Source organism: Helianthus annuus, chromosome 12 (genome assembly GCF_002127325.2).
Source record: "Helianthus annuus cultivar XRQ/B chromosome 12, HanXRQr2.0-SUNRISE, whole genome shotgun sequence".
NCBI classification, from domain to species: Eukaryota; Viridiplantae; Streptophyta; class Magnoliopsida; order Asterales; family Asteraceae; genus Helianthus; species Helianthus annuus.
This window is the reverse complement of record NC_035444.2, coordinates 20174862-20246699: the sequence shown is the minus strand read 5'-3', so window position 1 is coordinate 20246699 and position 71838 is coordinate 20174862. Positions and strand designations below refer to the sequence as shown.

Genomic DNA, 71838 nt, shown 5'->3' with positions numbered 1-71838 from the left:
TTATGTTCGTTTATTTAATAAACGAACGAACACGAACAAAAAAATATGTTCGTTTAATTAAAGGAACGAACATGAACACACCTTGTGTTCGTTCATTTATGTTCGTGAACATTCTTTTATGTTCGTTCATTTATGTTCGTGGACGTTCATTTATTTACGTTCGTTTAAATTTTAATAAATACATAAATAGTTATATTTATATAACTATTACGTTTTCTAACCAGTTAAATAAATATAACTAATTAGTATATCTACGAACCCTTATTTAGATGTGTTTTCGGATAAAATGTAATATATTAGACTTGTTTCTTCAACCATGTTAATTTATGTTTATTCAAATATGTTTAGTTAATTTTTTTTTGTGTTCGTTTATGTTCATGAACTGTTCGTTTAGACTTTAGACGAACGAACATAAACGAACACGAACATGCCCGATTTCTTAATGAACGAACACGAACAAAAAAATGTGTTTGATTATATGTTCGTGTTCGTTCGGTTTATTTACAGGCCTAACTAAAATACATATGTACATGTTATTAATTTAAGAAATATTCGGTTTAGCGTCCCGCAACGTGACCTGCATCCAACTAGTTGCTATACAAAATCAGAATCATAGCAACGCCGATTTCTCACAAAATGGCGGCAAAATCAGACTGATTTCGAAACTAGGGTTTTTCAAATCACCAAATTCCATTCATTCACTACTCCAAATCAAGCTTCTTCCAACTCCAATCTTCACCCCAATCTATAATCGCCTGCTAATTTTCAACCTAGGGTTCTAATTTCATCAAAACTGCCACAAATGACGGTAGACTCGATATCATCTGTGTGCAATTTGGGGGCTTTAGATTCTCTCTCGGAAGCTTCGATCAATGAGATACTAGAAAGCTGGAACAGCTTCTGTTTGATTACAGAAACGATTGTCAAAGGTGATGATGCTAAGTTGAAAACTTCTTATTTGAAGTTTCAAGATGATGTTTGTAGTCTTTGCAAGTATGGTCTTCGATCTTTAGTTGAAGAACACTTTCTTCTGTCTCTACAGGTATAATTTGTTATAAAGTTTGTTTTTTATTAGATTTGAAGTTACTGCACCTGTAAAGTACTAGCAATTTGAATAGATTTTTAGGGAGCATGGTGGCTGCATTTGACCATATGTTTGATGGTCAAACATTTATCGGATCAGTTTATAGCATAGTTGTCGAAGACGTAAAGGCGGTCGAAAAACGAGGGCTTTTATAAGCTAGACGCATAGTATAAATATATACAATTTTAGGGGTTTTTTTAGACATGTTTTAGGCTTGATTAGGGCTAGTTTTGGCTATTTTAGGTTCTCATGTTTGTTTAGGGCTGGTGCTATTGTTTTAGACCTGTTCAAACCTGTTTAGACGGTTTTTGGCCGGAACTTGGTCTGAAAGTGGGCTTTTGAAGCGAAGGGAGAAAGCTGCGCTGGGCCTGAAAAGTATGCTTAGGCGCACGCTCGGGTGAGCTTTGACGATAGAGATTTATACATCCATACATTAGAAAGTTGGCTTTTTATCATCATTTCTAAGAGCATAGACTAGGCAGTTATGCTATACTACGTTATGTTATCCTATACTTTACTGTGTTATGAAACTAGTTCAATGTCACGTATTGCTGGTAAGATTTTGTTAAGAGAAACTTGGAGGGCTACATGGGTATATAACTGGAAACCGTCAAACTAACAAGCATTAACTAAGTCCTTCTAGGGAAAGACATTGGAAGAATTATGGAAAATGCATAGTTTTCTTTAAGGTGAAAATTATATTGTATAGAAGTGGACCTCACAGCACACCTTAAACTTGGTTTTACAAAGCGCGTATGAGGCTTTAGGCAACGTTTTTTAGGGCTTTGAGGCGGCGTCTCATGCACATCTGGATCAAAATTCGTTAAGCCTGGCAAAACGTGCGAGGCGAGTGGGGTTGGGTAACGGGTCAGACTGAGTTAGGGTCAAATCTGGTTCTAAGAAAAAAAAATTAGGGTCAAAACGGGCCGTTTTTTAGAAAGTATCAGTTCGGGTTGAAGTTAGTAGTTCTAGAAAAAGAAATCAAAATCGGTTCACCCCCTATATTTATTTTTTACGTTAGTTAATGACAACGACAACGACGACGATAGTGGTGTTGCGACGGCGGCAGTGCTGATTGTGGCGGCAGCGCTGATTGTGACGGCGGAAACGAGGTGGTGCCGGCGGTGGAGGCGGTCGATGAGGAAGCAGTCCGAGCAGCTGGGTGTCTTGGCTGCTGAACTTTTTTTGTTATTTTTTCATATGCTGCTGGACTTTTTTTCACCTGCCGCTGCATACATAAGTCCCACAAATATTTATAAATGACTTCTAGTATTGTACAGAGAATTGTATCTAATTAATATTTAAATAATAATTTTTTCCATAAATATTTATAAAGGACTTCTACTGTTGTATAGAGATTTGTATTTAATTAATATTTAAATAACAATTTTTTTAATTGTATCTATATGTAATTTAATTTAGATGATTTCTATGTACCTGGTAGTCCAAGTAAGTTATAAATTGTATAATATTAAGTGTTTTTCTAATATTAAGCAAATATGTGTTCACGTATGATCTATCGCTGAGGTTTTCATTGTCGCTGCTGTTTCTTTAATATGTTTAAGCATGTGTTTGTCGGTTATATTGATGAGACGTGTATTGGATGTTAAACTTCTTCTGAATCATTAACGTTGTTTGATGTAATCATGTAAGCAGGACATGTTAGAGAAACACGGTGCACCAAAGTTTTGGAAGAATTTCGATGCGTATAACAATGTCCCAGACCCTGAAGTTGACGACAAAAATGTATGTACAGTTGCTATTGTTTAAAAACTTTACAAAGTAGTTATATTTACACATAACTTAAAAATTATCTATCCGGTGGACATTCAAACAGATGCAAGAGGATGAGGTCGAGTTACTACTGTGTAAAGCATTGGAAGAAATATCATCGGAAAAACAATATCAAGAGAAGTGTTTATTGACGTTAGTTAACGCTTTACAGCTATGCGAAGCGAGTGACACATCAACTGAAGGGCATGCGGTAGACACGGAAAAAATCTTCGTTTCTAAATATCGGCTAATTGTCTCTTCCGTTCTCATGACCACCATGCCACGACATTTTACCGGTACGCGTTTACGGAGATTTCGTTACGCACTCTCTTGCTCTCTTTAACATAACTTACAGAGAGAATTACATACATACCCCTACAAACTTGAGAAATATCATCTATGCCTAGTCCAAACTTAATATATCTTATAAATTGGGCATATATGATATTTAAGTTTAGATTGGATATGTACGATACTAGGTTACTATCCGTGTATTACACAGGTTGATAAATGTAATGTTATATAATTAGTATTAGTAATAAAAAGTTGCACCTCTCTGAGAACATGGTCCATGATAGGAGCTCGTGGAGACGTAGGATTAAGGTTAAAGATTTCTAGGAGAGGGTTCAATTGTGTTTTTAGGGGTAACGTATAGTCGTAGATATGTATCTATTTGTATAGGCTGTTTGTGTTGTTATATTTGTCTTGTTTACCATGCACTCTTTCACCACTCATGTTATATTGGTAGCTTCATACACACACACACATACACCTCATGTTCTATTTTTTTTTCTTTCTTTCCTTGGTGTTTTGGAGCCGAGGGTCTCACTGGAAGCAGCCTCTCTATCCCTAGAGATAGGGGTAAGGTGTGCCTACATCCCACCCTCCCCAAACCCTACCAATAGCTCTGCTATTTGTGGGATTTTACTGGGTATGATTGATTGATTGAGTAATAAAAAGTTATGTTTTAAAAAAAACATATGCATTGCACGGTTGAATAAACCCATGTATTATACTAATAGAATAAAATATAGTGTTATTTTTTAACATATACAGTCCTTAAGATATGTATTTAAAAAAATAAACATTGACGTGACAGTTATAAATTTTGTTAACTTAATTATTAAAACATTATTTCTTTCAACTGGGTATTAACTTTGATATTTTAATACCACCTATTTATTGTTATTGTTATTGTTATTGTTATTGTTATTGTTATTTAGCATATTGTATTTTTACCATCCAACCACATTAAATATTTGAAATTTTGTTAAATCACTCATAAAAACAACTATCATCAATATTCTTCTTCGTTTTTTAATATTTTAACGAACATAATTTTGAATTCTGAATATTTGGCATGTCTATAGAGATACTCCACTGGTACTTCAAAGGAAGATTAGAGGAGTTGAGTACAATCATGGCAGGAGATTACGAAGACGATAATGAATCACAAGACGATAATCATCCGAGAAACATGGATATTGACGGAACCTATGATCAGAAGAAAATTATGGAGAACAAGTTAGTGAGGAACATAGGAATGGTTGTTCATAATCTCCGAAATCTTGGATTTACATCTATGACCGAAGATGCATATGCGTCCGCAATATTCTTGCTTTTAAAGGTGCACATTATGTATTAAACTTTTAAATAATGTATCTTCCATTCTTAACTTTTTGAGTAAAGTACACATATGGTCCCTGTAGTTTACCAAAATTTTGGATTTGGCCCCTAGCTTTCTAATAGTACACAGATGGTCCCTGTGGTCTGCACTTTGTAATGCATTTAGTCCCCAACTTTTTTTCCAAAAGTACATGGATGGTTCTTGTGGTTTGCACTTTGTAACGCATTTAGTCCCTAACTTGGACATGCTAAAACCTTTAGATTTGTTGGCCGGGGACTAAATGCGCAACAAAGTGCAAACCACATGGACCATCTGTGTACTTTTGGAAACCTAGGGACCAAATCCAAAATTTTGGTAAACCACAAGGACTATCCATGAACCTTACTCTTAACGTTTTTTTGTTGCAAGTTTTATCTTACATCACGTTTTTCTGAATCATGGCAGGCTAAAGTTTTTGATCTAGCTGGTGATGATTACAGGACGTCTGTTTTGGAGTCTATCAAGGAATGGATACAGGTTGATTCTTGTGAATTATAAATAATTAAATGAGTAAATTACAAAAATCGTCCTTTATGTATGTCACTTATTGCAAACTGTGTCCTTTGTCTTCAATAATTACAGAAAACGTACTCGATGTTTGCAAACCCATGCAAGTTATGTCCTTTAGTCCTAACTCAGTTAATTTTTTGTAGTTAAATCTGACCAAATGAACCCCACATGAGGGTATTTTGGTCATTTTACTCTCATGTGGGGTCCATTTGGTCAGATTTAACCACAAAAATACCCTTATGTGGGGTGAATTTGGTCAGATTTAACCACAAAAATTAACTGAGTTAGGGATAAAGGACATAACTTGCAAAGGTTTGCAGACATCGAGTACGTTTTCTGTAATTATTGAAGACAAAGGACACAGTTTGCAATAATTGACATGCATAAAGGACGATTTTTGTAATTTACTCTAATTAAATTTATCATTTTTAATATAACACCGAAGTTGCTTTCTGCAGGCTGTACCTCTACAGTTTTTACGAGCACTTCTTGATTATCTCGGTGATTCAATGAGCTATCTTAGCCCTAAAAGTACTAAATCACCATTAGCATCAACCCCGTCATCATGCTATCAAAAATCTGGTAAACCCTCTGAAGGAATTGTTAGATGGCAGTTACGATTGGAGTATTTTGCTTACGAAACTTTACAAGACTTGAGAATCGCTAAACTTTTTGAGATCATTGTGGATTATCCCGACAGGTTTGTTTTCCAAATATTGTTATGAGTAAAGTACGCGGATGGTCCCTGTGGTTTACGAAAATTTTGGATTTGGTCCCTGGCTTTCCAAAAGTACACGGATGGTCCCAGTGGTTTGCACTTTGTAACACATTTAGTCCCCAGCCAACAAATCTAAAGGTTTTAGCATGTCCAAGTTAAGGACTAAATGCGTTACAAAGTGCAAACCACAGGGACCATCCGTGTACGTTTGGAAAAAGCTTGGGACTAAACGCGTTACAAAGTGCAACTCACAGGGACCATCTATGTACTTTTGGAAAGCCAGGGACCAAATCCAAAATTTTGGTAAACCACTGGGACCATCCGTGTACTTTACTCTATTGTTATTAAAAATATAGTGAATTTAACATTATATAACAACTGTTTATATTATCATTTGCAGTGCTCCCGCGATCGAAGATTTGAAACAATGTCTTGAATACACCGGACAACACACAAAGCTAGTCGATTCATTCATCTCGGCTCTGAGATACAGATTACTGACAGCTGGCGCGTCAACAAATGATATCTTGCATCAATATGTTTCAACTATAAAAGCACTTAGAACAATTGACCCCGCAGGAGTGTTTCTAGAAGCTGTAGGTGAACCGATTAGGGAGTATTTAAGAGGACGGAAAGATACCATTAAATGTATCGTGACTATGCTTACTGACGGTACTGGCGGAAATAATAGCGGCCCGGGAAACGGAGACAGTCTCCTTGAAGAATTAAATAGAGATGAAGAAAATCAAGAAAGCAACAGTCTTGATGATGATATTAATACTGATGACAAGCAAACATGGATAGATATCCAACGGTATGTTTGATATCTTTGCATGACTACTAAAATGCCGTTTTCGTCCCTGAGGTTTGGCCAGTTTTGTGACTTTTGTCTAAAGGTTTGTTTTTTCCGGATATGGATCCAAAAGGTTTGAAATATTGCCATTTTCATCTGGCTTGTTAACCCCATCCATTTTCTCCGTTAACTCAGAGGTATTACCGTATTTTTTGTTAACTTAAAGGCAATTCGGTGAAAAAGACCAAATTGCCCTTTAAGTTAACAAAAAAGACGGAAATACCCCCGACTTAACGAAGAAAAATAGATGGGGTTAACGAGCCGGATAAAAATGACAATATTTCAAACCTTTCGGATTCAGATGCGGAAAAACAAACTTTTGGACGAAAGTTGCAAAACTAACCAAACCTCAGGGACGAACATGGCATTTTACTCTTCTCTCATTATATAATTATCGGATGATAATCTTTTCCCGACTAGTAAATATTTAATTTAAATTTACAAACACTTTTTCAGGTGGGAACCGGACCCTGTTGAGGCCGATCCATTAAAGGGGAGTCGCTACAAAAGGAAAGTAGATGTACTCGGGATGATTGTCGGTATAATTGGTTCAAAAGATCAATTAATTAACGAATATCGTGTTATGTTAGCTGAAAAGCTTCTTAACAAAACTGATTACGACATTGACACTGAAATACGGACATTAGAGCTTCTCAAGGTAGGCAATTTGCAAATAAATATTTTGACTTTCGGTTATTGGTGGCGTCTAATTGTTATAACCTGTATCATTATACGCAGATACATTTTGGTGAAAGCAGCATGCAGAAATGCGAGATCATGCTCAATGATCTGATTGATTCGAAAAGAACAAACACAAATGTAAAAGCCACCATAAATCAATTATCTCAAACAGGTAGATAATACAATATTACAAACTGTAACAAACACCGTCTTTAATTATTAATACGTTTCTTTTGCTTTTTTTAATCATTGTTTTCGATTTATTCATAGGTGGCGACTCGCGGGAGCATGAGGCTTCGTTTGATATACTTAATGCTTCGGTTATATCTTCAAATTTCTGGCCACCTATCCAGGTATAACTTTTAAATAATGATATTTACTTTTTGAGTTATTTCAAAAATTTTAATTACGAGATGGAATTACAGGATGAGGATGTGAAATTACCGGAGGCGGTTGACCGGCTTTTAAGTGACTATGCTAAGAGGTTTCATGAAATTAAAACTCCCCGCAAGCTTCTATGGAAGAAAAACCTTGGTACAGTGAAGGTTAGTCACATATAGGGCTGCAAACGAATTGAACGTTCAGTGAACAGTTCGTGAATCGTTCGGCGGGAAGTTCGTTTGTTTAATAAATGAACAAACATGACTTTTAGTTAAATGAACGAACATGAACAGAGGCCACGTTCGTTCATTTATGTTCGTGAACGTTCGGTGCCATGTTCGTTTATGTTTGTTTGTGTTCGATAGTTTGTTAGTGCTTTTAATTTTATATAAATACTTCAAAATTCTGACAAATAAAATATTTAATAAGTATCAGTGTATTATATATTATGTTCATGAACGCTTGTTTGTGCTCATGAACGTTCGTTACCTAAAATTAACAAACAAACCCTAACAAACATGAGCACTTTCATTTCCTTAACAAACGAACACGGACAAAAAATCATGTTCGGTAAGTGTTCATGAACACATATTTCCTTAACAAACAAACACAAACAAGGCTCTGTTCGTGTTCGTTCGGTTCGTTTGCGGCCCCCGTCACTCACATATATAAAAAAAATTCTTTTCCCCTTGTTTATCTATAGTTATCACTTATTAAACCGAAAGTTTAACGCACATCTTTCAGTTGGAGTTGGAATTTGAAGATAAAACTTTGCAGTTCACAGTTACTCCTGTACATGCTTCAATCATTATGCAATTTCAGGATCAAAAAAGGTAAAAAAAATCCTGAACTTTAGCCTCCGTTTAACATAAACAGTTAAGTACTACTTTCATGTTTTTTTTCAGTTGGACCTCGAAGAATCTTGCAGCTGCTATTGGGGTCCCTGTAGACACACTTCAAAAGAGGATAAACTTTTGGATAAACAAGGGGATTGTTGTTGAGTCATCAGGTGCTGACTCAAACGACCACTTGTATACGCTGGTGGATGACATGGCTGATGGTGGCAAATCCGTAACTAATAATGAGGCGTTGGGGGCAGACGATGAAGCCGAAACATCAGTGGCTTCAGTTGAAGATCAGTTAAGAAAAGAAATGACCGTGTATGAGGTATATTTCAATGATATCAATTATTAAAGGGTATTAAAGACTTTTGACTAATAGTCGCATTTTGCAAGTAGGGCTGTTATAGAGCCGAGTCGAGTCAAGCCAGATTGAGCTCGGGCTCGAACTTAAACGAGCCAACTCGGTTCGGCTCGTTTATTTTATCGAGCTGAAAAGTTGAGCTCGAGCTTAAATGAGACAACTCGGTTCGGCTCGTTTATTTTATCGAGCTGAAAAGTCGAGCTCGAGATTAAACGAGACAACTCGGTTCGGCTCGTTTATTTTATTGAGCTGAAAAGTCAAGCTCGAGCTTAAGCGAGACAACTCGGTTCGGCTCGTTTATTTTATTGAGCTGAAAAGTCGAGCTCGAGCTCGGGTCGTAAAATGTCTGAGCCAGCTCGAGCCAAATCGAGTCCGCTCGTTAAATTTTTTTAACTTTTTTTAGTTTTTATTGATAACATAAAAAAAATTACACATATATCTACATGTATTATTTTTCATTTTCCAATATTTTAAAGACCGAAAGGCATATTAAAAGTGTTATGTGTAATTTTTGTTTATTTTCCCATATTTTTGTATGTTTTGATTAATTACACTTAAAATGTTAACACTTCATCCCTCTCCGACATATTTTTATTCTAATACATTTACAATTAAAATTAATATATATAAAATAAAATAATTTGAGCCAGCTCGCGAGCTCACGAGCGGAGCCAGCTCGTTTACAACCGAGCTTTTTTTTGGTCTTTTTCCGCGTGAGCTGCGAGCCTGCAAGTTTTGTGTATGCCCCTGTTTGCCAGTTATATTATTGGTAACAAGACTTTGTAACTTCTGGTGCAGAAATTTATCATTGGAATGCTTAGAAATGTCGGTAACATGGGATTGGAACGGATTCATAACAGTCTCAAGGTGACAGACAGTCTTTGTTATGATTAATTAAACAAATATTATGCAACTAAGATGATATACGAGCGAAATAACAAGAACCATGTTATGTTATTGCTGCAGATATTTTGTGCAACTCCTCCTATTTATGACAAATCAATTCAACAACTGCAAAGCTTCTTGTCAGGTCTGGTTGCAGAAGAGAAGTTAGAACTTAGAGACGGTACGTATCATATAAAGAAGTAAATAACAAACTTTAGGAAATGCTTTGCCATAGAAAATGAAAGATACAGTATCGACTTACTTACGGCAGCTATTTTAGTCAATATTTGTAACTTTATGTTGTTAAAAAATTAGAAACATGCAATCTTTCATGCTTTTCAGATGACTTTGGTTTATAAAACTTGGGTTGTGGCTCAAGTGAGTAAATGTTTAGATTCTTTTAGTATATTATGTGGTGATTTCTGTTTGTATTTTCTGTCATTTTTTTGTTTGATTTTTTTTTTTTTTTTTTGGTGTAACTTTACCTATTATAAGTCATATTTATAATTTAATCAATCATTTACTACTATTTATTATTTATATATACACACACACATAGAGGGGTGTTCATATGAGAACCAATCATTTTGCCTATTATAAGTCCCCCGACCCGACCCAAAGCTTCAAAAGCCTCTCTATGTAGCCTTCGCTAACCGAGCCAAAGCAAGATTGAAAACCTGTGATTTCGATGTAGCGCTGAAAGATTGTGAAGCATTCAGAACACCCATTTTAAAACCATAATGTGTAAAGGTAAACAAAAACACGAAGATCTAACACCAAGTGACTTACATGACATAAAAAGTAAACAAAGTCGATTTATATTGACATGATTAGAAAGTCGAGGGGGTCAAACTGATATTGTATATAGTTTTTAGAAAGGTTGCGTCGCGACACAAATTCAGTTTGTACTGGTTCTTGACATAATTGGTCCTGTTTTCTTTGACATATTAGGCTTATTTGAACAATTTCTTTGTGTTTAATTTTGATCATGGCGCTCACTTGTCTTTCTTGTTTGGAGCATGAAAACGTCATATATTTTCAGCCGAAAACATCATATATTTGCAGCCCGTTCAAACGACGACAAATAGATTCTAGATTCTGATTGCCAACATGTTTTTATGTGATTGAATGGATGTAAAAGGAGAATAATACTATACGAAAATGATGTGAAAAGAGAGAATACAGTTGAGTCACTAATTTTGTTCAAAAATGTACAAATTTGCTTTTCTTACAAAATATCTAGCTATCCAACGAGTGACATCCAAACAACATATTTTTTGGTGTTGTACACAAAAAGTGAAGTCACTATTTCAAGAGTGACATCCACTTTTCGCATTTTCAAACTTTGAAGTCACTATCAAATTCATAGAGAAAATCGTACGGTTTTAAGACAGCCCATTAAAAAAAAGAAATCGATAACCATTTGTGTGGTGATTCTCCATAGAGATAGACTAAGCTAACAAAGCTCACATACATGTATAGTATTTCTAGGACATACAGTGATTATTAAATACTAAATATTTCTAGGAAGTTCAAGAATGTTGAAATATCAAGATTTATTCCTTTTGGAAGACGTATAAGTAAAATACACGAGTTATAATTTATAAAAACAGAAACTCGTACTACAATCAAGTAGAGGGATGTGTGCTATAAAACCATATATTCGAATTTGTAAAATGCTCTAACGTCCTCTTTGTTGACTGTGACAACCTGGTAAGTTCATTCGAGACTAGCGTTGTGCATTGTATCGTCTTTGGCCCCTCTTCATTCTCTACAGGGTTCCAAACCTTTCCTCAACATAGGTGCGAGGCCGCGATGGAAAAGATCAAACACAAAACGTGTTTTTCGGATCTTCAAGTTGTTTGGAGAATAACTCATTTAGATTGTTGAAGGATTACTATAAGACTAGATTTCAATAAATACACCAATGATATAAAAGATCATTGGTACATGGTACAAAATTTCTTAATAGTTTTAGTGGTGTTTCAATAGAATGTTTAAAGCATATACTTGTTTAAGCAGGACATGAAACTATATGAGAAATAACTCGTAAAAGCTGAAGTCAATAAAGTCGTTGTAGTATAGTGGTAAGTATTCCCGCCTGTCACGCGGGTGACCCGGGTTCGATCCCCGGCAACGGCGATTTGTTTAAACAACACTTTTTTATTTCGCACCATAATATCTATCATATGTTTAGAATGTAAAAGTACTTAGGGGCTGTTTGGTAGCCTCTTATTAAGAATTTTACCAATGAGAAGTTACCAAACAGCCCCTTAGAATGTGATTTGTAAAAAAATGGGCACCTCATATATTCCCGAAAAGGTCCTTTATTAAGCACCTTTCAAAAGCTTTCTAGTTAGCCCCACAACCCAGATTTTGGTCTAGTCCATTATCTAGATTATATGTGAAACAGATGAAACCCAAATACCCAAGTGCTTGTTCAATTTCCTCTTCGTAATTTGAACGTTTTCAAAAGATAAAATCACATAGAGAATAATTGAATATGTATTGAACTTTGTTTACATATATTTTTTTATTGCATCCCCTAAGTAATAATCATGGAACCGCCACTGAATCCACATATACATCATTGTGACATCGAGGACCAAAAAATCCACCACGTCAGATTTCAAACTTATTAGTTGGAGACAACGATGAAGCCATGAGCATCATGGAGGTGGTTGGTGGTGATGATCGGGCGGGTTTCTAGTTACCGCGAAATGGTGGTGGGAGATAAAGGCAATGAAGTTAGGGAGGGGTAATGTGTAGGTAATGAAGAAGCATACAATTAGAAGCACACTTTGTTGATTATATTGGGGATAATGTAATGGGCATTTGTTCATCTCTAGGGATGCTTTTAGAGTAAGTCCTCTATATCTTAGGCTTTTAATTTGGTCACTTTTGATTCTCTTGATATTCAGTATGTTTTTCATGTTTTTTTTCCAAATTAAATTGGAATGGAAGAAAATTATTATACCTCGCGTGAAAAAACTCTTAAATGAAACTTCAAAGGTGGCGTAGTGGTAATCGTTAATTCATTCTAGTAAGATCTTACGCTTGAATAAAGCTATGGTTTTTATCTTAACGCCTTAGAAAGTCGCTTAGTGAGGTTAACGGTTAACCCACTTGGTAGAATTTTGATGTAAAATAGAGGAGTTATATTTGCGGTTAAAAAAAAAAGAAAAAAGAAAGTAGCCTAGTGTAAGGTGTGGACTTGTGGCTGTATTAGTGGAGCATGAGAGTTTTTGGTTCTTGTAATAAAAAAAATTGCTAATTGCAAATTTATTGGCTATGTGGGAGTTAAGTTATCGTTAGTTTTACTTTTAAAGTTTACATATATTTAAACTTCAAGTCTATTTCTCTCATCTTTATTGGAATGAGTTGTAAGGAAATAATTTGTTTCTTATGTTATTATTAACCTATAAAGAAGCAACTTGTATATGCATATATGTGTTGTAATCTATGTTTAGAGAGTTTTTCAAAAAAAAAAATAGAATTTTTCTTTTTAACCCTCAAGTTTTAATATTTAACAATTTAAGTTTATAGTTTTAATATTTGTTTCCTTTTTAACCCTCAAGTTTTAATCTTTGATAATTTAAGTTTAAAGTTTTAATCTTTGGTAATTTAACCCATTTGATTAATTTGATTTTTTCACTTCTAATTCAAAAGTTTCCATCTTATACAATTTAACCCTTTGATTAATTTAATTTTTCACTTCTAATTCAAAAGTTTCCATTTTTTACGATTTAACCACTTTAATTTTTTTTTACTTATGTGTGGTAATCTTGGCTTTGGGGTTTTTTCAAACGTAAATGGTTATGCATATGACTGTTGTAACCTTGGCTTTAGGGGTTTTTCAAAAAAATTGATTCTTTTACTTTTCACGCAAAAGTATTTCATAAATTACTTTTAACCCAAAACTAATGTTTTTTTTTTACTTTTAACACAAAACTTTTTATCTTTTACAATCTAACCTCACAACTTTTTTTACTTTCAACTTTGGTCCTTTATAGTTTTCGTTTTCCTCAAATTTTTTCGCTTTATGCTTCGTTCTAAATTTTGTGACTTAACACATCGCAACGTGCGTATTTGGTTTAACGTTTTTACGTTTCGTTCTAAATTTTACGAGTTAACACGACGCAACGTGCGTGTGTGGGTGAACGTTTTTACATCGTCTATTTTTTTCCCCATTTGACAGGTTCAACATAACGTGCGCGTCTTAAATCGACTTAGTTATAACGAAAGAATCCCCGCCGTATTGCGGCAGATCGTAATTCTAGTTAGTAATTAAGAAAGAAATAATATCTTATGCTAAATCAGCAGATAATAATCATGATTTAGTGTAGATATAAGAAAAGGTACATGACTTGTATATATCATGATTTTTAAAGTAGATTCAAGTAAAGGATATTTTCTTTCTCTTGATGTATACGTAAAAGAGGTTAATGCATTTATCCTCCCCCAAACCTCTATTATTTCTATTCAATCATTTATATGTATGCTCATTTATAGACCCAGGGTATTATTTCTATTCAATCATTTATATGTATGTTCACTAGTAGATGCCTCGCCCGTGTTGCGGGACGATAGCCGAATAATTCTCGACCAACTAAAAAAGGACTACTATAATTTTACTAGGGAAAAAAACAAAGACGATGGTAAGACAGTAATTTTGGGCTCAGGGCAAAACTGTAATTTTTCAGGACTAATGAGCTAGTGTTAGGCAACTCTTTGACACGGGAAAAAAAAGTAAATCGAGTAAACCAATTAAAACAAAAAACCTTTATAGTTTTGGTAAAAAAAAAAACTAAAACGATGGGAAAACGTAATTTTTAACTGAGGGGCAAATCATAATTTTAATTCGGAGATAAATTGTAAACTAAATGGACCAACAGGGGACTGCCAGGAAGTTGCCGGCACGACTGTAATTTTACACTGAGGGTAAACTTGTAATGTCACCAGGAAAGCAAACAAAAACGATGGGGAAAATGTAAATTTAAGTTGAGGGTAAAATCGTAATTTGGCTGTGAGAAAAAAACTAATGGTAAAACTATACATTTATACGGGGCAAAAGCGTAATTTTAAACCGAGGGCAAAATTGGAATTTTTAGCTGGGAGAAAAAGCGTAAATTTATTTTTAAGTAGGGGTAAAAACATAATTTTGAATTGATGGGAAAATCGTATTTTTAAGGAAAAAAACTAATGGCAAAACTGTAAATTGAAACGGGGCAAAATCGTATTTTTTAACCGGGGGCAAAATTGAAATATTTAACTGAGAGCATAAGCATAAATTTATTTTTAAGTGAGGGCAAAAACATAATTTTTAACTTATGGCAAAATCGTAATTTTAAAGGGGATAAAATCGTAAATTTGTTGGGCCAATAGGGGAGTGCCAGGCATCTGCCTGGCACTATTCCCCTTGCCGCCCATTTTGCCCAATAGAAAGCAAGAGCTATTGGCTTGTCGGCGGCCGACTCTTGTATTTGTAGTAGTTGAGAATTTATATACTCAGGGTGTACAGGGTGGGTGCAGTAAAGGCAGCGGTGAACCCCCTTTACCGTGCGGGGAACACCGTCGTCAGTCACCTTTTTTCTCATGTGTTTGTACCAATTCGGTATATAGTAACTGTGTTAAGGGAGTGAATTTTTTAAATGTTGGCTGCACATGAAACCAATCACAATTTTTTTTTTGTTTTTTATATTTAGAAAAGGGGAATTGGTCTGTAATAATCTCAACTAGAGGTCATTGGCAATTGACAGTCCCACCTTTGAATATTCTCCCCACCAGTCCCACCTTTGAATATTCTCCCCACCAGTCCCACCTTTCACCTATTTTTCCTACACCGGTCCCCCGTTAAAACATAACTGCGTTAAGTTATTTTAACGGGGGACCGGTATAGGAAAAATATGTGAAAGGTGGGACTGATGGGAGGAATATTTAAAGGTGGTACTGTCAATAGCCAATGACCTCAAGTTGGGATTATTACAGGCTAATTCCCCTTTAAAAAAAAATAATTTACCTCTCCCCAAGAGAGGTGACCACCCCTTATGTTTTAGTGCAAGAAGGGACTTAGAGAGGGGAATTGACATGGCAAGATGTGATTAGGTGGGTGGAGAGTTACCTTTTTTTGAACGACAAGAAACGAAGCGCTAATCACTGTGACACCGGGCACTGTGGCCAAGGTCGACTACTCGACCGCCGCCAGCCCTTTGGCTCTCCCAGATGCGCGGAAACTCGACCTCCACCCGCTCGAAGGCACGGTAGTGGAATAATCGGTTAAACCTCGCCTCCAATCCAAGACGAACCGGCGCCACCCGTATTCGCCCTTCACTTGGATGCAACAGAAAATAATAGGGAGAGGTGGAGTCGAACATGGGTTAAAAGGAACACTAAATTTTTCTCCAACCATTCCATCACTACCTCATTGACGGGTAAAGAGTTTACCTCTCCTTAAGAGGTGACCACCCCTCTCACCTTCAAGCACTCATGCCAATTTATTGCAAACAATTCCACTTTTCTATTTTGGTATTTTTTTTCTAAAAATTAATTATTATACAAACATTTACGTATTTGGTTCATTTATACACCATAAATAGCTTATGTTTCAAATACGAAAAAAGTGCTTGGATAGTCTCTGTGGTTTGCTCAATTTTCATCTTTAGTCCCTTACTTTCTAAAATTATAGCTATAGTCCTCAACTTTTGCCATTTCGTTTCCAGATAGTCTCTGAAGCGGGTGAGGGTTAGTTTTTGGTAGTAAGTGGGTGTGAAATGACCAAATATCCTTTATATTAAGATTAAGAAAATAATAAATAAAACACAAGGACTATTCAAGCATTTAAACAAATCTCTTTGTACTCTCACCCTGCTCTCTCTCTCTCTCCCTATTTCTCTGTAAATAAACCTCCACTATCTCCATCCAAACAACATCACACCATCACCTCCATCAACACCATCAAACCACTGCCTACACCACTTCTTCATATTGCTCACTCACACACACTTGCAAAATAGAGAAACAGAGATAAGCGAGAGAAATAGGAAGGTGGATATGGAGGGTGGCCGGCCAGTAGACCACGACGGCGGTACGACGGATCTCCATCGCCAGTGTTGATAAATCGACGTTGCATAGTTGCAGGCTGTAATGGTGGTTCAACGAAGAGTGGTACCAGGTCTCTGGTGTGTGAACATTGAGAGTATGAGTATGGTATTTGTGGAAAAAGGTCAAGGGAGGGATAAAGGTTTGGTTAAATACAGAACTTCAATGTTAAAGGTTTATTTGTTAACTGACCAGAATTTCGGGTGCAATTGCTATTAATGGGTCGAGGTCGGTGTGATTTAGAAAAAGTTTGTAAACCACCTCCATCGTAAGAGGTTTGTGATTCCGGCGGCAATGGTGAAGGGTGATGGTGGCAGTGGTGGATGATGTTGAAGATGATGGTATGAGGGTGAGGTGGTGGCATTTTTCCGACGGGGTGAGGTGGTGGTGGTGGAAGGTGGAGGAGGTAAAGATTGAGGAAGATGAAGAGGGTAGGGTGGGTGGTGGGTCCCACATAATTTTTAAGTATTAATTATATTTCATTTTAATTATTAATTTAACAAGTAAGGGTATTTAAGTCATTTCATACTCACTTAACACCAAAAGCTAACCTCTATCCGCTACAGGGACTATCCGAGAACGAATTTGCAAAACTTGAGGACTATAGCTGTAATTTTAGAAAGTTAGGGACTAAAGGTGAAAATGGAGCAAACCATAGGGACTATCCGGACACTTTTCTCTTCAAATACATAATCTCGTGTCCAATGTTAGAATCGGATCATATCCATCAGTGCAACCACATACATATTTGGTTCGTTGAGTGTTCTTAAACCGTTTTCATTTTGGATGGTTGGTTATGAGTTATGACACTAACCAGTTACTATACGACGTGCATCATTTGTTGGACTGGATTTCCAAACTTTTTTTTTCCGTTCTATAATTTTATGCAATGGGTTTTTTTTTACTACAGACTTTATCTTTTGTTTTAATTTTAAACATTATACATTGTAAATCATACCTAGAGATAAAATAGTACCATATTTTGTTTTAATTTAACTAGGTTAATTATCCCTAGTCATTACGTTTCAATACACACACACATACACACACACACACATATATATATATATATATATATATATATAATTTGATATTTTTAAGGTGTTACATTGCACCTATTTGTGAACATGACCGGTGATAAAAATTCTTAGAGACGTACAATAATGGTCAGATTTTTTAGGAAGTTATATAGATTTGCTTTAGTGTCTTCGCTTGTTCTAGAGTAAACTGTAATTTTACCCCCTGAGGTTAGGGGTCATTGGCACTCTTACCCCCCTAAGGAAATAATTGCAATTTTACCCCCCACTGTTCACTGTTATGTCGCAATCTTACCCTCTAACCTCAATTTTGTTGACTGATCTGTTGACTTGGTGGTGAAATGACTATTTTGCCCTTTTATTTTACCCCTCGTGTTTTGTTTACTCTGTAATATTACCCCCTGCCACCATTGCCACCGTCATTCACCACCACAACCACCACTGCCACCTCCAACCACCACCCTCAACCACCACTGCCACCGCCATTCACCACCACAACCACCACTGCCATCTTCTTCCTCCCCCTCTCTCTCTCTCTAAAAAACCCACCACCCGCCTTCATCTTCAACAATCACCACCGTCATCTCCACCACAGCCACCTCCCTCAACCACCTCCAGCCACCACCCTTTCGGTAGAATCAAAATCGATAACGGTAATCAAAGTATCAGCCCTTAATATCAGTAAATTAAATTACAAAACACAAAGTTCCCTTTTGGCTAAAAACGAAATCAATGAAAGTAATCACAGTATCAGCACTTAAGATTAGTAAATCAAATTAAAAATTACAATAGCTTCAAACAGATTAAACCTAACACTAACAGCAATTACAAACAACAATGCTTCAAATGGATTAACCTATATAATATCTTCAATAGACAAAATTAGCCTCTGGTATTCTACTAACTAACAAACTGTCTTCTACTAAATATATAATATCCACAAAATAAGAAGAAGAAATCAACAGTGATTTACCCATAATAAACAGAGGGTTTGAACTGAATAATCGATCAAATTGTTTGAACTGATAAACAGAGGGTTCTTGCTTGTTGTGGTGGTGGTTGGATCTTCATGATTGGAGCAATTCTTTGGTACTGGAGCGCCACAGAGATCTCTGTTACCAACATATATTGATGGATCAGTAAGGGTTTGCAATTGATTTCCCGTTGGAATTTTTCCGAACAAGTTGTTATGTGACAGATTCAAATGGAAACCCAAATCTTAACTGATCAATCAAGATCCACCGGTGACGATGCGGTTATCAAAGAATCTCTGAAACATCATCTTCACGGCAAACATCATCATCAAATCTCTGGTCATCACCTCCGTTCACCGTCACCGTTCCATCACCACCACCGAACAACCACATCGATCTCCGGTCATCTTCACCGTTCTCCGATCTCTTGTCTTCATCGTCATCGTTCTTAAGATTGTGGTGGCGGCTGTATTTTTAAAATTAGGGTTTTGGACTTATCAATAACGAAGAAGACAAGAGTGGTTGTGGCGGGGGCGGTGATGATGGCGACGGTGATGGTTGTGGCGGCAGTGGTGGTTGTGGCGGTTCAGATGGCGACGGTGATGGTTGAAGATGATGATGATGATGATGATGGAGGTTTGTGGCGGGGGTGGTGATGATGGTGACGGTGATGGTTGTGGCGGCAGTGGTGGTTGTGGCGGTTCAGATGGCGACGGTGATGGTTGAAGACGATGATGATGGAGGTTCAGATAATGGTTGAAGATGATGATGATAATTGCAGTTTACTCTATATATAATAAAAATAATAATGAAAATAATAACAAAAATAAATATAGGGTAAGATTACCAAAATACCCTTACATATAAAGGTCAAACTACCATTGACTGTGGTTAGGGGGTAAGGTTGCGACATAACAGTGAACAGTGGAGGGTAAAATTGCAATTATTTCCTTAGGGGGGGTAAGAGTGTCAATGACCCCTAACCTCAGGGGGTAAAATTGCAGTTTACTCCTTGTTCTATCATTTTGTTCACTTTTTTCCTGTGCCAGGTAATTTTTAGTTGCTTCGTGACCCTTTTCCATGTCCTCTTTCTTATCTCTTCTACTACTAATGTACACTTTATGTTTTTTTGTATTTTTGATACTGTATAAAAAAGTTTGTTGAGCCAGGGTGTCGGAAGAAATATCTTTATCTTTTGGGTAGAGGTAAACTTTGTCTTATCTTACCCTCACATGTCCTACTTTACAAGTGAGATATTACTGGATATGTACGATTGTTTTATATATACACGCGTTTAGTTAGGTGACACGGGGTGGGAACGTTATGATCCGTGATACATTTCTATCACTCGTGGAACACCGCCGCCGGCACTTCCATAACGAGTGATAGAGTATCACTTGTTATATATATAACGCGTTGAAAAACTTTGGTGATGAATGTGTATCTTGTACATTGTGCATTAATACTTGTACATTGGAATCCCATCACTAGTAATACCACCCCACCTACATTTCTATCACTAGTGATAGAATATTGGGTGCCATAGCATGATTTGATTGGATAGTGGAAGTGATAGAGTATCACCCCTCCTCCCCTTATTTACACGGTCTATTTTTAAAACAGTCCAACTAATAGACCAATAATACGGTCGGTTTGACAACCGATACAATTAAAAACATTGATGATGTCTATTCATAAATGGTGGGCAATTAGTTTGATATATATGTTTTTCAAGGGTATTCATAGAAGAAGAAAAAAAGATAAAAAACAAAAATATCACTTTTAAAAACTTTTATAATTTGTCATCTTTGAATATTATAGATAAAATGATCACTCAATAGTTGAGAGCATTTGCATTGATCACATACGATAAAAGTGATACTAGTTCATTGAATATGGCTTCACATCTCTTTTTCTCATGTTATCTAATCTTTTTTAGATTATGACCCGAAAAATACCTCTCGCGTCAATCATAAAATACTATGGTATATATTATACGATTTAAAAAAAAAAAACTTTTAAATTTGATAACGTTACTTTAAACAAATCATATCACGCATAATTAAAGGATATACATATATGGATGTTATAGAGTATTGTTTTAAAGGTCGTGTGACTTGAGGTACTACGGGTTTGAAAATCCTAGTTGTCAAAAATTTGAGTAAAACCATGACCCTATGTAGAATGTAACAGAGGACTCTTTTTTTTTTTTCCTACTGGCATAAAAATGAAAATTAAATAAATTAGTGAGATATTGGATTTAAATAACCCCAACTTTCATCAATTGGTCGATAACAGTCTCAACTTTCGATATATACCACAACACTCCCAACTTTCAAAATGTCACATCAGCTGCCATGTCATCAAAAATGTCACATTAGCTGTCATGTCATATGCCATATTAGCAAAAGAAAGGCCACATCAGCAACAACTAATTGGGCTAGAGTTCAGTTAGTTAGAGAGTGCTAGAGGAAAATAAGTTGAAAGTTGGGAGTGCTATGGTACAAATCGAAAGTTGGGAGTGTTATTGGTTAATTGGTGAAAATTTTGGTTATTTAAATCCAATATCCTAAATTAGTTTACCATTAAAGGCAAAGGTGAAGCCAACCTATAGAATATAGGCTCAACTCTCAAGTAATCGCATAGCTTTTATATGTAAGCTATATGTTCGTTTTTATAATTATCCCTGAGCTTTTAAACGACTAGCACTATACATTTGTTGCGTGATTCAAATTGAACAATGATAGATGGTTTTGAGGTTTTGAAGTGATTAACCCTATCTCATTTGAATCAATTTGTTAAGTTTCAAACATTCTTAAAAAACACTATGTGCTTACCGTTATCATCTCATTCTTTCACTTTATATCATTTAAAAAAATTGTCCTTTTTACCCTTTATCGATGAAGTTTTCTGGTTTTTTATGTCTTTTCTATAAAAATGGATATTATATGTGGTCCCACATGAAGAAGTTTTTTTTTTGAACGACCAACAGAATCAATCACGAACACTCTTGGGGCACCCACTGGACCAAACAGAGTACTCCGAGAGTAACCCGAGTCCACCACCAATTCCGGGGAAAACCCGGTAATCCACCCGCCTGTAGGCACGATGAAGAAGTTTTTTATTACCTTTAATTGTTTACTATATAAAGATAAGTTTCCATTTTTATATAAATACATTTTTTACTAAGATTACCCACATAACCGGAGACTATAAACTATTTATTTAGATCCTTCAACAAGATTGAATTCAAAGTAGAAACCATTTGTTTAATTAGTAAGCTAATCATGTGTTAACTAGTGGCTAAATTAAGGTTTTAGTGTCTTAATCAACTTGCCATGCAATATCCACGCCATTGTGGATAGTTACATCGATAATTATCTTTATTACTGTATATTCTAAGGGTGAACGAGTGGGGGCGGTAAACCCATTCGGTACCGACCCCCCTCCAATGCCAACCATTTTTACCGATCGGGGAAGCATGGAGATTACCGAAATGGGGGCGAAATCGGTGAAGGTTCACCGACTCGGTGAAGGGAGGGAAAGGGGGGAGAGAGAAGGTGTGTGGTGAGGTCTATTTCTTCTCAACCAATCACATTTTTTCTTTTTTTAAATAGTTTACCTAAACCCCATTAGGTAAACAACCGCCAACGTTTTTTTAACATTAGATAAACAATTAACATGACGCTATGTGATTTGGTGATTTGAGAGTTTACTTATTCCAAGTGGTTAACCACTCCCTTCACCCTAATGTCATTGATTCTTTATTTGATTCTACTTTGTCCCACAACACGCTGGTTTATAACGCTGAAACAAGTTCAGATCAAAATAAATAATTTTTCATAAGGATGAAGAAAAGTTTTGTTGATTTAAATTGAAATATATTAATTCACTTTTTATAAGTATTTTCAGTTGCCAACTATGATAAATAAATAGTTTGGACTCTTGTGTTAGAGTAAATTACGATTTTGGTCCTGTGGTTATATCACTTTTACCTTATTAGCCCAAAATAGATTTTTTTTAACATCTGTGCCCCCATAATTTCTATAACTAACTATTTTGGCACCTGAGTCTAACTCAACCCATTACCCTATTTAATTAATTGTCACATGCAACTCACATGATGAGTATATTAGTAAATTCACCTCCCACTTTACCAAATCAGTTAATCAAATGGTTAAAGATAATTCTAAGCATTAATCATCTGAGCAAATTCACTAACTTTTTAGCATAATTCATCAAGGGTTTGTGTAACTTATTTAAAATGATTGTTGTTGTAACTCATAATGTTGAAGAAAGAAGGGTGTTTGGAAACAAGCATGTCGCAGTTGGTGCTAACTACTACGAAGAACAACATCAGAAGCATCTGGTAAAAAAGAAAATATAACAGAAGAAACAGAGCAGTACAGTCAACAAACACAAGCAATCGGAAGATTAGATGATCCGAGTTCGATCCCAGATGTAAGGGTTGTTGAATATTGGGGAGAAATCGGAGATCATTGGTTGCCCCAAACCCTCATTTCTCTATTTGAGCTCTGCTTTTATTGTATAGATGAATGACTTGTGATTTCTAATCAAGCATCTTAGGCAACTAGACCAAATCAGTTGATTCACTCAGACGACAACTAGAAAGTCATCATCATTGCCTCTAAAATCATTGTTGTTTTTTTCTTCATAATTTAGCCTCTACAAGAAACAAGACTAAAAGAATACTGATATGTTTCATCGTATTTGGGGGAAATGATATTTGAAAGAGGAAACAAGCACATAGATGACATGATCGAAAATGTATGGTAGACAGAAGACATGAGTATTACATATGGTGTTGAATATTGGGGGGAAATCGAAGATCATGGGCTGCGAAGGGGGTAACACCCAACCCTTCCCAACTCTAGATTAGCTTGAGTATGGGAGGTTCGAATGACTGCTTCAAACCCACATCTGCAGATCACTATTGTGAAATTAGGGTTTGAGAGGGAATGGTGAAGAAGATGAAGTGATAAAAAAAAACTAGGGTTTTGTTTATAAGGTCAGTGGGAGGTGAATTTACTAATATACCCATCATATGAGTTACATGTGACAATTAATTAACCAGGGTAATGGGTTGAGTTAGACTCAGGGGCCAAAATAGTTAGTTATAGAGACTATGGGGACACAGATGTTAAAAGATTCTATTTTAGGTTAATAAGGTAAAAGTGATATAACCACGGGGGCCAAAATCGTAATTTACTCCTTGTATTATATAAAGTGACGTTTAATGGAGAACCAACTTTAACTATAGAACTATAATAATTACATAAACATATATATGTATATGTATATGGGCTAATTATAATGAGAAAACTCACTCCAGTTGAGAAAACCCAAGAAACCCACATATGTGGCTAGGATTCAGCCACGTCACATCTGCCACATTGATAAGTGAGGGGTATATACGTCATTTTGCATTATTGCAGAAAATGTAACAGTCATTTTCCCTCTCTACAATTAAAACTCACCATATCTTTTTAAAACTCACCAGATCTCATTTCCTCCTTCATCTCTCTTCTCTATCACACTTTTCCCTCTCCCTCTCACTTGTTCCAATATAGAGAAAACAACAACAAAAATGAAATTGGAGAAACTGATGAGCATTAGATCCATGTAGACTCCATCTAGATCTAGATCTGGACCGTCATCTAGATCTGGATCCATCATGTTTCTTTTAAACCCGTTAAGATCTAGATCTGGATCCATCATGTTTCTTTTCAAACCCCATGAAGACGGATTCTCTTTGGTTTATTTTAAAGAAAATCTTACACGAAGAAGATGATGAACCAGATATCGAAGAGAAGGCTGAAGTTTTTGTTCGAAACCAGGGAAAGATCAGGTGAAATTACACATTTTTTTTTACGTTTTTGAGGAGGCTGAAGGGGTTTGTTCGAAAATCTTGTTCAAGAAGGTGAATAAGTATGTTTTTTTTCAGCTTTGTTTGCAAATCTACACTTTTTTAGTCTGCATTTTTGTTGTGGGTTGTGGATCTGCTATTTTTTTTGTTCAAGAAGATGGAGGTTTTTAAGTTCTTGTTTTATGGGTTTGTTGTTTTTATTATTGATTGCATCAATTTTTTGTGTAAAATTTGTTTCAGATATTGTTCAAGAAGGTGAATAAGTATGTTTTTTTCAGCTTTGTTTGCAAATCTACACTTTTTTAGTCTGCATTTTTTGTTGTGTTTTGTGGATCTGCAATTTTTGATAATTAAAAAATGCATGTTACATTTTTTCGTGTTACATAAATAATGCACGAAACTGAAAATAAAGTGTGTTGTATTTCTTGGCATAAATTGACAATTAAAAAATGCATGTTACATTTTTTCATGTTACATAAATAATGCATGTTACTGAAAATAAAGTGTGTTGTTACACTTTTTTAGACTGTTGTTTTTATTATTGATTGCATCAATTTTTTTGTGTAAAATTGTTTCAGATCTTGTTCAAGAAGGTGAATAAGTATGTTTTTTTTTCTAGCTTTGTTTGCAAATCTACACTTTTTTAGTCTGCATTTTTGTTGTGTTTTGTAGATCTGCAATTTTTTTGTTCAAGAAGATGGAGGTTTTTAAGTTCTTGTTTTATGGGTTTGTTGTTTTTATTATTGATTGCATCAATTTTTTGTGTAAAATTTGTTTCAGATCTGTACCGACCAAAACAATTTGAAGTTGATGTTTCAGATGTTGAAGATGATTCAAAAGATGTTTGATGTTAAACATAGTTACGAAATGTAACAATCAAAGAAAAAATGCATGTTACATTTTTTCGTGTTACATGAATAATGCACGTTACTGAAAATAAAGTGGATTGTTACACTTTTTAGACTGTTGTAAAAATAAAGTGTGTTGTTATATTTTTACCAGATTATTGTAAAAACAAAGTGACTGTTACAGAAACAAAGTGTGTTGTTACATTTTTTTTTTGTGTTAGAAATGTAACAATCAATCAAAGCAAAAATGCATGTTACATTTTTTTGTGTTACAAAAATAATGTCCGTTACAGAAAATAAAGTGCATTTGATCATGTAAAAATTATATGTTACGTTTCTGTGTAATATTTTATGTTATAGAAATAAAGTGTGTTATTACAAATGTGGCATAAATAGATAATTAAAAAATGTATGTTACATTTTTATGTAATACAAATACCCATGTTATAAATCCTATATTCATATATGTTTTGCTAGTTACATATTTAACAATTCTAAAAAACAAATTATTTGATGTATGTAACATTTTATTTTGAACTTACAGATGAAATCATGTAAATTAAAGGTTGCATACATTTAATAACTAAAATTTATATATGTAACATATGTCTTACGTTTTGTAATATAAAATAAAATGTTTTTAAAGGTTAATCTGAGAATGAAAGATAGAGAAATAAAATGTGGATGTGAGAGGATTATGAGATAGACTTTTGTGTGTTTCAAGATATCACAAGAAGAGAGAGAAAGTTTGACATTCTCTTTTTAATATGGGGTGGCGACAACTGTTGTGGTGCAAGCATTTGGAGCTATGCAAACGGGGTATTGGCCTGCCGGAAGTGGCTTGTCCGATGTGTGGAGACGGGGAAGAGACGGCTTCTCATTTGTTCACGGCTTGTAGTTTTTCTACGGCTATTTGGTTAAAGATTAGCTCCTGGTGTAACGTTCCTTTCCCTGTGGCGTTTTCTTTTGTTGATGTCGTGAAAGTGTTTCGTTTCAGTGGGCTGTACGGGTCGAAGCTTCTGCGGTATCAAGGCATTGTGATTATTGCTTGCTGGTTGATTTGGAAAGCTAGGAATGATTTGGTGTTCAATGCTAAATCGCCGAAAGTGGAGGAGGTTTTTTGTTCGATTAGGTCTCTCGGGTTCTTGTGGTTTAATAGTAGATCTAAATGTATAGATTTGTCTTGGGAGGATTGGTGTAAATTTGTATAGCTGGTTGTTCGGTGTTGGTCGCCCGGGTTTTTTCGGGCTGGCCGGTTGCTAATGAAGTTTTCCTTTCAAAAAAAAAAAAATAAGTTGTTAAAAAGATAAAATTACCCTTAGTGTACCTTTACCTCATAATTTTCATTAAAAGAATATACAGTCACACTCACAACAAATCTCAGCCAACCATTCACAAGATCAATGGTAGATATTGAGTTTTCAAGGTTTTCTCAACTCACATGAGTTTTTGATTTATCATTGCCCCATGTATATGTAACGACTTACCTTAGTTAGCTTCTAATTAAAACCTATATAAATTAGCAAACTTTTTGTGCATAAGGACTTGTAAGTTGTGCTTTGGGTGTTTTCCAAAAAAAAAAAACTTGGTTTTTTAGTTTTAACCCAAAGGTTTGTACATTTTCCAATTTTAACCCTCATAATTTGTTTTTTTTAACTTTAACCCAAAACTTTTCATTATTTGCAATTTAACTTCACAACTTTTGTCACTTATGCTTTTCATCTTTCGCAAATTTTCGTTTTACGTATAGTTCTAAAATTTTCGAGTTAATACGACGCAACGTGCATGTGTGGTTCAACGTTTTTACCTCTATTTTTCCATGTTTGACAGGTTCGTCGCAATACGCATATTATAGGTCGAGTCAGTGTTGGTTGTCGATGACGGTTGTGTGACATTAGTACTATTTGACATCGTTTTACGCCCCGCCGCAACGCGGGGTGTGCTTTGGGGATTTTTCAAAGAAAAAATTGTTATGCATATGGTTGTCGTAACATTGGCTTTGGGGGTTTTCCAAAAAAAAAATTGATTTTTTTTACTTTTCACCCAAAAGTATTTCATAAATTACTTTTAACCCAAAACTATTTGTTTTTTACTTTTAACCCAAAATTTTTTATCTTTTACAATCTATCCTCATAACTTTTTTTACTTTCAACTTTGGTCCTTTATAGTTTTCATTTTCCACAAATTTTGCGCTCTATGCTTGGTTCTAAATTTTGTGACTTAACACATCACAGCGTGCGTTTTTGGCTTAACGTTTTTACGTTTCGTTCTAAATTTCGCAAGTTAACACGACGCAACGTGCGTGTGTGGGTGAACGTTTTTACATCGTCTATTTTTACCCCGTTTGACAGGTTTAACATAACGTGTGGGTCGTAGATCGACTTAGTTATAAATAAAGAATCCCCGCCGCATTGCGGCGGGTCGTAATCCTAGTTATCATTATATCATATTATATCATCTAGTACAAGTGCATTATATAATTCTTGAGTTTTTTACTTATTTCTTTTTTATGAATTAAATGCCCTTTGATATTGATATATTGTAAAGATAAAGAAAATGCAAACTATCATGTTGCATCTTCCTTTACCACATACTATAAAAGCATCATACTTTGTATATGCGAAAAGTACCAAAGTTAATATTTCGTAATCGAATGAAAGAATGAAATTGAGTTGGGTTTTGTTTTATCATCTTCCTTACTCTCTTGTTGATTTAGTTTGTAAATCAAATATAGTAAAATAAACAAGAAAAAAAAAGGATGAACAAGAAATATATAATTATTTACCGAAACCTGTCTGTGAGATTCAAATTTAATATATTCTTTTAACAGTAAATGTTAAAAGAGTAAGAGAAGCAGAAAAACATAGTTTAACAAAATTAAGGGTGTAAACGAGTTAAACCACTCGTAAGCTACTCAAGAACGAATTGATAAATTCTTGAATCAAACAAAGCATTTGTCCGACTTAAGTTAAACCTCATTTTAACAAACAATCTGACTCCTAGCTTCATATTTGGATCTTGACTACCCTCTAAAACTTACCTTAGCTATTTATATAAACATAATAAAAGATTTTAATAATAATAATAATAATAATAATAATAATAATAATAATAATAATAATAATAAACGAACAAAGCATGTGATCATGATGCGAAACTCAAACTCAAAGTATTTCTTTTTTGAACGGCCAACGAATCATCCAAATAGGCTACTATGAAATTCACCACACCGGAATACATTCGCCTTCGAACCGGGGAAAACACTCACCTAGGGCTGAAGCCTGTGAACACTCGCCCGAATGCACGACAGTGCGGTGAGGTAAAACTCGCTCAGTTCAAGGATCGAATTAGCGATCTCCACCTATTCACCTAATCTCCCATCATCACCATGTGCCACAGAAAATAATAGGGAGGGCAGGAATCGAACTTAGGTCCCTTAAAACACCAAGTTTCTCCCTTACCACTACACCACCACTTCATTGGTAAAATATTTCTTAAGAGCTAAACTCAAACCAGAAATATAAAAATTAAAATAAACTCGTATCGACCCACCTTTATCTTCACACAGAAAGAATCACATGACACATTCTTAACTATCTTTTATATATTTCCACCACCACCCTCTACTTTTACACTTTGCCTTTTCCGCCACCACCCCTCAACGCTTTTGCGCCACTACCCCTCTTCCTTTCTACTTTCCATTTTTACCCTTTGACTTTTATTTTCCCTCAAATTTTAGACTTTACGTTTTTATCTCTTCAATATTACTCCATTTTAACTCCTAGACTACTACTCTTACTTTGCAAATACCAATGAATTGTGTTTTACGAAATATCTTAGTCATTGTGTTTTACATTTCATGTCTACCTTTGTGTTTTACTCTTTTTTTTGTAATTCTGTTTTATGCATTATGTTTTACACTTTTTTTTAGTTATCTATTACACATTGAATTTTACGAATTGTATATTGCCTTAGTACATGTTTTTACCCGTCGCGTGCCGCCGCAACGCGCGGCACTAGTTTTTCTCTTAAATCTCAATAAATTCAACATTTACCAAATTATACTGTAACAATTAAAAAACACAAACTCACCCCAATTTTGAAAAAATCCTCCTATCTCATTGGTGGTAAAACTTAAACTTTTAAAAATATTATAATATAAACATCATTATTAAATTGTATTTTTTTATTTGGTTATTCTTTTATTCTCGGACCTTTACACCTAACTATCGGATATGGTCAATAATACCAAGCACACACAAAGCCACAAAGGTGAGCTGAAAATTTGGGCCATCCTAAACCAATGTTCTTCTTTATCTCATACAATCAGCAGAAAATTCAGGAGCGACATGTGGCACTGCATCATGTGATGATCTTCCAATAGAAACTCATAATTATGATGTGGCAGGATAACAGCTACAAACATATTATATGAACTCTTTACCACAATGTTTATCCACTTGAGTAAACAAAATATGGCACATATGCCATCAAACATGTTTCGTAATTCGTAGAAAATCTTTTTTTTTCTCACCTTATTTTTCTATTTATTTCTTACTAGATCTAAAATCCGTATGCAAACACAGTAGAAAACCATGCATACCACATTTTATTAAATGACGAATGACTATACATTATTTAAGGTTTAACTAAAAATAGATTATAACAAAACATAACATCTTTTAAATAACAAATAGAGTAAACTGCAATTTTACCCCCTAGGATTAGATGCGATTGGCATTTGGCACCCTTACCCCCTACCACGAATTTTTTGCTATCATATCTAACCCCCCAACGAATGTGAAATGCTGCAATATTACCCTCCAGTGTTAAAATAACAAATAATAACAATCGATCACACATTGTTCTATATTCCATTGTCGAAAATCTTGAAACATCTCCTGATGCAAGATCCTTCATTGTTGGGGTCTTGCGTTCCATAAATCTTTCATCTTCATTTCTTAAAATACATCCTTCATCACATGATCTTACACAAACAATAAGATGAACCTTATATACGTTAAAACAACATTTAAGGTATATATAGCGTTCCATAAATCTTTCAAATTAGTTACCAACTATTAGACTTTAATGATGTTATGAAGGTTAACTAAAGTAGGTAACTTTAATTATCCATAGTTAGATTATTCAAATGAGTCACAAAATAAATTTAAAAAAATATCATTGTCGTTGTATTACTTGTAAGGATTACCAAACATGTTTACTTTTGTGTTAAAACATTAATTTTCAATTTTTTGCATTATTCTTTATATAAGTTTTACATCTTTTGACTACAATAACATACATACATAAGATAAGAGTAAACTGTAATTTTACCCCTGGGGTTTAAGTCAATTGGCACTCTGACCCCCTCCCTGGAAATAATTGCAATCCTCCCCCCAACCCCCCAACGTTGATGTTATGTCGCAATATTACCCGCTGTCGTCAGTCAACGGTTGTTTGACTGTTAAATGGTATGTAAAATGACTATATTACCCTTTCATATCACCCCCTATGATTTGTTCTACTCTACAATATTACCCCGAAGTAAAATGATTATATTACCCTTTCTTGTTACCTCCTATGGTTTTTTGTACTCTGCAATATTAAGCCCCAGTGTTATATTTTCTTGCAAACATTACCCCCTGCAACTAAAATCAGGCAAAAGATTAGAGAATGAAACTGGAAAGAAGTATCTCATAATAACATAAAGATGATTATTCATAGTTAAACAAACATAATGGAGTACACACCTTGAACTATGTCCTAACTTCATGTCCTTTTAATGATTGTTAGTGGTCAAAGTTTGATTGCCTTTCATTCCACTTTTCATCCAAATATATACAGATTACATGCATGATCACCTCCACTAAATTTGCTAGTCTAATAATAGCACAACAATAATTTTGCCAAGCAAATAATAATACAATACATGCTATAAATACTAATACTCCCCCGCAGTCGAAACGGGAGGTTCGCGGATGTTGAGACTGGACCGGAAATCATCGAAAAGAACTTTCGGCAATCCTTTAGTGAAGATGTCGGCTATTTGATACTTGGATGGAACATGTAAAACCCGCACTTCTCCTTTGGCTACCTTCTCGCGAACAAAATGAATGTCCATTTCGATATGTTTCGTACGTTGGTGTTGAACAGGATTACCGGCTAGATAAATTGCACTTACGTTATCACAAAACACCAATGTTGCGTGTTTGGGTGGGTGTCGAAGCTCAAGGAGCAAATTTCGTAGCCAACATGCCTCCGAAACAGCATTCGCTACACCATGGTACTCCGCCTCGGCACTTGAGCGGGATAAAGTTGGTTGGCGTTTAGAAGACCACGATAGTAGGTTGTCACCCATGTAAACGCAATAACCCGATGTGGACCGGCGGGTGTCGGGGCAGCCTCCCCAATCCGCGTCCGTGTAGGCGATAAGTGAGGTAGTCGAAGATTGGTGAATATGCAAGCCAAAAGAGATTGTCCCTTTTATGTATCTCAGAATTCTTTTTAGGGCATGCATATGAGTAGTCATTGGGGCGTGCATATGGAGACATATTTGTTGAACGGCATAGGATATGTCGGGTCGCGTAAAAGTAAGATATTGTAAGGCACCCGCAAGGCTACGATAATTCGTTATGTTGTCTAATGGTGCACCGGAGTGGCTACTTAACTTTTGTTGTGTATCAACCGGGGTGGCAGCGAGGTTACAATCCGTGAGACCGGCTCGTTCAAGAATCTCCCTAGCATATTTCTCTTGTGATAAAAAGAGAGAGTTATTGTGACGAGTTACGGATATGCCAAGAAAGTAGCTAAGAGGCCCGAGATCCGTCATGGCGAACTCTTTAGAAAGAAGTGCCATGAACCGTTCGCGTAGTGTGTCGGAGGAGGTAATTAACAAAATGTCATCCACATATAGTAAAATAAAAGCCGTGTGATCACCCTCTTTGAAAATGAATAAAGAGTGGCCGCATGTGCTATGTCGAAAACCCATTTTAGAGACATATTCGGCAAAGCATTGGTACCACGCCCTTGGTGCTTGCTTGAGCCCATAAAGAGACTTTTTGAGATGGCACACATGATTTGGATAGGTCGAATCCCGAAAACCAACCGGTTGGTACATGAATACCGTTTCATCAAGATGGCCATGGAGGAATGCATTTTTAACATCAAGTTGATGAATTGGCCATGAGTTAGATAGTGCTAGGGAGAGAACTGTCCGAATCGTTGCCGGTTTAACAACCGGGCTAAACGTCTCCCCGTAATCAACCCCAATTTGTTGTGAACGGCCATCGCAAACAAGGCGAGCCTTATACCGTTCGAGTGTCCCATTCGCTTTCTTTTTGTGCCTAAAAATCCACATGCTTCGTACTACATTCATGTCGGGTCGCCTTGGTACTAGCTCCCAAGTCCCGTTATCAATAAGTGCTCGATATTCGTCAAGCATGGCACTTTTCCAGTCTGGGTTAGAGAGAGCTTCGGAGGGTGATTTGGGTAGAGGGGAGATAGGTAAAGAAGTAGAGGTGTGTAAATTAAAGTGTTGTTTTGGTTTATGGATACCCGACATCGATCTCGTGGTCATTGTTCTAGGTTGGGTAGCAGGTGGTGGAACAACAGAAGGGGTGGGAATGGGTGGAGGCAAATTAGTTTGGGATTGATTTGTAGTGTTTTGGTTAGGAATAGAGGAGGAATTTGAGGGAATGGATTGGGTGGGAGGGTTACTGTTGTGATTTGGAGTGGAGGTTGGGAAGGTAGGTTGGTGAATGGGAACGTGAGTAGGTAAAGAAATGTTTTGCATGGGAGTTTGTAAAGAGGAGGTGAGGTCCGTGAGAGGTGCTTCGGGTATGGGTTGTGGGTTGGTATTTGTGGTGGGACCCGGTGGGGACCAAATAAATGGATGTGGTTCGTCGGTTAAGAATTGATAGGAAGAAGGAGGAGGTGAGAGAGTTTTGAATGGAAATATTGATTCATCAAAAACCACATCACGTGAGATTATAATGGATTTAGTTTTGATATTATAACATTTGTATCCCCGATGTTTTGTGGGATAGCCGAGGAAAACGCACGGAGTGGAGCGGTCCGCGAGTTTATGGATAGAAATAGAGGGTAGAAGTGGGTATAGCAAAGACATCCAAAAATGCGTAAATGATCATAGGTAGGGTGTCGATGGTAAAGTAAGTATGTGGGTGTGGAGTTGTTTAAGGCTTTTGTTGGTAAGATATTGAGAAGGTAGGTGGCATGTTCGAGGGCATGATTGTAACACCCCGAAAACGGGTTTGGTAATCAAACCACGTTTATACTAAAAGACGGGTAATTTACCTTCAGTGGTAAAAGAAACCCGGTGAATATTAGAATTCTTAAATAAACAAGAATTTGCTAACTAGGGATTTTAACCTAGTTAGCTAATAGTTTAGAAATAACTTATAATAGGGTTAAAATTAACCAAAATTATTATAGACACTAAAGTGGAGGGACCTAAGTTGTTAAAATTGAAACTAAAATTGATAAAACAAATAAAAAATAAACCAAACACCCCAAAATGGGAGTCTGGTCGATCAAAAGAAAGACATGGGCGATCCCATGCTCCAAACCCTAGAAAACTCACAAAAACTCTCAATTGGAGGTGCAAATCTGGTCCAAAACGAAATCCGAGCTTAGAATCGTGATCCTCATCGCAAGGGGGTTGTAAGGTATGTAAAATTTGATGTTAATTCTCTACTTGAAATCCTCATGAATTTAGGGTATTCGAAATTTGTTGATGCATGCTTGTTATATGGATGAAATAGGAACCTTGTAATGTTTAGGAGTAAACCCTAGACAAGATATGTTGAAATCGTGCCTAATTTTAGTAAAAAAATCCATGAACACCATTGAAGGTGATTGTTGTTAGGGTTCTTGATTGCTAAAATGGTGTTATGATGTCAAGAACTTGCTTAAATTGAAAGCTGAATTCAAACGACTCTTGATCAGAATTTACAGCCGACTTGTATCGGCTGTAACTTGGACAAAACGTAATAAAAACATGTGTTTCTTGAGTCTAAAATGTAATTCCAGGAAATATCTTTAAAACCCCACTGGAATCGCATTTTTTCGACGAGAATTGAGCGTTTTATGAATTTTCCGTATCAAAGGTTCAAGCTGCGTTTTCTGGCAGAATTTGCAGCCCATTACGAATGTCATAACTCAATTTAGGAATTTAGTTATGATCTCAAATTCTTACTGTAGAAAGTATTAAGTTATTAGAAGAAACTCCAATTGGAATTTCGTCAATCGGATAAACGAGGAATTTTTAATGAATTTTTCCGTAAGCTGCAGTCAGAAGTGACGAATCTGATTGCAGCTTAGTAGATGAATTTTTACGAATTTTCGGTAAAGAGTTAGATCTTGAAATTTTAACACAAGGGCTCCCCCTCCGAGAGGTACGCCACATAAAAAATCATAAATTTTGAAGACTTGTAAACTGGTTAAATAGGTCACCAAAAACAGCCTATTTTCAGTGATACGAAACTTGATTGTTGATATTATAAATTATGCCCACAATGTTCATATGTTGAAATTATGAATCAAACGCGTAATTTCCTAGTTCGACTAATTATGTGTGATGTGGGGTAATACAAATTTTAATTATGAAGTCGATTTAGCTTATATGCACATATCATATAATTAAGGGTAGTTAACTTTTGAAGAGTTAAACTAACCATGGACGGAGTCGAATAGTAGTTTTGACATAGAAAACACGTAAGGTGGAATAGTCGTGGTTATAATGACTAACCTAACCACCTTGTGAATTATGATGATAGTTTGACTTTTGACAAGCTAGATGGAGGCTTGGAAGGAAGCGGGTCAAACGAAGCAAATAAGAAGTAAAAGCATGTTTCAGAAGCAAGGTAAGTAAAACTCACACCTACTTGTAGTATACGTGTTTATTTTATAGGCGATAAATACAACAAAGGATTTGGTTCGAATTATGAGTTCCAACATGAAACGAATTGGGTTGGAACGAATAGAAACATTTTAAACCATGATTAATGGTGAAAAAGGCAAAATGGTAAACTAGTCATGAATTGGTTAATAGTTTAAGAGTTTTCTTAAAGTTACCTTATAGCGTAACTAGCAATGGAAAATGGGTAAAAATGGAAATTTAGTCAAGTATTGACTAAAGTAAAATAAGTTTCAAAGGATACCCATAGCATAAGCCGAATGGGTTAAAAATATAGGAAATTGACTTTAGAAAGAAAGGGATCTAGTGAGAAAATCCGAAATGGTTCGGATGTGTGATTTGTAAATAAAAACCATGTTTTTGTTACATATGAAAATGTTGGGTTATATATATAGATCGAACGGGTCAAATGGTGGGAATAACGTCATTTGACAACATCAACTAATGTGGTGGTCAAGTCATGTGTTACAGGAGCGAATAGTAATTTGGATAATTGCGTCGCCACAGAATATCGGTAATAAAAGCAAGGTGTTGAAACGGGTCACTAGGTTGGCTCGAGCTAGGTACGTATAAATTCGATTGTGGTTAAACATACATTTTTTTTTGGGTCAAATTGTAGCAATTGCCCTTCGTCGTAAATGAGGGGCTAAAGTTGACTAAAATGCCCTTGTTGGGTAAACCGGGCAAACAACCTTTAAAAGTTGTTGGAAATAAGTGTTTTGGAAGAAACGGTAGGCTAAACAGACGAGCGGTTTGAAAGATACGAAAGTTTTCGTGTCAAAAACGGCAAAAAGGAAAGGAATGATGCAGGGGCCACCGTAACTTACGGTGCCACCGTAAGTTACGGTGGACATGATTTGGTTACGGTAAATGCCTACTGTTGTACGGTTGAATAATTGAAACACAGAGACCACCGTAACTTACGGTGCCACCGTAAGTTACGGTGGAGGTCAGAAATGAGTTTTTTTTTATTTTGGGTTTAAGATATCCATGTGGGATTTTCCTAATTTCCCCGTTGTATTAGTTTAATTAATTATCAAAACTGACCTGTAAGTTGGTTTTGATCACAGGTGAATGTCGAGGGTCCCGGATGAAGATCGAGCATCGAGCAAGAACCGAACACACATTAAATAAAGCTTCCGCGACGTTGTTTTCTCGTTATTCTAAACGGCGATTTAAATCACATTATGTATATCACTTAAATTGTAAAAGTTTTAAACAAACCCGTATTTCCGATATATATATAATCATTAATTACATGATTATTTTCGCAAAATATACGTTAAGCCTTGATTTATAAGAACGGGTCTTACAATGATGCCAAAAATTGTGAGGGACGGAAGAATGTGATAAAATTGTACGCATGATGTTGTTAATGGACCGGATCTTGCGTTCCGCCTTTCCATTTTGTGGGGATGTGTAAGGACAAGAAAAGCGAAATGTCATTCCATTTGAGGCACAAAAAGTATGGAATGATGTGTTGTTATACTCGCGGCCATTGTCGCATTGGAAGCTTTTAATAGATGTGTGAAATTGGGTTGTGATTAATTTATAAAATTCAAGGAACTTAGAATAGACTTGAGATTTAGAAGCTAAAGCATATGTCCAAAGAAAATTTGTTTTGTCATCCAAGAAAAGAATATAATAACGACATCCGGTTGAAGAGAGAACCGGTGATGTCCACAAATCACTATGTATTATGTCAAAAGGAAAATAGGTAGTAGAATCGTAAAAGGGAAACTTAATTTGTTTACCAAACACACAAGGTTCACAAATGCTAGAAGTCTTAATATTATTGGAAAAATTCAAACAAGGTTTTAAACAACGTAAAATATTTATTCGGGGGTGTCCAAGGCGGCGGTGCCAAATATCTTGAGACACGGCTAAAAACGTAGAAACTGGGGCATGAGAATCTTGAAGTCTTGTAGGAAGAGTGAGTGGGTAGAGTTCACCGGAACTATCACATCGAAGGAGGTGCTTCCGGGTGCGGAGATCCTTCACATTAAAACCAAAGGGATCAAACTCAATGGAAACATTGTTGTCGGTGGTGAAACGACGTACCGAGATTAAATTTTTAACAAGTTTAGGTGCAAAAAGAATATTGTTTAGTTTAAAGTTTGGAAAAGGGTGTGAGAGGGTATGATTGCCAATGGCATAGACTGGAATAGTAGTGCCATCACCGACGGTAATGTTTCGAGCATAAACTTTATTAATACAGGAAGTGAGATTGCTAGAGTTATTAGTCATTATACCTGTGGCGCCCGTATCCATGTACCACGAGTGATCCGGAGGATGAAGCGAAAAAGTATTGAAGGCTTGATCAAGTTCAGTTGGGGTGTAAGTAGCTTCCGATGCCGCGTAAGCCTGCTGTGGTCGAGGTCCTAAAATGCCTTGATGAGAAGTGTTGCTAGTGGGCCGAGTAGATGGATTATTGGATGGAGCAGTGGGGTAAGGACATGGGGGTATGGCCCAATAGTAAGAGTTTGGGTTAGGCCAGTAAGGCGGGCGAGTGGTATGTGGAGAGGTTGGAGCATTCCAAGGAGAAAAAGTCCAAGGTTGTCCGGGCCATTGTGAAGTGGTGTTTCTGCCACATCCGCGGCCATGGCCACGACCGCGTCCTCGATGGTTGCGGTTATTGGGTTGTGTAGCGGGTTGAGGTGGGGTGTTTGTAGGTGGATTGGTATGTTGATGAGAGGTGTGAAGAGCCGTGTCATTTGCGACACGATTTGCCTTTGTGGTTTCTTCTAAAATTAACTGTGAGCGGGCTTCATAAAATGTTGGAAATGGTTTTGTGTTTTGGAGAATGGAACCGACACTACCATATGATTCATTCAGACCGGTCAGTAATTGAATTACGGGTACGTTCGGTCACGGGTGAGCCGACGTTGGCGAGTTGATCCGAAAGTATTTTAACTTCCTGGCAATAAGCAGACATTGAAGAAAATGAGTCAAGCTTGATGTTGGCGAACTTCTTTTGCAACAGTACCGCCCGTGTAGCCTGATTGTCATGAAAGATGCTTTTTAGGGCTGTCCAAGCATAGCATGCGGATGAATCGGGTCGGATTATAGTACTTAAAAGGTCATGAGAAATGGTGCCATAGATCCATTGAAGGACTATGGCATCAAGACGGGTCCATACATCGTCTGTTGAAGTCGGTTGTTTGCTAGTGTCACCGTCTTTTGTGGCAGCGGATGGTGGGTCTTTATCGCGAGGAGATAGATGGTCAATAACTTGAAACGCTCGGCAATGTATTTTGAAAAGCTCGGCCCATGATGCATATTGGCTTGTTTCCATTTCAAGGGTTATGGGGACAAAGTTTTTGATGTTGGAAACTGTTATTGCAGGGTGCAATTTTGGGTCCATGATGTCAAGATGAAGAAGAAGGGAGGTGTGGAAATTGCCGACGTGAAAAAAAAGGAAGAAAAGAAAGAAAGAGGAAACAGGATCGAGAGGGTTACAAAAGGAAAAGCTTTGATACCATGTTAGTGGTCAAAGTTTGATTGCCTTTCATTCCACTTTTCATCCAAATATATACAGATTACATGCATGATCACCTCCACTAAATTTGCTAGTCTAATAATAGCACAACAATAATTTTGCCAATCAAATAATAATACAATACATGCTATAAATACTAATAATGATGATTCGGCAGTTTAAATGCAACTGATTTTTTGGAAAGACTCAGAGGTAAGAAGATGGTTTTCGTTGGGGACTCCTTGGTTTTCGTTGCACACTTCGTTGGGGACTCCTTTAAATTTGAGGTAAGCTTTGCTGCTACAAATTTGAAAACCTCGACTTTTGAGTTCAAATCTACAAACATTCAACTTCAGATTGGCATTGATTTCTATTGGATTTTAGCTCCAATCGTTTTCTAAATGAAATGTCGAATTAAATTTTACATACCAATTGGCAGACAACAACGCCGGCGGCGGCAACCGCCTCATCACCTCCCATAAACAACTCACCGGCAACTTACCAGATCCGATATCAACCTTGTAGTTCAACCAAAACGAGCTAGAAATGTACTTCACCTTTACGCTCTTGTCGCTAGCTTCTGGTGTCGGATTGGAATGGCAGATTCTCAGAAGAAGAAGAAGATTCGTCGGAGAAGAAGAAGCTTCGCCGGAGAAGATGAAGGAGGGGAAACAAGGTTGGGGGAGGTGTGGGGCCTACACTATAATAATAATAATAATAATAATAATAATAATAATAATAATAATAATAATAATAATAATAATAAATATGGGGTAAGATTACCAAAATACCCTTACCTATAACAGTCAAACAACCGTTGACTGACGGCAGGGGGTAATATTGCGACATAACATCAACGTTTGGGGGGGGATATTGCAATTATTTCCAGAGAGGGGGTTAGAGTGCCAATTGGCTTAAACTTCAGAGGGTAAAATTGCAGTTTACTCTATACATAAATAAATGAATAATTCAACATAAATATATATTCTAAAAAGAAGTATAAGTATATATAGATTGTGTTGATTATACCTGTAAATGCACCAAAATTCTCGTAGTCTTGATCAGTAGTACTAAAATCCTAGTGGCTCTCTGGAGTTTAAGATCAAGATACAAAATTTAGAAAAAAAAAACAGTAAATTAATTAAAAAACAAATAAGCATGAAGGTGCATAAAACTAACTAAAATAATAGTATCTCATAATTTAAATGTATCATGAAAACGAGATTCAACCCCATGTAATACATGTGTTTTTAACCTAACAATAAATAAAAAAAAACAAAGTAAAGTATTATAATAAGTAAAAAGTACATCAAAGTTCATTTTTAAAAGATAAATCTTGTATTGTCTATCATATAAAATTACATTTATGCAAAATAAAAAAACAAAGTAAAATGTTATAATAAGTAAATAGTACATCAATGTTTATTTTTAAAAGATAAATCTTGATGACTATTTGTATACATATGACATTGTATTTTATTCAACATGTGTAATATACGAGTTTTTTAAAGATATATTTTTTTATTATTTATTATATAAAATTATATTTATACAACCCTTGTAATATACGAGGTTCTAACCTAGTATAATAATACTTTAAGATTGGTTGGAATAAAGAATTTTTAAATAATATAATCCTAATTAAACTATTATTAGCATTCTCTAGAAAAGCATCCTAATTAAACTATTATTAGCATTCTCTAGAAAAGCATAATGTTGAGTCGTATACAAGTAATATTTTGGGCAGACAATAAAACCGTATAAAAATGTGTGTTAAATAAAAGATGGATTTTAAACGTGCAGCTGTAAAGATATGAATCTAAAATCACTGTATGGTTGTTTATGCGTTTAACTTGAGCAACTTAAACAAACTCTTGTACTTTAAAACATTATTGTAATTTTTTTTTTTTTTTTGAAAAGCAACTTTCATTCAAGCACAAAATCAAAACCGGCTAGCCATTACCAAGGCGGAAATACTAGCCGGCAACCAATACAACCAACGTTACATTACATCAAAATTGCACCATCTATCCCACTCCACCGTGCCTTGCTTAAATCTATGTTTATACCATAAGAAATCCAAAGCTTTAACATCTGCGACAATAACAGCCACTTTAGTGTTTTTATTAGAGAAAATTTTGTCATTCCTAGCCTTCCACAAGCGCCAACAAATAATAATAACTATACCATGGAACACCCTTCTCTTATTAACCGAACCACCACAATGCGCATGAAGATCGACTAAATCTTTAACATCAAAAGCATAGACATTTGGGATGTGACACCACTTCGTAATCCCCTTCCAAACCGCCGCAGTCACATGACATCCTGTTAGTAAATGTTCAATGCTTTCATCTTTACTTTCGCACCAATCACACATAATATTCTCCACAAAAATGCTTCGTCTCGTCAAAGCCATCTTTGTCAGTAATTGATTCAAGACGGCTCGCCACATGAACACATTACATTTGCTTGGAATTCACTTACTCCACTTTAAACAAAATCGATCATTACCTCCTGATCCCCGCAGTCATGTTTTCGTGGCCGCAACCGAAAAAACTTTGCTGGTGCCATCCTTCCATTCCCACTCATCCTCTGTATCCACTAACACAAGGTCGGCCAACAACCCTTCCAGCTCCTCGCGCTCTGCAACTTCAGCAGTCGTATCGACTCGTTTTTCCATTCGGTTTAAACTAATTGTGGTAATTAGACAACTTAGGAGCAAAATTTTAACTCATTTAAAATATACTAAACCGAAAATAATAAAATTCTTGATTTTGTGGTATAGATTTAAAAATGAGTAAATTACGTTTTTGGCCCCTGTGGTTATATCACTTTTACTATATTAGCCCAAAATAAGAATTTTTAACATATGTGCCCCCATGGTCTCTATAACTAACTATTTTGGCCCCTAAGTCTAACCAAACCCCAAACTCTGGTTAATTTATTCTCACATGACAAACATATGATGTCTAAAATTGTAATTTCCCCTCCCCCTTTTAATGACACATATTAAAAATAAATTAATACTCATTTACACCACATAAACCCCTAAATTCCCATCATCTCCTACAAGAAAACCCCCAAATCTGCCATTGGAATTTCATTCAGCAAACCAGGAGATTAACGACAACGATCAAGCAATATGACAATGATTCTAACCCTGTGGTGGGTGTGTAGAAGCAGAAGCAAATGTTACCTGCACTGGGAAGCAGTTATAGCAGAACGACCATCAAGAGTTGATAAAAACTTCTTGAGTTCATCCCCGGTTGCTTTTGAGTGATCTTTAATATTGTTACTTTTAAGGTTCACACACTTCCATATTTTTTCATCCTTACCAACAAAGAAGGTTGATTACGTTTTCCATATTGAATGCAGTGAACTATGTTTGCTTCAGTAGGCATTATCTTTTCACATTATCTTACCCGGAATAAGTAACTTACCTGATGTTGGGTATGAACTTAATGGTTTATAACAAAACTATAAAACAAGTAACAAATCAAAGATATTAACTCAATGCCTCAAACCCCATCTGTATATAGCATGACAAACCATAGAAATCCATATCTGAGTTTACAGACTACATAATAATGCATCCACAAATAAGGCTTTTCCACACTAATCCAGAGATCAAACCATACATAACCAGCGGCGTTAATCTCCTGGTTTGCTGAATGTAATTCCATTGGCAGATTGAGGGTTTTCTTGGAGAAGATGATAGGAATTTAGGGGTTAATTTATGTGGTGTGAATGAGTATTAATTTGTTTTTAATATGTGTCATTAAAAGGGGAGGGAAAATTACAATTTTAGATATCATGTGCCTGTCATGTGAGAATTAGTTAATCAGAGTTTGGGGTTTGGTTAGACTTAGGGGTCAAAATAGTTAGTTATAGAGACCATGGGGGCACATATGTTAAAAATTCTTATTTTGGGCTAATATAGTAAAAGTGATATAACCACAGGGGCCAAAAACGTAATTTACTCTTTAAAAATTATATACTTTAATTAATTACACTGCGTGCCGCACTTCTTAAATATTTTATGTTAACCATTTAATATTTTCTTTAGACCACCCGTAGTGGAACCCCTCACCGGCGTGATCCCCCCAAAGACGCCCAAAAACGCCGCCCTCCCCACCACTGGCCGGCGTGATCCGGCAAAATCCCCCGCAGGCGTTTTATGAAACACGCTTGGATCAAGTTGCTTTGGCCAATCAAAGCTTATCTTCCTTTTTCATTTATTTAATCTTCCAATAGTTTTTTTTTTTTTTTTTGGTTTTTTTTTTTATTTAATTCTTTACACCCTTTTATCATAATCCTCACATCCCCACTACACCCATTTTAGAAAAACGCCAAATAATGCCCCTTGCTGACTGGGCTACCACATGACGCAAAACGCCCAAAGGTGGATCTTGCCCACTACGCATGGTCTTATTAAGATAAAATCTACTATATGTAATAAAGTAGATAACAATGTATTTAATATTAAAAAAAGTTAGATTAAACTGGATTTAAACAGAAAGATTAACAATTTGACCTTTAAGCCATTTCTTGATTTATATGGTCTCCGTTTCATCCTTAACCATTAAATAATTAGATCAACTCCTAGATCACTTATTACAGTCGACATATAAACACTTTTTTTTGTTTAGATCTAGGTATTACAGTTGACATGTAAACACTTTTTTTTAGATCTAGGTGCAACATTTTTAGTTAGCACCTCTATGTATTAAAAAAATAACTATACGTTTTTATATACATATATTATATACATAAAAGTAAAACTTAGAATATGTAATTACGGTACATAGGTAATTAATTATACAAATGGCATATATTGATATACCTCCCTCCTAAAATACTTGGCCAATATTAACTCAATGTCATAGTTCGTAAGCAAAACTGTCTCTGAAAATATTAGAATATGCTACATGCCTACTTGGACATATCTTGATAAGACTATACAAGTGTGTAAACACTAATAAAACCACTTAAAATATGCAGTCAGTTATTCAACATAGGAATCTTCGTAATCAAATCCTAATCCACAAGATTATATTATTTTATAAGTATTAAAGGATTTTCAAAAATTTCCACACATGCTATCACAAACGCCACAACATTTTTGTTTATTATTATGTTATTATTATTATTACAAGCTGTGGCGGAACTAGCCCAAAAGTTAGGGGTATCCTATTTTTTCCTTTTAGAATCATGTGTATCCTTTATATAATAGAAACGAGGTTGAGTGGTATTTTTACACTACGAAAATGGAGTTAAGAGGTATTTTTAAACTACGGAGACGGGGTTGAGGGTAGCTCGTGCTACCCCTATTAACACTCTATTAACACGGGGTTTAGGTTTTTGGGTGGTGTTGATGGTAGGAGAGAGAGAGAGAGAGAGTAGGTGGTGGATGGTGGTTGCAGGGGGTGGTGTTAGGAGGTGGTGGTGGGTTGTGGTAGTGAGAGAGAGGGTGAGAGTAAAAAGAGGAGAAAACTATGTAACTAAATAAATGAGCAAGTAAAAAGACCGTATTACCTTTGTGCAGTCTGATTTAACTAGAATAATCTAACTAGATTAGGGTTAAATGATATAACGTGCTGAATTTTGAAACATTAAATACAAAACTCATTAATTTTTACAATAAAAGACAACGCCTAAAAAATGTTGTTAACATAAAGGTCAAAACCTGTATACTGAGACATTTAATTCATACATGAAAGTACTTGATATATGTGTATACAATTTTAGGGTACTAAAAACATGCCTAAGAGATGGGTCCTTGATATTATAGTACTTTTATGACTTTTGCAAGATAACAATGGAGACTTAACCTTACCATTCCTTTTATCTATTAGTTTCATATTTCATTTGTTCATCTACTCATGTTACTAGCTAACCCATTCATAGTTTGTGATGTACCCTCTAAGTCAAAAAGTCAAATATCCTTATATAGATATTTGACAAATTCTCTTCTTGTGTTCTTTTTTTTTGAACGGCCAACAAACTCAATCCTGAGCATTCTTGGGGCACCCACTGGACAAACGGAGTACTCCGAGAGTAACCCGAGTCCACCACCAATTCCGGGGAAAACCCGGTAACCCACCCGCCCTTAGGCACGACAGTGAAATTACCGGTAAAACCCGTTTGGCTCAAGGATCCAACCCAGGTTTCCCTGGGTCTCCTATCATTGCCCACCAGTGCCTCACTCTGCACCAAGTGGGAGTCGAACCTGCATCTCTCAAGAGAAATGCAAGCTCTCCACCACTTGATCTAGAGATCATTGGCTCTCTTCTTGTGTTCTAAGTTACCCTATGAGATTTCATTAAAGGTATCCGAAGTCTTAATATCTTGCGGCGTTTGGCTTCTATTATTTTTCTCGTCAAAAGTTATTCATCGTAAACTTGTTTGTATCTTTTACGGTTTTTTTAGTTCCGAGTTACTTGGTTTGGCTAGTTAGAATCAAATACAGCATTAGTCACAATCATGTATAAGGAATAAAAAGTTTATACTCAATCTATTCAATTTCATAAATTAAACACCTTGATTATGCATATTCCTTGTTCAAAAAAGAACAATGGCTTTTAATCATGGTTGCAAAAGTCGTTAGGCGCTCCCTAGTCGGTCGACCAGGGAGTTGAGAGTACTCGGCCTAGGCGGAGAGTACTCGAGGAGTACTCGGACATGTTAAATTATAAAGAAATTAGTTTTTGGAAATTGAATATATGACAAATAACATAAATTTACTAATATCTATAACAAAATACATGAAAATGATATTCATTCTTTAATACGATAGGCATAGAAATTATGTTTTATTATTTTTTAAGTCAAACTCGGCCTGAGTTGACCTACTAGATAGGAAGGTTGACCGCGTTTGACCGATTCCAAGTAATTAGGCGGAGTCAAAGAAAGTCGCCTCAGCAGCCTACCTTGTAGCGACTACTCGGGGAGTACTCGGCCTTGGAAACCTTGTTTTACAACCATGCTTTTAATAAAGACAAGCAAAATCAAAGATATTTAGATATTTAAAATTACTAGGCATAATGGTGGAAATTATGTCAACAAATATAGGTATCTTAATTCAGAATTCTAATCAAGTTTGCCCATACAAAAGAAGTTTGTTAAAGCACCACAAATAAGAAAAAGAGAAAAGAAATATTCCCAAAAGGGTATGGCTTATTCATATTAAAATAATACTTGTTTGTGTAGCCTAATCTTGCAAGTATGGGCACATGCCAAATGCCCATTGGAAAGTCAAAACTCAACCCAACCAATCAAAATCACCAACGAAGTTATCTCCTTCACAAATGGACAAAATACACTCCAATAAATTCTCATCAATTCTCCTTGCAAACATTTCAAACATATTCACTTCTCTTCACCCTTCTTTTTTTCTCTAAACTCCTCACATCTCGTATCTTCATTTATATACACTTTTAACATATTTTCTAGCACCCTTTTTCATAACTTTTGTTAACATGGTGAGAAAGGATAACCCTAATCTGCCTCCGGGCTTTCGGTTTCATCCGACCGATGAAGAATTGATCATGTTTTACTTACGAAACCAAGCGTTGTCTAAACCTTGTCCCGTGTCTATAATCCCCGAGGTTGATATATACAAGTTTGATCCTTGGGAGTTGCCTGGTTAGTGTTTTAAACGAATTTATCTTTTTCTTAGTACGATTTGTTTTGAAGATGAATTATGTTAATAGTATTAAACTTGTGACATGTAGAGAAAACGGAATCTGGAGAAAAAGAATGGTATTTCTTTACTCCTCGTGACAGAAAATACCCTAATGGGGCTCGACCCAATAGGGCGGCTGTGTCGGGCTATTGGAAGGCCACAGGGACGGATAAAACAATCTATAGCGCGTCAAAGTATGTTGGAGTAAAGAAGTCCCTAGTGTTCTACAAAGGTAGGCCACCAAAGGGTACTAAGACCGATTGGATCATGCATGAATATCGATTGAACGAGTCAAGACCGCAACCCACTAAGAAAATTGGATCCATGAGGGTAAACCCAACTTCACCACTATTTTTTTATTTATTTATTTTTGATTTTTTTACTAAACATAAGACTTACATGGCTACACATGTTTTTCAGTTGGATGATTGGGTCCTATGTCGAATTTACAAGAAAAAAAGTGCCGAAAGACCTTTAGAACAAAGAGAAGAACATATTAGTAATCAAAATGTCCCTAGTGATGATCACAATGCCATGGAGATGCAATCAAAGAAAATTCCTAGGACATTTTCACTTGCTCATTTGTGGGAACTGGAATCTTTAGGCTCCATTTCGCATCTTCTAGACGATGACCATACAAACTATGACAATATTGGAGCCGCGGTGCCACAATCATCAACTTTGTTCCCTGAAACAAGATTCTTGGAACCTCATTTCGTCAAGTTTGAAGACGAAAATCACAATGCTTACTTGAATCAGACAAGTTTTTATAATCCAATGCTTCAGTTCCAATGATTCTATTACACAATGGAATTGACATTTATAGAAATACAATGATGAAATAGTCTATTAAATAGAATAGAAGTGGCAAAAAGATAGATAGTGTTATAATTGTAAATGGGAGGTGAAATGGTGTGTGTGTGTGTGTTGTGTGTTAGTTGTTTGGGTTGGGGGTGGTTTCTTTTTTATTTTTATTTATTTTTTAATCAATAGTTATTAACTTCAAATGGTTTAAAGTTTTAAGTTTCCAATAAACTGATGTCGTGTATTTGGGGCTGATAAATTATTGGTTTGGTACCCATTTGACAAAACTAGAGTTCAATCCCTTGAATTTAGACATGTTTGGTAATTTGTCAAGTGCTAAGACAAATAATTACAAGAATAATAAAAATAAAACGCAAGAATATAACGTGGTTCACTCTATCGGATGTTCAAATCGCTCGACGCTCGATACTCGTTTGAAAAATGCTTGGAATTAGCTCTTTCGATTCAGCTCGATTGAAAAAGTCGCTCGGTTCGGATCGGTTCGGTTTGTAAATGAACGAGCACGAGTCCGCTCGGTTCGGGTTGACTCGGTTAGCTTAATTCATATATATATATATATAGTGTGAGGTTCATTGAGGAACCCTAAAAAAGTGGGGAACCGAGGAACACTCTTAAAAATTTAAATTAAGATGTTAAAAATCAATTTTTTTTAATTTTTTTCGGCGCTTTTCCTTATAAGATGTATTTTTTTTAAATGTTCTTAAACATTTTTATATATTTTTTAGTTTTTTATTAAAAATGTTTCTACATGTATTTATAAGGAAAAACGCCAAAAAAAAATAGAAAAGTTAATTTTAACATGTTTAGTTGAATTTTAAAGAGTGTTCCCCGGTTCCCCACTTTTTTAGTGTTCCCCAATTTACCTTCCATATATATTAATAAAAGAGTAAACTTCCGTTTTGCTCCCTGTGGTTTGGTCACTTTAACGGTCTTGCCCCAAACCTTTCAAAATAGTCATTTTACTCCCTGATCTATGAAGGCCTTCATGATTTTGCTCCCCGCCCCTAAACGTCATCCATTTTAACAGTTAGGGTTTTAAGCTGTAATTGTAAAGGGAGGGTTGGGAAAAGACATAATTGCCCCTCAGGTGTTTTGCACGTTACATACTTTAACTATTAAAGTGGATGCCGTTTATGGGCGGGGAGCAAAATCATGAAGGCCTTCATAGATTAGGGAGTAAAATGACTATTTTGAAAGGTTTGGGGCAAAACAGTTAAAGTGACCAAACCACAGGGAGCAAAACAGAAGTTTACTCTTAATAAAATGACTAGAGGCCCACATTAATAATGTTTGGTCCAAATTTCAAAAATGACCCATTTAAATAATTAAAATTAAAGTCTAATACTAATATTCCATTGTCCAATACTCCAAAGTCCATTGAGTAATTTAGTCAAAACGCCAAATACTAAAATGTGAAGCGTTGCTCAATGTTCAAGTGTCAACCCACCATTCGATTCATAAGTACATAATCCTAATCAAAACCCCCATCGCCCATTATTCGATTTCTCCATCGCCAACTAGCTACGGTTTTGCTTCAATTGGTTCATTCGTTTTCAACTTCCAATAGAATAAGTAGGGGTGTTCAGGATTCGTTTCGAATTCGAAAAATTCGAAATTCGTTTAAATTCGATTCGATTATCAAGAATTCGTTTCGATTATAAGAATTCGAATTCGAATTCGATTCAATTCGAGTCAAGTAAATCGAATACGAATCGAATACGAATTTATAATTTCAAATTCGATTCGATTCGAAATTCGAATAAATATTATACATTTTTAATTATTATTTTTATATATAACAAAATTTATAACTTTTATTAAGCAATACTATAAATTTTTTTCTATTTTTTTCCAAGTATTAAAATTACCCATTACATGACCCATAAGTAAAACCTAATTAACAAATCTATCAATAGATTTCTAAGCATAAAAATATTAACTTATAATGTGGAGTGATTATTCCCGGCTTCTGGTTTTGAATTTTAGACTTGTGGTATTTTATTTGAAACTTTTTAATGTGATATCGTGTTTTATGGCTGCTTTATTTATAGTTTTTTACATGTTTTAAAGAATCTGAATTAAATCAAATTTATTCGAATTCGATTCGAATTAGAAATTTTAATCGAATACGAATCGAATACGAATTGGGTTTTTTTATTCGAATACGAATTCGATTCGAATTCGATAGGTTTTAATCGAATTCGAATCGAATACGAATTCAAGGAAAAATAAAAATTATTCGAACAATTCGATTCGAATAATTCGAAAATTCGATATTCGATTCGATGAACACCCCTAAGAATAAGTGTATGCTTTGATCGATCGAAGATTCATCTTCCCACTTAGTTAATCTCTCGATAGAGTCAGTTTAGTGTTTTTTTATTCTTTGTTATTTGTTAAATTTATACTTGTTATTTATTAAATTTATACTTGTTATTTATTAAATTTATACTTGTCTTCTAATTGGACGAAATATCACGGACGAAAACTTCACTTTACTTTAGAAATTAACACCCCAACGCCACTCTCCTTTTTTGTTCTACGACGCTCGGTCGAAAATGATCGGATCGAAAGACGCTCGTTAGACTTTGGCTCGGTTGAATAAATGCTCGATTTAATTTGTAAACGAACCGAGTATGAGCAAAGACCATGTGCAGTGAAATAACTAACAAGTGCAAAGAAGCTGTTCCTGTTACGTCATTACCACATAGATAGTTGAGCAATAACTTAGCTATGCATTGATAAGGGTGTAGTAGTAGTTTAAGTAAAAGCATAATTATTTTTTAGTTCTTTTTATTTATAAAAAATGTGAATTGGGCAATGATTGGTTGGAAAAAAAAAAAAAAATCTTGCCCCACACCCCAAGGGGACGGGTACAAATGCCTCGGATCAATTTAATAAAAGAAATACGCATGGTCTAAGTTGTGGGTTTTGGACCGTAACACTTTATTTTAATACAAATCATCATATTTTCTTGTATTTAAAAAAGTTGTCCTTATGTGCATGTTGGCTAGCTAGCAAATATCCATTTTGGACATTCAATGAACCTTGTTCGAAGGCGAGTTAAATAAAACGGCAAAAACCCTTCGTCTTGAGCTCTTTACGATAAAACCAAAAAGGTAAAAAAAACCGTGTATTAACTTTTACGGTAAATAATGAAACAAACAAAGTCATATACGATAATGTACAAATTTAAAATACGTAATTTATTACGACGACAATTTGATATTGAATTCGCACTTTATTTATTATTTAAGCAGTCTTATCATCTTGTTGTATAAAATACACACGTATAATACAATGTCTAAAAGCAAGCTCTGGATATTTGTGAGATGTAATATGGATAGAAATATCTAAGACCACTTTCGACCATACGTTTGCTTGTATCGTGTTTGTTTTGAGTTGAGTTTAGCACATAATTAAAAGATTGTGATATAGACAAAAATGGAAAGTTTAAATGGAGTTTATTGGCAATTTGGTGTGGCAGCCTGGTAGGTGTGGACCAATTAAAATAAAGTATTGTTTTAAGTGTTATCATTTAATTGGGATTAAGGTCTTGTTTGGTAGGAGTTTACATCACTTGGGATAGTTAGCAAAGTGTTTTGACATTTGAGAGATAAAATGTTTTCATAGTTCCAAGTGAGTGGCTAGCCAACACGTAATTTTATTTATCGGTTCGACTGACCCGGTTCTTTCAAAACCAGACGGAGTCATAATAAACAAGTTAAAATCACATATACATATATGATTTTCAAATAAATAATACTAAATTCTGAAAATCCGATCTAAGCACTGATTTGGTTCGCCAATTCAATTGATCGGTGCAATAATCGGCCTACTCAAATAAAGATAGTTCAAGAGTATTTAATCAGACTCATTATATAGGCGGTTTTCGATCTGATTTATAAATCCAATCCAATTCCAAAAACACTAGTTAAAACCAAAATATTATTTCACGTGTTTAAAGTTATATATCCTATATGTGAAATTACAAATATAACCAAAAAAATACATAATAGATTGTTTATTATTTTATATTTTATCAAAATAAAGCGAGACCATATGCATATAATGCCATAAATTCAAGAAAAACTAATTCACATAAATTCTAGAAAAACCACAATGTCACAATAAAAAAAAAACTAAAAATTCAACATCGACGCCTTTTGTTCATCAAAACCCAAAAATAAAATCAATATTACTTTGTTTTTGACTGCAAGCTTCAATAAAAAAACAAAAGAGAGAAAAACAGAAAGAAAAAGAAATTAAAAGTAATAAACCCGTATCATCATTTTCAAGTTACTCATCACCATCATAAACAAATTGCGGCTGAGTCCTGTTACGACTGGAACCGTAGTTGCCAAGCCAAGTGGCGGGTAACCATCATCACCAGCTACAATCATCAACACAGAGATACTAAAAAGCGTTCGCATTAACTGTAAAGCCGACGGATTGACCGATAACCACCACACAATGTTCATCAACACAGGAATCTGATGTTTCACACATAGTTTTTAAACACCAAAACCACCAAACCAACACACAATTTTGTAAAAAAACCACTATACAACACAAAAGGCAAAGAGTACAAGCGCCAATGCATGCACCGCCACCACACCGCCGTCATCAAAATTAGTGTCTTTTCCGGTTTCATCACCGCCGTCACTACACCGGCGAAGATGGACAGTATATGCCTTACACACCCACCACCACCACACCGGCTTCATCACCGCCGGTTTACCGCCTCTTAGGGGTGTTTGGCTTAGCTTTTATTTTTGGCAAATTGGAAATAAATAATCTCAACTCACTGTTATTGGCCAATAATAATCCCAACTCATTTAATCACCAATAATAATCCGAACTATTCACTTTTGTTTGTAAAATACACCCACGTTAAAAAAAAACACTAACTAGGTTAAAATATTGCTGATGTGGCTTAACATGTGTGGACTGACGTGGCTGGTTAACATCTTACTGTGTAAAAAATGATTATCAGCCTCATTTGCACACACAATCGCACTCTCCTTCAAAACCCTAATTCTACAAATTGGGCAAATTCAGTCGATTGTGTGTGCAAATGAGGCTGAGAATCATTTTATACACAGGTAAGATGTTAACCAGCCACGTCAGTCCACACATGTTAAGCCACATCAACAATATTTTAACCTAGTTAGTGTTTTTTTAACGTGGGAGTATTTTACAAACAAAAGTGAATAGTTCGGATTATTATTGGTGATTAAATGAGTTGGGATTATTATTGGCCAATAACAGTGAGTTGGGATTATTTATTTCCAATTTGCCTTTATTTTTTTGGCTTATGCTTATATTTTAAAGTAGCTTATAGCTTATTTTCTATCATTTGATAAGCTCTTTTTAAGTGTTTGGATTAGCTTATAGCATATTTTATATCATTTGCCCTTACACAAAGAAGTTTCTTCAAATAAGCTAAAAAACCATCTTCAAATAAGCTTCTTCAAATTAGCTTATATAAGCTAATAAGCATAAGCTTAAAAAGCTAAACCAAACACCAAGTTAAGCTTATTTTGTAAAAAAAAAGCTATAAGCTTTGTTAAAAAAGCTAGGCCAAACACCCCCTTAGGCTGTAAAAAAACGGAAAAAGAGCATCGGTGTGCTGTAGAAGTGGCGGTGCATGTCGCACCTAAACTGTTAACAACGACGACAAGTTATCTCTAGAAGGGGCGGCGGCTGCTGGTGGTTGTGTGGTGAGGGGACTAAAAGGGGGATTTGACTTATTCGTATCGCAGTTTCGGTCCCTTAAGGGTAGTATGGTCTTTTAACCATAATTCAAACTGTTGACTAGCAGAAGTTTAATAGAGGGGTTTAATTCAATTAAATTGACAACTTCAGGAACTGAAGTGCTATTATTATTTTTTTTTGAAATAGAGACTAAACATGCGATTGGGTGTAAACCACAAAGACTAAAACTGTACTTTACTCCATTTTCATACTATTTTTTCCCTCGGGGAATTGGCCTGTAATAATCCCATCTAGACCTTATTGACCATTAATAATCCCACTTCAGAATATTCCCCCCCCCCACCAGTCCCACCTTTCACCTATTTTTCCTACAATGATCCTTCGTTAAAAAAACTTAACGGAGTTAATCTTTCTTCCAAATTATAAACAGATTTTTAGGGCTTTTGATCAGAACAATGATACGAGTCCATTGATGTAAAACTTACTTTGAAATGGTGCTCCAAGTGACTTGATTTTGGTTAATTGGAAATTTAAACACCTGAATTGAAGGTCCGTTTTCATCGTTTGGAGTACCGTTCCGAGGCAAGTTTAAATCAATGGACTCGTATCGTCGTTCTAATCAAAAGCCTTAAAAAATCTGTTTGTAATTTGGAAAAAAAACTTAACTCTGTTAAGTTTTTTTAACGGGGGACCATTGTAGGAAAAATAAGTGAAAGGTGGGACTGATGGGGGGAATATTCTGACGTGGGATTATTAATGACCAATAAGGTCTAGGTGAGATTATTACAGACCAATTTCCCTTTTTCCTCCAAATCAATCAAACTATTTCCTTGAAGTGAGGCAAAGCGAAATGGGGATAAAAGGTTGATTTGACACTTAGATAAAGTTAAAATTGATTAAAGTATACCAAAAGGCCTAAGCGACTGAGCATTAAGTTTTATGCCTTGAATTTTAAGCATTTTATTTAAAGGCCAATAAAGCCCAAACCTTCATACCAACAATGTTAAAGTTGCTAATGAGTTGGTTGATAACATGTATGAGGTATCTTTACTTGGTCCATTACTTTTTTTTTTTATTCTGTTGTATTATTTTAATTAATTAAAGCATTTTTAAATAGTTATAATAGTTTTTATTAGGTATCAATAGCTCGAATAAGTGAATAACCGTCCTCTATGTGGTGAGAATATTGAAAAGAGATTGAAGAAATGGATCCAAAATTTAAAATAAAAAATCATCTTTAAAGTTTTTTTAATAATTTAGGACCCGGGGTAACTCAATGGCAAAAGACGACTCTATACGCCTGTGGCTGCACACAGTGCTGGGAAGCCCAAGCCCATCATCTCCGGTTTCGGGGAAACCCCGTCACCCGGAGGCCCACTGTGGTAAAACACGATTGGGATCACATTCAAACTTGAAATCTATGACCTTAAACCCAAATTTTCACTTCCCCTCCAATGCCAATTGAGCTATAGCGCATTAGCGGTATTTTGATCTAACCAGCTTATTAGACTACTAATATACATATATATGGTTATTCATAATGTTTAAAACAATTTTTTGATATAATAATAAACTTTTCACATTTGGGTTTTTTTTTTTTTCATAAAAGCTTGCTAGTGTCACGCGTCAATTTTTATCAACTATTTAGTAAAACAAACATTTATTGTTGGAAATAAAGTTTTGTTTATAATGCATGTCATTTTCTATTTGCAGTTTGATTATTATGTTCGAACACCAAAGGTGTACGAATCTTATCTAAACTATGAGAAGACATTGAAATCGATTGATGATCTTGTGGCTGTACTTGCGTAACAAATTGTATAAAAATTGTCAAATATATGTCTTTAAACCTTTTCATTACATTTCATGCCAATATTTCACACAATATCAATCAAGAATCAAGAAACACAAGGTGAAATCACACAAAGTTGTAGCCCACTCCGAACGATTTGAGTATACATTAAAGCCTGCTTTTTGATTGTCGAGATAACGCCATGGCACCAAGCAAGATTAAGAGTATAAACACGACGATTGCTCCAAATGATCCAATGAGTGAACCGGATGCACCTTGACAAAAGTCCCCATATTGTTGGCACACCGGTAACCAGTTTGTCGAACTGTTTCCGTTGTGAGCTAGATATACTATTGATGCAGCCGCAGATGCCCCCGCAGTTAGAAGAGCTAGCATGACCTTTAAGAACAAATGATAAATGTTTAAAACGGATGACATTTCATTTTAATTTTTATTTCAACTAAGAAACTCAAATCATGTTTTTTTTTTGTATCCTGGTAGGGATACAATGATTTCGTATTGTATATCAATGTCTTATTACCGTGTCAATGATAATTAAGAGTATTCTGGTTCCTCTCGCCACACTCCTCATAATATGAACAATGGATAGCGGGATTGTGAGAACAAAATACGCACAAACGATTGCGTTCACGATCACAAACAACCTGAATCAAAGACAAAATAGTTTTAAAATCCATATATTAAACATTTGTTGCTAGAATTTATGTAATAACTGATGAAATTATAAATAAAAAAAAAGGTAGAAAAATTACTAGGTTATGTGGTAAAACTTACCTGAAAGATCTAAAATCGTCATATTCTGCGCTGAATTGCACAAACCGAGTGAAGAAAGGCAGCGTTTGTTGGTTAGTTCCCATGGCAATGGCGGCACCCATAGTACCCGCAATGCCAACGAGGCGCAATACAAGATCTATCACGGAAATCCCTTTGTTTGAACGGATTGGCACCGGGGCCTTGGATGTATTGCCCTCTTCCAATCGTGTGGCCTTCATCATTTTCAGTTTTCCGCTCTTTTTACTGTTAAAAGGACTATGCAACCTCAGGAAATGTTGTAAGATGGTATTGAAATTGTTTTGAGAAAATGTGAGGGGAAGTGTGAAATTTTATAGCACATAAACATAGTTGAGTTGGTATAGGATTTAATAAACATGAGTTGTTAGTTGTCTTGGGTTTTTTTGGCTTTGGTCACTACCATAACCTGCTCAACTTTGGGAACCAACTTCCTACTCCTACTCCATCAATTCATCCATTTCTTGAACTTTTTGCTTGAATTTTAAGAACTACTCTAAAACCTTTTGATAATAATAAATATAATTAAATAACTATTTTGGCCCTTAAAATGACCCAAACACCCATTTGACATAAAATATTATCCTAATACCCATTTGACCAAAAGTACATCTGAATTTACATAGGGTACAACACCACCCAACCCACTTCTCACTTTTATCCTTTCTAACTTGATTCAAATCATTGGTACCATGAACATCAAATCTTTAGAAGAAGCAAGCTAAATTATGGCTATTTATACATTTACACACCTCAAAACTTCTATTTTGGCATCAAGAACAACATCAAAGATTCAAAGACAACCTTTTTTCAGCTCCTGTGAAATTTACGCAACCAAACAGAACCAACCAAATGATGTCATGTGTCCATAAAAATCACATTTTCCGGGACCCTAGTAAAAGTTCCATAGAAAAGTACAGATTCTTATAGTTTTGATCCAAATCGCAAAATTTTCCTTTTAAGCATGATGTCATGTTCTAATTGGATGTAATTTTATAAAAGGCGTTTAAGTTTTTTAAATGTTAACTAAATATTTTAAATATGAGTATAGTCAAATATGGTTGGTTAGTTTTCAAAACACACGTCTCACAAACTTCATGATTGTGGTCCATTAAATCGAATAGCCACGTAAATGTCTGATTATTTTTTTTGAACAAAAATGCTATTCTTACTCTATTTTGGTTACATGTTATGGACACATAGCCCACTTTGATAATGGGTTACATAATGTTTGACAAATGAGTCAATGACAATACCGTAGTTAATCAATAATAATTAAACTTAAATAATTTTGATAAAAATGTCAAAATGGTCTCTTAGTTTATGTTACTTTTCCCACTTAAGTTCAGAAATGAATTTTTTTTATCCGAGTCCCTAAGGTTTCAGTTTTTTTTTTTGTCATTTCCATCCACTTGGCAAAGTGAGTTAGAGATTTGTGCTCTTTTTGTCGTTTTCCTCATTCCAATGATGGAGTTCAGACATAAAATGACGATTATACCTTCCATTTAAATGAGGAAAACGACAAAATGGACAGAAATTTCTAACCCACTTTGTCAATTGAATGAAAATGACAATAAAAATAAAACCTCAAGAACCAAGATACAAAAAATTTATTTTTGAACCGAAGCGATAAAAGTTATCTAAACTCACTCAGGACTATTTAGGGGTTGTTTGACAACTTCTGAATGGTTAAGTGCTGAACCAATAAGAGGTCTTGATGCGGGCCCAAGTGTGGAGGAGCGGACCATCTTGTATTTGAAGGCCCAAGATCGCGTGACAAAAAAAGGCTTCACTAAAATGGCTCTAACTTGAGCTATAGGTGTCCGTTTTGGGCGTGCGACCAGGCGAAACGATCGTGAGAACGAAGCCCATCTTTCTACAAACACCGTAGGTGGTTTGGGTCATCGTTCGGGCCCAAAATCGCTTATTTCTATGAGTTATTTATATTTTTATGTTTTTAGTGCTTTTCCTGGACTTTTATTTCGTTCTAGCTTTTGGCCTGTTTTCAATTTACGTTGTTTCTATGAGTTATTTATATTTTTATGTTTTGAGGCCCGTTTTCAATTTACGTTGTTATTTATATGGATGCAAGGGAAGGAGAATAATCAGTTTTGAAGTTTATGAAAAGTCATTTTTCTCTCCCAATTCACTTGTGAGTGTTTTGAGTGTGAAACCCCAATTTTCGGTATTCTACGAGAATCAACGAATTTTGGAAGAATCGTTCCTGGTATTCTGTGTGAATCAACAGGTCCGATTTCGTATCCCATTTCCTAGTCTACATCAGGTCTGAACCATTAAGTGCTGAATCAGTAAGAGGTCTGAACCATTAAGAGCCAGTATAATGCTTAACCGTTTAGAGGCAAATGTCTGATCAATTCAGATTAGAGGTCTTAACCATTCAGACTTAGTATAATGCTTAACCATTTAGAGGTAAATGTCTGAACTATTCATACATCTGCTTACGAAACAAACAGTCTGAAGTATTAAATGTTGAACTAGCAAGATGTCAAAACCATTAAAAGCCTCATTAAAAGGTAAACAAACAGCACCTTAAACATTTTACTTAATAATTTTTTGTTATAAAATATGTTATGGACACAGAGCCCGCTTCGGTAATGGGCTAAATAATGTTTCTTGATCTCAACTCGATTTGACAATACCTTATTTAATAAATAATTAAATATAATAATATCTTTATATTATTTTACTTCTTGCGAATGTAACTCATCATATATAAAAACCGTGTCTGAACAAAATCTCCATCACCCGTCATCAAACGAATCTTGATTTCAATCTGCGAATTTCTCTCAATTCATCGACTCAGGTAACCATAAATTCAACTTCTTGTTCTTCAACTTAATTAAATCTACTTCTTTTCAAGATTTCTTGTATGGATCGATACTTGCTACTTAGATCTTTAACAAGAGACTTAAATTAGGTTCTATACTTCTTGTATTGATGATTCAATTACATCGATATACATACATATCACTATTTGTTTTGTGTATGCACTTGTTTAATCCATCAATCGCTGAAGTGGGTACTTCATTTCTTGAATTAATAACAACTCAATTCACTTAAAGACTCCAACTTTCGAATTTGATAAGTGATTATTTTTTTTGGGTGTTTGAGTTTATTTTGTATAAATTGTGGGTTATATCTAGATCTTGCTTTTATTCTTGCAAAAGATTTTGTGTGGATTAGAAACCCTAGATATTTAGCATTGGGGATCTGGGTTCATGGTAAGATCAGTTTGATTGAAAGAATCTGAGATGGATCTTGATTTTTATACAATTGGTTATCGAGTTTTGAAACCGATGATTTTTATAAGCAACTGAGCATGGGATCAAGGATTCTTTCATGTTTCAAATGTTTTTTTTTTGGGTATTAATAGTTGCTAAATGCTTGTGTTTTTTTTATAGGTTTTAGTCGAACATAGTAAGCAGCAAATGTCTGAAACAAATGATGGCAACCCCATGCCCTCAAAGGAGCAAGAGGTAGTATATACTATATATATACTCAAAAACATTATATTTTAGTTCTTTTTTATAGATCAGAAAACAAACGATGTTATACGTTCTTGATGTGTTAATGTAGGAAGCAGTAATCAAGAAAAAGTATGGAGGGTTGTTACCGAAGAAAAACCCGTTAATCTCGAAGGTAAAAAATGTTTTTTTTTTCGTTTGCTTGTGTTGGGAAGAAAAACGGGTTATAAATTTTAGGTTTTGACGTCTTTCTTGGTCGATCTTGCACAGGACCATGACCGGGCTTTCTTTGATTCCGCTGATTGGGCACTTGGAAAGGTAACTAATCGAACGTTTTTTTAAGTTTTTTTTTATTTTATAACCGTGAGAACCATCAATACTCTGCTAACCAATGGGATGAGATCAAACGAAACTTGCGTTGAGCAGGTGGCTTTCAAGGGTTTATAGATCTTGAAGATTAATAATTTCATAATAAGATCCTAATCAACACTTATAAACATCGTATTTTTCCACGGTTTATAGAGATTAAGATTCTATAAGTGCAATTACGGAGGCTAAACATTGTTATTATTTTGTGTATCAGCAAGGACAGAAGGCCAAAGGTCCGTTAGAAGCACTCCGCCCCAAATTACAGGTATTCGATACCTACTTCTTTGCTCATTTATATGAAAGTAATGTATTTAAACGGTTAACAAACCGATACTCCGTAAAAGACTTTAATCATGGTCATATGATTGTCGAAATAGTTGAAAAACGATCATTTTGAAACATAAACGAAATTCATTTGTTCCTAATGAGTTTGGCTTTTTTGTTTAATCAGCCAACACCGCAACAACAATCACGTTCAAGGCGCTCAGCTTATGCCCCCGCAGGTGAAGGCGAAGGTATTACAATCGGATCTTCAAACAAACTAGTTTTAGTTATTAAAACAATTTTTGTTTTTCATATTTTTGGTATGTATTTTGTTTCTTGACAGTTGATGGTGGGAATGCTGATGTGGATAACGACGAAAAAGACCAAGAAACCCCCCGGGCCGATTGATTTAGTTACTATAGCATAAATCATATTGTTGCATCTTTGGGAACCATTGGTCTTGTTGGTGATTACCATAAACCATATTGTTGTATCTTTGAGAGTTTTACCATCGGGCAATGCTTTATGTTGAAACAGTGTTGGATTCGTTTCATTTTCTCAGATCGTCTTCTATGTATGTTGGTTATCTTTCATATCATGTGTTTTAATATGTTTTGAAGAGTATTTTTCTGAATGTTTCATACATATTTTACCATGTCAAAACAAATCACTCATTTAACCAGGTTGTTAAAAACTTGTTATCTAGCTCTAATTTTAGACTTACAACTAGGTGTGCTTGTGGACCAGTTTGACAAAGAAGTCTAGTCCGGATCACTAACTACGGATTTGGAAAACGACAAACAAAACTGATGGTGCTAGTTGGTTGGGTAAGCTGAACCGACTTCCACACGGATCCATTTTGACTGTTTGAACCGATTTTTTAAAATATAATTGCTAAATCCTTGAGTTTGTATTAAATATTTTACAACAATCGTACCTAGTAAATCACACAGGTAGCAAAACTATTAGTAGTGTTTGCGAAAGATAGGATGTAGACAAACATTCTCTTTGCGCTTAAAACGAAAAGAAGAGGTGACTAAGTAACGTAGTAAAATAGCAACATATATAACATCATAAACAACATATGTACCATAAGACAATCTCATACAAACTCCACATAAAATCTATGGAAAAATAGGATTTCTTTTCTGAATTTATGTCACAATAATACATTTTAATCTACAGGCTAGTGACTGGTGGACCGGTGGTGGGTACGAGCATCATAAATTATGACAACTATATGTTTGGGTTGTCAAATAAAAGTTACCTGGATTGTATGGGCCCATACTTAGTGGGCCTTAACACACGCACAATCAATCACCAGCATTGGTTCCTTTGTCGTTTGGATGATTGGATCAAGTACATTGGCAATGAAATTCATCAATAGTTTTAATTTATACCATATTTATTTATTTATTTATTTATTTTTTGAACAACAAAATTTCTTTTAATCCATGTCGTTTGTGGGATTTGAACCCAAGACATAACAAACCAACATAACGTACTCTCTCATCTTGAATGTTGTATTTCATACACAAAGCACACACAAATTTACAATTCGTTATCGTTTACTTCAAGAGGCTCTGGTATAAGGACTCGGTTGTGTAGGTGAAATGTGTATTTCGACTAGGACAAAAGGGAGAGTTTAGCCGATGGGAGAGAGGGGGGGGGGGGGGGTTGGAATGGTGGCTAACAATCAACATTGGAGCTTAGATAAAAGGGGGCGATTGAGACTTTTACTTAAAAACTACACTATTATTATTATTATTATTATTATTATTATTATTATTATTATTATTATTATATCACTTTTATGGATGTTACATATCACTTTTTTATATGGTTCTTACAATATATGTTTTAATAAGAAAAACTAAGGGACAAAATCGTTGAAGAAAGTTGATTTTTTTGGTGGCTAAAATAAAAAATTGATGAAAATTGGTTGGTTTAACTCAACATTAACACTTAAGATAAAACAAGATAAGAGAACGCATATCTTTGAATAAGAAAAATAAAAGTAGAAAGGTAAAATTGTTAAAATGCGAAAATAAAGATGAAAACACCACAAGAAAGAGTTTTCGATTTGATCGGTAAAGGTGCTATATATTATTGGCACCAAAATTATCATTCATATGTTCTGTGACCATTTAATTTAACTTTTAGTTATTGTTAAAAGTTTTATTTAAGATATAACTTTATTTTTATTATTAATATATACTTTTTTATATGGGTGATAATTTATGAAACAAGTACACAACCTGAAAATGACACAAAAATAGGTTTTGGATCGGGAACTCTGTTTTATAAAACATGTCAATCAGAGTACAACCTGCTTAATAAACGGGGTTAACCCAAATACAAGCCATTTAATAAGTGGATTAGCATATTAACATGTTTAAAGGTTTTTAATAAAGTTTATAAGGTTGTTAGATTTAAAAGGTCACACGCTACAACTGTTTCTCTTTCTATCTTATCCCTCATTTGCTTTCTTTCTTTTAGGAATACCCAACGACAAACACACACAAATGGATCGAAGGTTGTAACGAGAATATGAAGTTTATGTATAAGTAAATAAAGTGCGAATATTTAAGTGGTGGTGGGTGATGGTTGTTTAAGTGGTGGTGGGTGATGGTCTGTGTTTGAATGGATGTGTACGACGGGGTTTGAACAGTGATGTGTATCACACCCCGCTCTCCCACTGCGCCCGAATGTGGGGTATTAGCGTGACGATTGTATATGAGTTTCACATTGCAACGAGAATATGAAGTTTATGTATAAGTAAATAAAGTGTGAATATTTAAACTCTTAAAACATATTTAAAAATTCCATACAATATAACCCAAAAGGCGAATCGAATAAAACTTTAAACAATACTTAGTGACATTATCAGATTTCGTCGACAATGGAGTTGCAACTTCTAAGCGACAAATTGAACCCTAGCTAGCTCAGCCTACTTATGAGGATCACCACCTGTAAGTCAATCTTTAAAATACGCCAGTTTTCGCTGGAAAATACAATTAACAAACTCATTTATAAAATATTTAATGACCATCAGATAGGTATTTTGATTTACTAGTCTTAAATGCTTGTCACACTCGGGAACTAGTACAAGCTAGTATTTGATCAATGTACACCCGCGCTTATGGTCATTGCAATAATTGATATCATTGGGCCCGGATATGCGAATGGTTAACCCTCAAATGCTTTATGTTAATTAAGCAGTATGTATTAAATCGAATTATCACGTAGTAAGCATTTGCGCTATTATGTGACACAAGAACCAAGAGATTGTATACTATATCCCAAGTTTTAATGAAATAAGTCAAAAATATTTACATGTACTAGTGGTTGAACACAACGTATTCGATTTGTAGTACAACTAGATCAAAGTTTATTAGCTTACGGTGTGATTACCGGGGGGCCTCCAGAGTTATAGAGTGGATTTAAATAATATACATGAGAATTTTTTACTGATTGTTATCATTGAGACTTGATCAGTTAATGTGGATTTGAAAACGGTTTTGTTAGATTAAACGGTGAACCAAACAGAATGTCAGTTATTACCCTACGAGTGGGGAAATCTTGTATCTTGTGGTTTTAATAACCATATATTCTTATTGAAAAGATTTTGGAAAGATTTTGACCTGTTATGATGGTTTAACCATTTTTAACAGTTCATATTCGTATAAACAGGTTCAGATGGGAAAACGGGTTAGTAACAAGTCGAACTTCGTAAAATATTCTTTTGTTACAATTTTACAAAGTGATTGGGTTTATAAGATATCATATCAAACTTGTTATAGATTATATTTTGATTAAAAATACCTTTTAAGTAAAGTTGGGTTTGACTTTCAAAAAATTAGGTTTACTTGTTACATCGAACACCTTATACTTGATAATTGGAAGATGTAAATGAGGGTCTTTATTCCTCACATCATGAAGATCATTTGGGTAAGTTTAATTTGAAAATGGCTGACCAAAGTAATCAGAAACGAAGGTCAAACGAAATAATCAAACTTTTCAAAGAAAAAAAGGTGTTTTAAATACTATCGGATTTAGTTGCGAGGTTTGTCCCTGTGTTTTCTCCAAAGTTCAAGGTTGGGTAATAAGTTCTTAGTTAGTTTTTAACGGTCGTTAGTCTTAAGGCCATAGGATATTACAAAATCAAAAGTTAAAACCTTAGATTGTTACTTTCAACTATTAGTACCTGTGGTTGTTACTTTCCATAACCACAAAGACTAACAGTGTAATTAGCTCTTTGTATACATATCTTTGAGTTGGAGTAATTAATTATCTAAATTGTTAGGAGCAGGGGCGGATTTACGTGTGGGCGAGAGGATGCACGGGATACCCCTCAACTTTTTTAGCGAAGTGTAAGTTTGTTAGTCTCCGTTTTATTTATTTATGGGGATACCATTGAACACATATTCGGATACCCTGAGTGTAGGAGAAGATAAAATGATATTGAATTTAAGATTAACAGAAAAAAAAAATTCCGGTGGACGTTGCAGCGGCTTTGTTAACAAGTTGAAGAAGATGACATATATTAATATTATTATATATATTGTTAACGAAGACTGATGAATAGTAACTTTATTTTTATAATAATATATAGCTTTTTACTTATTTTATTATTTAATATATTATAATAGTTTATTGTTATATTTACTTTAAATAACGTATTTTTTCTTTTCTTAAAACATATATTTCCAGTACCTTTTTTAAATAATTGTTTTTTTCTTTTTTTGAACATATATTAATTTATCCATTAATTTGATACTTCTTTAATAATTTACGTTCATAATTTTTTTCTAAAAAATTAAGAACGTAGTTGTGCTTGATTTCTTTCCCTGACATTCCGTTATAAGTTTTGTTAAAAACGAAGTTGTACTCAAAATAAAGTATTTATTTAATATCATAAAACGGTACGATGATAAATTAAATCGTTCTAATGGTTTGACATGCTTTATTTTTAAATCACGTTTATTTTACATTATTATTTGTTCGGTTTCGCTGCAACGCGCAATATAAAAAACTAGTTAGTATTATTAAGAGCATCGGAAACATGAAAAAGCAGAAATATGCAAAAGTCAAAAGTCAAACTTGAATTAATATTTATACATATTTTAATTTTTTATGAAGCATAAAAAAACATCTATATTAATAAACGTAGGCTTTTCAAAAAAGTTCCTAACAAAATGAATTTTCTTTTAAAGTTTTGTTTTTATATAAAAAAAACTAACCCAAAATTCACTCACCAATGAAACACCACCATCTAACCCACAAATTTGCTCCCACGCCGGTGAGGATCCTCAAGCCCCAACTACAACGCCGTGCTCCACGCCGGATTTTCACACCCACACTGTGTAGTCTTAGAAAGTCTCACTATATTACAGAGTATGGACTAAGAAAGCTAAATTTATCTTTACTTAATTAATACGCAATTTCACTTATATCTTATATCAAAATATCATTATATATATATATAGGGTGGGAGTTGGCTACAAAGTCTATTTTTCCTACAAAGTGTACAAAGTCACAAAACACCACAATTTCAGCCATAAAACACACTCAAAACCCACAAATAACAAAGTGAAGATTACTAAAACGTCATATTCGTGGGTTTTGTGTTGTGTTTTGGATGATAAGACTTTGATTTTCGAATGACTAACATTAGTGTGTTTTATGTTGATTATCATGTTGTGTTTTATATTCATAGTTCTACGATAGTGTGTTTGAAGTTTTTGTGGACTGTTAGGGTTTGGATATTGTGTTTTAGTGATCTTCACTCCCTTATTTGTGGGTTTTGAGTGTGTTTTATGGCTGAAATTTTGGTGTTTTATGACTTTGTACACTTTGTAGGAAAAATGGACTTTGTAGCCGAACCCCACCCTATATATATATATATATAGGGTTGGGCTATATAGAAAACCCTAAATATTTAAGAAACCCCGAAAACTCAAAGCTCCCGACTTTTTTTTTTTTGAAAAAAATAACACATGTAATATACATGTTTTTAAGAGTTTTGGGCCAAAAAAATCAAAAAAGCGCCGAAGGGTTTTTTAAAAAAAAAAAAAAATTTCAGCAACTTTCAGCATTTTTGTCTAACACATGTTAGGCAACCGGACATTGCTGAAATTTGTTTATTTTTTTTAAAAAAATCCCTTCGACGCTTTTTTTGTTTTTTTGGCCCAAAACACTTTAAAACATGTATATTACATGTGTTATTTTTTTCAAAAAAAAATGTCGGGAGGTTGGGTAAAAATGAGGAGAGATTTGAGTTTCCAGAGTTTTCTAAGAATTTAAGGGTTTTCTGTCTAGCATTCCCCTATATATATATATATATATCCTTAGTAGTCGCACGGGACCCTAATAGATCACAAATTCTTAAGGATGACCCTAGGTAAAAGAAATATTTAAAGGCACATTTTTACTAGTTGTACAGGGCTCTCGAATTATGAGGGACAAGTCGACGACCCTAGGAAAAGAAATTGGGATACCCCTAAATTTTTCTTCTAGTTCCGCCACTAGTTAGGAGCTCACTAGTTGTTACTCCTATTTACAAACAAATAATTATATGAGTTAAGTTAGGGTTACGGAATTGCAACCCGACAAAATTGACACCCTTATATTTTATTTACATTGAAACTCGTCTATGTTTTTATACATTGATGCAAACGTTATAAATAACACTATTGAATACTTCAAACATTTTTATAAAATTTTAAAAATGAAATGTAAATAAAAGAAACAAGTTGGGACGATGTATTCGAATTTATACACAACATCATATATGAAAAAAGTTACATAAAAACAATTATTTTTGTAAATAAAATCTTCAATATATATATATATATATATATATATATATATGATTAGAAACCTTAAATTCAAATGGTATAAATAGTTATTTAAAAGTGATATAAGATTTAGTTGATTAACTCACCATTTAATGGTTATCGGTTGTGCTACAAGTCTTGTTATTTTTCTTTTTATATGTTTTATTTTTTCATTTTAAATAAATTTTTTTTCTTTAAATCAACTTGGACGTAGGTAAACCTTTAGATATTAGTCATATTACCTATTGCAAAGTGCAAAGCCTTTAAGAAGATATGCATTTTCAGTTTTATAGTGAAAGAAATCAAATAATACCAAGAAAAACACAAGTGCGGTGAAGTTAGTATTACGGTCAACAAGAACAATAATGGAAGAAATTAAACCCTTCAATATGAGGCAAGTTAGGGTATTATTGCAAAACCTCATCCTGATTGTGTGGAAGATATTAGTTAGACAATTATTTAAAAAAACATAAATTTCTACAACTAAACAAGGGAGACTGCATGAATCAATGGTCCATTGCCTGCACCTACACATGACCACACCAACCAAATCTTTGACCACATGATACTTTGCTATTAATTATAACCGTCATTAACAACCAGATTGGCACTCAACAGCTTACTTACACTTTATAGCTTCATCAATTAAATAAGCCTTTGAAATCAAGTTATTTCAACATTGTATGTAATTACAGTAACTATAGTATTCACCAGTGAATACATTGTTTAATAACCATTAGAAGTTATAGCATACTCACATGTGAATATAAGTATTTATCAGTGAAATGTGAATACATTGTTTAATAACCATTAGAAGTTATAGCATACTCACATGTGAATATAAGTATTTACCAGTGAATACATTGTTTAATTAATTATCAGAAGCTGTAGCATACTCACTTGTGAATATATGTATTTATCAGTGAACACAATGTTTTTGAATATGTAATGAATTCAAATAAAATTTTCAGGTTGTTCTCAATTATTTATCGATAAAAAGCGCAAAACCTAAGATACTTGGTGTAGCAAGTTTTCCCTTGAGCCACTTTTGGTAAAATGGTTAAAGTAAATGACCGTGTCGACACTAGATTTGTTGTTCTTCATTTCTTATGTTGTTATATGATGTTATAGCCGCCCCTGCTTCTATCTTACTAGGTTACTCTTTTACTCCTTTTGGTATTTTGTAGTTTTCTATATGTATAGTATTAGGTTGCTTGTTCGTATGCTGTCTGTTTTTTGAGCTTGTGGTCTCTCAATCCTTATGGATAAAGGTACGGTTCGATTACATCTCACACTCTCTTGAACTTATCATTAGCTTTGTTATTTGTAGGATATTCTTGATATGTTTGTTGTTGTTGTTTGATGTTATTCATAAAGATCAAGATCACAACATTGTTAGTTCACTAAACTTTATTTTAGTTCAAAATAAAAAAAAAAAGAAAACAAAACCCAACAATATTTGAAGTTTTTTTTTTTCCTTTTTATATAAGACTATGGGGTATGAGGCTTGGGTTGGGGCGTGGGTTGGCTGAAAACGCCCAAGCCACCACCTCGGGGCTTGGGTTGGGGCGTGGCCCCATTGGCGTGGGTCTGAAGCCGGGCATGAGGCGGGCTAGTAAGTGACATGGCAGGCTCTCAATGGCCAAACCAAACTCATGCCTCCCAACCCAAGCCCCACCATACCCCATGGGCGTAGGTTTGAGTGGTGGGGGGCTCCCATTCCATGTGTCAACAAATGTCCAAACCCAAACCCAACCCAAGCTCCGGCCTAAGCTGATACCCTTTTAGTGTTTTAGCTAGTAGTTCAGTTGATAATTGGGTGATGGGTGTGTGTACACACAACACACACGTGCAGAGAAAATAGTACCCTTCCGAATAACTAGTGAAGAAGAGTCCAAACACAAATGTAACCCAAACACTTTCTCCACCAATCACCGAACAAAAGCAAGATTGTCCTTTCTCTTTTTTCACACACACGTAACCTATAATATTAAATCATCTTCAACAGAACAGACACTGACAACCACTAGTCAACCACTCACCATTCACCAGTCAAACAGGCTCTCTCATGCACTCTAATTAACCCCCCCCCCCCCCTCCCTTCTGAAATTCCATAACTACCCCTACATGTTTATTGTATTTATCGTAAACCAATTCACCTATCAAGTCTACTTCAATTGTACACTTACTGTACATAACAGGGTTGGTGTGTGTGTGTGTGGTGGGGCTATCTTATCTTATTTGAAAGATTCGAGGATAGGTGTAGGTCTGTGTATTCATGTGATGTTAACATCTTCATACCAACTCATAACAAACACGAGAAAAGCCAAACCATAACATCAGGTGTGTGTCAATAATACACATGGGAACACACATTAATTGACAACACTTTTGGTTACCATAAAGTAGTTAAACGATGGTGTTCATTGATTGCATGCATCCAACCCATATATTGATATTTTAAACATGTATCATCATTTTTGTAGATAAACTAGAAAACAGTCTCGCCGCGTTGCGGCGGGGTCCGGTAGCAATTGCCGCTAGATTATACGTAACGTGTCTAATGATCCATTGAAGCTAAGTTTCCCATGAAATTAGGCAATGTACTTGCACGATAAACTCAAACTGATGAATACTGAAACAAAAATCGCAAGGACATACGGCTTGTAGCTATGCCGCCAGATATTGACATGCAAAGTTTAAACATAAAAGTTTAGGTCATTCTCCATAGCTTTCACTTTCTACAAACCCCTCAATTATTAAGAAATTAGAAAATATAATTGATCAAAATAAATAAGTATCAATATCTTGTACAGATATAGTTTGCATACCAAATAAAAATAATTACACTTTAGTTCACGACTTTTTCACGACTTCTAAAAAGGAGAGGCAAAGTTAAAATATTAAAAATATCACAAATCTAAAACGTAATAGGGTCAACTTATACCTCTAATTGTTAAAATAAAAAAGATGAAAAACCAGATCAAACGGGTTGAAAGTTGCCCGTATTATTTTTTAATACGTAACACCTCCTAACACATAAGTGAAAGTCTTATTGATATTAAAAGTCGACATTTTTGGTCCATTACCTGACCGACCTTTTTGGTGCAAATTTGTCTATTAGACGACCATGGTTGCAATAGAAGTTGTAAGTGGAGAAACTCGCACCTGCTGTCTTTGGATTTTGCCGCATCAAGAGACGGTTTTCACTCAACTCATCACAGCCTATTTGACACCTGGATGAATATCATCAAACACATAAACAAACATAACTAAAAGTTTATAAATAAGAAGCAAGTTACCAGCGATTTTATAATTCACATTGAAACTAATAGCGAGTGGATTCCTTTAATAGCAAAAAAAGAGCAATAATTTTAGACTTACGTTCTCAAGATAGTGTATTATTACCTCGGGCGGAACAACTCAAGCAAGTCACGCATGGTGACTGCACCACCACCAATCAACCTATTGTTTACTAACCATGTTGTTTTTCAAAACTTTAGCGGCATCACATCATTCAACTACAATGCTAATAACTTATAAGGCATTTGAAGATAACTGGGCTGCTATTTTTGCTAATTTTTGGGCTGCGACTCTTCAAATTATTAATGGGCTTGTATTTTGCTAACCTATGGGCTGCAACTCTGCAAGTTATTACTGGGCGGCTATTTTGCTATTTGTTTGGGGTGCAAATTAGTTAGTGAGCTTATAGATTTTGGGTTGCAACCTAAATTTAATTCATTAACTTCTGGTATGCAATCAAATTTAAGTTTCATCAACTATTTTGCTAATCTCCAGGTCTATTACAACATCATCATTACTGATACTAATAATGGCATTACAAACTATACTAAGAGCAAAAGAGTATCAACAATTTCCGGTGCATCCAGCTGGATCCTAGGTTTACCTCCTCAGAAACACGTCACTCGCTGTCTTCGTCTTTTACTTTAGGGGTTGGGAAAATTCATTCCATTTACACCCACCAATCGACCTACTTTTTACCTCGTTTTTGCCAACCATTTGATATTTCTAACACTTAACTTTAATTACCTACTATTACATGCCATTCCAAGGTCACAAAATTCAACAAAACACATTAACACATAAAAAATAAACTCTGCCAGAAGAGTAAGATAAAGAAATGCTATTAAGATAAACAACTCACCTCAAATATTCTTCTTTCTAGGTCCCTCAACTGTCCTTTAATCAACTCGCCTCATGGTTTACACTCTTGTTACGTCATATTTGATATCGATTGCCTCATCACTAAAGTATGTACAAAGCAAACAAAAGTTAACTTACACCAAAGCATGTATATTATAATAATCACCTTCTTAAAATCTAAAATCTATAAAAGAACGATATGCCATGGTGTAAAAAATATAAACAAATATGCCATAGTGCACAACAAAAGTTTCACGGTGTGGTTTAATTTCCTAGGTCTTTCACACAAAAAGTTGAATGATAATGGTATGAACAAATTGGAAAATCAAAGTTGATTAAGGAGTAATATGATCCCTCAGTTCAGCTAAAATGTATTGTTAACCAAAATGATGCATAAACTATAAACTAAAAGAAATATATTTAACCAAATGGAAATTAAACATACCAGATTGAAGCAGACGAACATAAAAGCTATCACCCAAACCTGTTACAAATAAGAAACCAAAATAAACACGACATGCTGATTCCAAATAAACAGAAATGAGCGATTACTCACTGGAGAATAAAGACAAACGTAGAACGTTTGCAAACTGCCGGAACCCTAGTTAAAACACAAACACTTAAATCAAAGAACAACAAACTGACATCCAACTAACCTGAAAAACATAAATTACACCCGGCTATGACCGATCACCATCGTGAATAACCACCGACGGACAAATAAGCCACCGGATCACAAAACTTAAAAAAAAACGCTTAATATACTCAATAATGATATAGATCTCAAGCTTTGAGTAAACAATAAACGCTTATAAGTAGCAAATTAACAAATCCCATACCTAGGTGAACGTTGGAGGTGCTCCGGTGAACGG

At 35.0% G+C, this 71838-nt stretch overlaps 5 protein-coding genes, 3 long non-coding RNA genes and 1 other non-coding gene across 11 annotated transcripts in view; 6 read left to right on the top strand and 3 right to left on the bottom strand.

Annotated features, from left to right (window-relative positions):
• The first annotated feature begins 609 nt into the window (after positions 1-609).
• On the top strand, positions 610-10183 carry LOC110894313 (anaphase-promoting complex subunit 2). The gene is made up of 15 exons (XM_022141513.2): positions 610-1042; positions 2741-2830; positions 2922-3153; positions 4228-4484; positions 4929-5000; positions 5492-5733; positions 6152-6565; positions 7061-7262; positions 7343-7457; positions 7556-7638; positions 7711-7830; positions 8411-8499; positions 8572-8833; positions 9668-9736; positions 9836-10183. The coding sequence occupies exons 1-15, from the start codon at positions 803-805 to the stop codon at positions 9956-9958; spliced, it is 2610 nt and encodes an 869-aa protein (XP_021997205.1). The 5' UTR covers positions 610-802; the 3' UTR covers positions 9959-10183.
• Positions 10184-11824: 1641 nt separating this feature from the next.
• Positions 11825-11896, top strand: TRNAD-GUC. The gene has a single exon. It is a non-coding gene; the product is annotated as a tRNA-Asp (tRNA).
• Positions 11897-24193: 12297 nt separating this feature from the next.
• LOC110896466 lies at positions 24194-25980 on the top strand. Of its 2 annotated transcripts, none has more exons than XR_002567927.2 (2): positions 24194-24804; positions 25531-25980. It is a non-coding gene; the product is annotated as an uncharacterized LOC110896466 (long non-coding RNA). The 2 variants fall into 2 exon arrangements; XR_002567928.2 differs by having other exon boundaries at positions 24194-24812.
• An 8156-nt stretch (positions 25981-34136) lies between these two features.
• Positions 34137-36800, top strand: LOC110894312. Its single transcript, XR_002566249.2, has 4 exons — positions 34137-34285; positions 35396-35482; positions 36007-36098; positions 36606-36800. It is a non-coding gene; the product is annotated as an uncharacterized LOC110894312 (long non-coding RNA).
• A 1562-nt stretch (positions 36801-38362) lies between these two features.
• On the bottom strand, positions 38363-38899 carry LOC110892558. Its single transcript, XM_022139715.1, has one exon. The coding sequence runs from the start codon at positions 38897-38899 to the stop codon at positions 38363-38365; it is 537 nt and encodes a 178-aa protein (XP_021995407.1).
• Positions 38900-46370: 7471 nt separating this feature from the next.
• LOC110894311 (NAC domain-containing protein 2) lies at positions 46371-47723 on the top strand. Its single transcript, XM_022141512.2, has 3 exons — positions 46371-46660; positions 46750-47030; positions 47121-47723. The coding sequence occupies exons 1-3, from the start codon at positions 46495-46497 to the stop codon at positions 47493-47495; spliced, it is 822 nt and encodes a 273-aa protein (XP_021997204.1). The 5' UTR covers positions 46371-46494; the 3' UTR covers positions 47496-47723.
• A 7336-nt stretch (positions 47724-55059) lies between these two features.
• On the bottom strand, positions 55060-56108 carry LOC110896465 (casparian strip membrane protein 1). The gene is made up of 3 exons (XM_022143797.2): positions 55831-56108; positions 55577-55700; positions 55060-55434 (listed from the first exon to the last, which is right to left on the bottom strand). Exons 1-3 carry the CDS (start codon positions 56049-56051, stop codon positions 55204-55206), a joined length of 576 nt encoding a protein of 191 aa, XP_021999489.1. The 5' UTR covers positions 56052-56108; the 3' UTR covers positions 55060-55203.
• A 2431-nt stretch (positions 56109-58539) lies between these two features.
• On the top strand, positions 58540-60589 carry LOC110894310. The gene is made up of 7 exons (XM_022141511.2): positions 58540-58669; positions 59268-59342; positions 59443-59505; positions 59601-59648; positions 59914-59964; positions 60151-60214; positions 60307-60589. Exons 2-7 carry the CDS (start codon positions 59295-59297, stop codon positions 60369-60371), a joined length of 339 nt encoding a protein of 112 aa, XP_021997203.1. The 5' UTR covers positions 58540-58669; positions 59268-59294; the 3' UTR covers positions 60372-60589.
• Positions 60590-69561: 8972 nt separating this feature from the next.
• Positions 69562-71838, bottom strand: part of LOC110894308 — a 2609-nt gene continuing 332 nt past the window's right edge. Inside the window, exons 1-5 of one of the 2 annotated variants that reach the window (XR_004874533.1) lie at positions 71806-71838; positions 71623-71721; positions 71412-71450; positions 70968-71068; positions 69562-70038 (exon numbers count right to left, since the gene is read on the bottom strand). The exon at positions 71806-71838 is cut by the window's right edge and continues 332 nt beyond it. This is a non-coding gene — a long non-coding RNA (uncharacterized LOC110894308). The remainder of the gene's footprint in view (positions 70039-70967; positions 71069-71411; positions 71451-71622; positions 71722-71805) is intronic. The other variant, XR_002566245.2, reaches the window with a different exon arrangement.

What these genes read in the sequence shown, in the direction of transcription:
- LOC110894313 (XM_022141513.2), top strand. Translation starts at nt 803, where the DNA reads ATGACGGTAGACTCGATATCATCTGTGTGCAATTTGGGGGCTTTAGAT. An exon ending in CATGCCACGACATTTTACCG is followed by an intron (nt 3,154 to 4,227) that starts GTACGCGTTTAC and finishes GCATGTCTATAG; the next exon opens with AGATACTCCACTGGTACTTC. An exon ending in AAAACCTTGGTACAGTGAAG is followed by an intron (nt 7,831 to 8,410) that starts GTTAGTCACATA and finishes CACATCTTTCAG; the next exon opens with TTGGAGTTGGAATTTGAAGA.
- LOC110892558 (XM_022139715.1), bottom strand. Translation starts at nt 38,899, where the DNA reads ATGGACCCAAAATTGCACCCTGCAATAACAGTTTCCAACATCAAAAAC.
- LOC110896465 (XM_022143797.2), bottom strand. Translation starts at nt 56,051, where the DNA reads ATGATGAAGGCCACACGATTGGAAGAGGGCAATACATCCAAGGCCCCG. An exon ending in GACGATTTTAGATCTTTCAG is followed by an intron (nt 55,701 to 55,830) that starts GTAAGTTTTACC and finishes TCTTTGATTCAG; the next exon opens with GTTGTTTGTGATCGTGAACG. An exon ending in TCTTAATTATCATTGACACG is followed by an intron (nt 55,435 to 55,576) that starts GTAATAAGACAT and finishes TTGTTCTTAAAG; the next exon opens with GTCATGCTAGCTCTTCTAAC.
- LOC110894311 (XM_022141512.2), top strand. Translation starts at nt 46,495, where the DNA reads ATGGTGAGAAAGGATAACCCTAATCTGCCTCCGGGCTTTCGGTTTCAT. An exon ending in TGATCCTTGGGAGTTGCCTG is followed by an intron (nt 46,661 to 46,749) that starts GTTAGTGTTTTA and finishes TGTGACATGTAG; the next exon opens with AGAAAACGGAATCTGGAGAA. An exon ending in AGAAAATTGGATCCATGAGG is followed by an intron (nt 47,031 to 47,120) that starts GTAAACCCAACT and finishes CATGTTTTTCAG; the next exon opens with TTGGATGATTGGGTCCTATG.
- LOC110894310 (XM_022141511.2), top strand. Translation starts at nt 59,295, where the DNA reads ATGTCTGAAACAAATGATGGCAACCCCATGCCCTCAAAGGAGCAAGAG. An exon ending in CTGATTGGGCACTTGGAAAG is followed by an intron (nt 59,649 to 59,913) that starts GTAACTAATCGA and finishes TTTGTGTATCAG; the next exon opens with CAAGGACAGAAGGCCAAAGG. An exon ending in CACTCCGCCCCAAATTACAG is followed by an intron (nt 59,965 to 60,150) that starts GTATTCGATACC and finishes TTGTTTAATCAG; the next exon opens with CCAACACCGCAACAACAATC.